Consider the following 67374-nt stretch of genomic DNA (forward strand, 5'->3'; position numbering starts at 1 on the left):
GTTTCCGAGTTTCGGAATTTTGGAGTTTTGGATTTTTGGAGTTTTGGAGTTTTGGAGTTTTAGAGCTTTGGAGATTTTGGAGGTTCGGAGTTTTGGAGTTTCCGAGTTTCGGAATTTTGGAGTTTTGGATTTTTCCAGTTTTGGATTTTTCGAGTTTTCGATTTTTGGAGTTTTGGATTTTTGGAGTTTTGGATTTTTGGAGTTTTGGACTTTCGGAGTTTCGGATTATTGGACTTTTGGAGTTTTAGAGCTTTGGAGTTTTGGAGTTCTTGATTTTTGAGTTTCGGAGTTCTGGAGTTTCAGTTTTGGAGATTCAGGGTTGCGGAGTTTCGGAATTTGTGAGTTTCGGAGTTTCGGAGTTTCAGAGTATTGGAGTTTCGGAGTTTTGGAGTTTTGGAGTTTTGGAGTTTTGGAGTTTCGGATTTGTGGAGTTTCAGATTTGTGGAGTTTTGGAGTTTTTAAGTTTTCGATTTTTGGAGTTTTGGATTTTTAAAGCATTGGAGTTTTGGTGTTTTGGATTTTTGGAGGTTTTGAGTTTGGAGGGGTTGTGGAGTTTTGGAGGTTCGGAGTTCTGGAGTTTCCGAGTTTTGGAGTTTCCGAGTTTCGGAATTTTGGAGTTTTGAATTTTTGGAGTTCTGGATTTTTGGAGTTTTGGATTGTTTGAGTTTTGGACTTTTGGAGTTTCGTATTATTGGACTTTTGGAGTTTTAGACCTTTGGAGTTTTGGAGTTCCAGATTTTCGGAGTTTCGGAGTTTTGCAGTTTCGGAATTTTGGAGTTTTGGAGTTTCGAATTTTAAGTTTTAGAGCTTTGGAGTTTCGGAGTTTTGGAGATTTAGTGTTGTGAGTTTAAGTATTTTGGAGTTTCATAATTTTGGAGTTTCGGAATTTTGTAGTTTTGGAGATTCGGAGTTTTGGAGTTTTGGAGTTTCGGATTTCTGTAGTTTCGGTGTTTCAGAGTTTTAGAGTTTTGGAGATTCGGGGTTGTGGAGTTTTGGAGATTTTGGAGGTTCGGAGTTTTGGAGTTTCCGAGTTTTGGAGTTTCCGAGTTTTGGATGTTTGGAGTTTTGGATTTTTGGAGTCTTGGATTTTTAGAGTTTTGGACTTTCGGAGTTTCGGATTATTGGACTTTTGGAGTTTTAAAGCTTTGGAGTATTGGAGTTTTCGAGTTTAGGATTTTTGGAGTTTTGGATTTTTGGAGTCTTGGATTTTTGGAGTTTTGGACTTTCGGAGTTTTGGATTTTTGGAGTTTTGGAGGTATGGATTTTTGGAGATTTGGGGTTTTGTTGTTCGAAAATTTTGTAGTTTTGGAGTTTTGGATTTTTAGAATTTTGGATTTTGGAGGTATGGATTTTTGGAGTTTCGGAGTTTTGGAGATTCGGGGTTGTGGAGCTTTGGAGATTTTGGAGGTTCGGAGTTTTGGAGTTTCCGAGTTTCGGAATTTTGGAGTTTTGGATTTTTGCAGTTTTGGAGTTTTGGAGTTTTGGATTTTTGGAGTTTTGGATTTTTGGAGTTTTGGACTTTCGGAGTTTCGGATTATTGGACTTTTGGTGTTTTGGAGTTCCAGATTTTCGGAGTTCCAGATTTTCGGAGTTTCGGAGTTTTGGAGTTTCGGAATTTTGGAGTTTTGGAGTTTCGAATTTTAAGTTTTGGATTTTTGGAGTTTTGGATTGTTTGAGTTTTGGACTTTCGGAGTTTCGGATTATTGGACTTTTGGAGTTTTAGAGCTTTGGAGTTTTGGAGTTCAGGATTTTTGGAGTTTCAGAGTTTTGGAGTTTCAGAGGTTTGGAGATTCGGGGTTGCGGAGTTTCGGAGTTTGTGAGTTTCAGAGTTTTGGAGTTTCAGAGTTTTGGAGTTTCGGAGTTTCGGAGTTTCGGATTTGTGGAGTTTTGGAGTTTTTAAGTTTTCGATTTTTGGAGTTTTTAAGTTTTCGATTTTTGGAGTTTTGGATTTTTGGAGTTTTGGATTTTTAAAGCATTGGAGTTTGGTGTTTTGGATTTTTGGAGGTTTTGAGTTTTGAGGGGTTGTGGAGTTTTGGAGTTTTGGAGGTTCGGAGTTTTGGAATTTCCGAGTTTTGGACTTTCCGAGTTTCGGAATTTTGGAGTTTTGGATTTTTGGAGTTTTGGAGTTTTGGAGTTTTGGATTTTTGGAGTTTTGGATTTTTGGAGTTTTGGATTTTTGGAGTTTTGGACCTTCGCAGTTTCGGATTATTGGACTTTTGGTGTTTTGGAGTTCCAGATTTTCGGAGTTCCAGATTTTCGGAGTTTCGGAGTTTTGGAGTTTCGGAATTTTGGAGTTTCGGAGTTTCGAATTTTAAGTTTTGGATTTTTGGAGTTTTGGATTGTTTGAGTTGTGGACTTTCGGAGTTTCGGATTTTTGTAGTTTTGGTGTTTCAGAGTTTTGGAGTTTTGGATTTTTGGAGTTTTGGAGGTATGGATTTTTGGAGATTTGGGGTTTTGTTCCAGAATTTTGTAGTTTTGTAGTTTTGGAGTTTTAGAATTTTGGATTTTGGAGGTATGGATTTTTGGAGTTTTGGAGTTTTGGAGATTCGGGGTTTCGGAGTTTTCATGTTTTGGAGCTTCGGATTTTTCGATTTTAGGAGTTTTTAAGTTTTCGATTATTGGAGTTTTGGATATTTGGGGTTTTGGATTTTTGGATCATTGGAGTTTTTGTGTTTTGGATTTTTGGAGCTTTGGATTTTCAGAGTTGCAGATTATTGGAGTTTTGGAGTTTCGGAGTTTTGGAGTTTTTGAGTTTTGGACTTTCGGAGTTTCGGAGTTTTGGAGTTTTCCAGTTTCGCAGTTTTGGAGTTTCGGAGTTTTGGAGTTTTGGAGTTTTGGAGTTTTGGAGTTTCGGAGTTTTGGAGGTTCAGGGTTGTGGAGTTTCGGAATTTTGAGTTTTGGAGTTCCGGAGTTTTGGAGTTTTGGAGGTATGGATTTTTGGAGATTCAGAATTTTGGAGTTCCAGAATTTTGTAGTTTTGGAGTTTTGGAGTTTCCGAGTTTCGGAGTTTTGGAGTTTCGGAGTTTTTTAGTTTGGGAGTTGCGCCGTATGGAGAATCGGGGTTGTGGAGTTCCGGATTTTTGGAGTTTCGGATTTTTGAATTTTCAGAGTTTCGGATTTTTGGAGTTTTAGAGTTTCGGACTATTGCAGTTTCGGAGTTTTGGAAATTCGGGGTTTTGGAGTTTCCGAATTCTGTAGTTTTGGAGGTATTGATTGTTGGAGTTTCGGAGTTTTGGAGTTTCGGATTTTTGGAGTTTTGGAGTTTTAGAGCTTTGGAGTTTTGGATTTTTCAACTTTAGGAGTTTTGGAGTTTTGGATTTTTGGAGTTTCGGAGTTTTGGAGATTCGGGGTTGTGGAGCTTTGGAGATTTTGGAGGTTCGGAGTTTTGGAGTTTCCGAGTTTCGGAATTTTGGAGTTTTGGATTTTTGCAGTTTTGGAGTTTTGGAGTTTTGGATTTTTGGAGTTTTGGATTTTTGGAGTTTTGGATTTTTGGAGTTTTGGACTTTCGGAGTTTCGGATTATTGGACTTTTGGTGTTTTGGAGTTCCAGATTTTCGGAGTTCCAGATTTTCGGAGTTTCGGAGTTTTGGAGTTTCGGAATTTTGGAGTTTCGGAGTTTCGAATTTTAAGTTTTGGATTTTTGGAGTTTTGGATTGTTTGAGTTGTGAACTTTCGGAGTTTCGGATTATTGGACTTTTGGAGTTTTAGAGCTTTGGAGTTTTGGAGTTCTGGATTTTTGGAGTTTCGGAGTTTTGGAGTTTCAGAGTTTTGGACATTCGGGGTTGCGGAGTTTCGGAATTTGTCAGTTTCGGAGTTTTGGAGTTTCAGAGTTTTGGAGTTTCGGAGTTTTGGAGTTTTGCAGTTTCAGATTTGTGGAGTTTTGGAGTTTTTAAGTTTTTAGATTTTTGGAGTTTTGGATTTTTAAAGCATTGGAGTTTCGGAGTTTTGGATTTTTGGAGTTTTGGAGGTATGGATTTTTGGAGATTTGGGGTTTTGTTCGAAAATTTTGTAGTTTTGGAGTTTTGGAGTTTTAGAATTTTGGATTTTGGAGGTATGGATTTTTGGAGTTTCGGAGTTTTGGAGATTCAGGGTTGTGGAGCTTTGGAGATTTTGGAGGTTTGGAGTTTTGGAGTTTCCGAGTTTCGGAATTTTGGAGTTTTGAATTTTTGCAGTTTTGGAGTTTTCGAGTTTTGGTTTTTTGGAGTTTTGGATTTTAGGAGTTTTGGATTTTTGGAGTTTTGGACTTTCGGAGTTTCGGATTATTGGACTTTTGGAGTTTGAGAGCTTTGGAGTTTTGGAGTTCCAGATTTTCGGAGTTTCGGAGTTTTGGAGTTTCGGAATTTTGGAGTTTTGGAGTTTCGAATTTTTAGTTTTGGATTTTTGGAGTTTTGGATTGTTTGAGTTTTGGACTTTCGGAGTTTCGGATTATTGGACTTTTGGAGTTTTAGAGCTTTGGAGTTTTGGAGTTTTGGAGTTTAGGATTTGTGGAGTTTTGGAGTTTTGGAGTTTTTAAGTTTTATATTTTTGGAGTTTTGGATTTTTAAATCATTGGAGTTTTGGTGTTTTGGATTTTTGGAGTTCTGCAGTTTCGGAGTTCTGGAGTTTCGAATTTTAAGTTGGATTTTTGGAGTTTTGTATGTTTGGAGTTTTGGACTTTCGGAGTTTCGAATTATTGGACGTCTGGAGTTTTAGAGCTTTGGAGTTTTGGAGTTTTGGAGTTCTGGATTTTCGGAGTTTCGGAGTTTTGGAGTTTCCGAGTTTCGGAATTTTGGAGTTTTGGATTTTTGCAGTTTTGGAGTTTCGTAATTTTGTAGTTTTGGAGTTTTGGAGTTTCAGAGTATTGGAGTTTTGGTGTTTTGGATTTTCGGAGTTTCGGAGTTTTGGAGTTTTGGATTTTTGGAGTTTTGGAGTTTTTGAGTTTTTAAGTTTTGGAGTTTTGGATTTTTGCACTTTTGGAGCTTTGGAGTTTCGGAGTTTTGGATTTTTGGAGTTTTGGAGGTATGGATTTTTGGAGATTCGGGGTTTTGTTGTTCCAGACTTTCGGAGTTTCGGAGTTTTGGAGTTTCGGAATTTTGGAGTTTTGGAGTTTCGAATTTTAAGTTTTGGATTTTTGGAGTTTTGGATTGTTTGAGTTTTGGACTTTCGGAGTTTCGGATTATTGGACATTTGGAGTTTTAGAGCTTTGGAGTTTTGGCGTTCTGGATTTTTGGAGTTTCGGAGTTTTGGAGTTTCAGAGGTTTGGAGATTCGGGGTTGCGGAGTTTCGGAGTTTGTGAGTTTCAGAGTTTTGGAGTTTCAGAGTTTTGGAGTTTCGGAGTTTCGGAGTTTCGGATTTGTGGAGTTTTGGAGTTTTTAAGTTTTCGATTTTTGGAGTTTTTAAGTTTTCGATTTTTGGAGTTTTGGATTTTTGGAGTTTTGGATTTTTAAAGCATTGGAGTTTGGTGTTTTGGATTTTTGGAGGTTTTGAGTTTTGAGGGGTTGTGGAGTTTTGGAGTTTTGGAGGTTCGGAGTTTTGGAATTTCCGAGTTTTGGACTTTCCGAGTTTCGGAATTTTGGAGTTTTGGATTTTTGGAGTTTTGGAGTTTTGGAGTTTTGGATTTTTGGAGTTTTGGATTTTTGGAGTTTTGGATTTTTGGAGTTTTGGACCTTCGCAGTTTCGGATTATTGGACTTTTGGTGTTTTGGAGTTCCAGATTTTCGGAGTTCCAGATTTTCGGAGTTTCGGAGTTTTGGAGTTTCGGAATTTTGGAGTTTCGGAGTTTCGAATTTTAAGTTTTGGATTTTTGGAGTTTTGGATTGTTTGAGTTGTGGACTTTCGGAGTTTCGGATTATTGGACTTTTGGAGTTTTAGAGCTTTGGAGTTTTGGAGTTCTGGATTTTTGGAGTTTCGGAGTTTTGGAGTTTCAGAGTTTTGGACATTCGGGGTTGCGGAGTTTCGGAATTTGTCAGTTTCGGAGTTTTGGAGTTTCAGTTTTGGAGTTTCGGAGTTTTGGACTTTTGCAGTTTCAGATTTGTGGAGTTTTGGAGTTTTTAAGTTTTTAGATTTTTGGAGTTTTGGATTTTTAAAGCATTGGAGTTTCGGAGTTTTGGATTTTTGGAGTTTTGGAGGTATGGATTTTTGGAGATTTGGGGTTTTGTTCGAAAATTTTGTAGTTTTGGAGTTTTGGAGTTTTAGAATTTTGGATTTTGGAGGTATGGATTTTTGGAGTTTCGGAGTTTTGGAGATTCGGGGTTGTGGAGCTTTGGAGATTTTGGAGGTTTGGAGTTTTGGAGTTTCCGAGTTTCGGAATTTTGGAGTTTTGAATTTTTGCAGTTTTGGAGTTTTCGAGTTTTGGTTTTTTGGAGTTTTGGATTTTAGGAGTTTTGGATTTTTGGAGTTTTGGACTTTCGGAGTTTCGGATTATTGGACTTTTGGAGTTTTAGAGCTTTGGAGTTTTGGAGTTCCAGACTTTCGGAGTTTCGGAGTTTTGGAGTTTCGGAATTTTGGAGTTTTGGAGTTTCGAATTTTTAGTTTTGGATTTTTGGAGTTTTGGATTGTTTGAGTTTTGGACTTTCGGAGTTTCAGATTATTGGACTTTTGGAGTTTTAGAGCTTTGGAGTTTTGGAGTTCTGGATTTTTGGAGTTTCGGAGTTTTGGAGTTTCTGAGTTTTGGAGATTCGGGGTTGCGGAGTTTCGGAATTTGTGAGTTTCGGAGTTTCGGAGTTTCAGTTTTGGAGTTTTGGAGTTTAGGATTTTTGGAGTTTTGGATTTTTGGAGTCTTGGATTTTTGGAGTTTTGGACTTTCTGAGTTTCGGATTATTGGACTTTTGGAGTTTTAGAGCTTTGGAGTTTTGGATTTTTGCACTTTTGGAGTTTTGGAGTTTCGGAGTTTTGGATTTTTGGAGTTTTGGAGGTATGGATTTTCGGAGATTTGGGGTTTTGTTGTTCCAATATTTTGTAGTTTTGGAGTTTTGGAGTTTTAGAATTTTGGATTTTGGAGGTATGGATTTTTTGAGTTTCAGAGTTTTGGAGATTCGGGGTTGTGGAGCTTTGGAGATTTTGGAGGTTCAGAGTTTTGGAGTTTCCGAGTTTCGGAATTTTGGAGTTTTGGATTTTTGCAGTTTTGGAGTTTTCGAGTTTTGGATTTTTGGAGTTTTGGATTTTTGGAGTTTTGGATTTTTGGAGTTTTGGACTTTCGGAGTTTCGGATTATTGGACTTTTGGAGTTTTAGAGCTTTGGAGTTTTGGAGTTCCAGATTTTCGGAGTTTCGGAGTTTTGGAGTTTCGGAATTTTGGAGTTTTGGAGTTTCGAATTTTAAGTTTTAGAGCTTTGGAGTTTCGGAGTTTTGGAGATTCAGTGTTGTGAGTTTAAGTATTTTGGAGTTTCATAGTTTTGGAGTTTCGGAATTTTGTAGTTTTGGAGTTTCGGAGTTTTGGAGTTTCGGAATTTCGTAATTTCGGTGTTGCAGAGTTTTGGAGTTTTGGAGTTTTTGAGTTTTGGATTTTGCACACTTGGAGTTTTGGATTTTTGGAGTTTTGGAGATTTGGGGTTTTATTCCAGAATTTTGTAGTTTTTGCAGTTTTGGAGTTTTAGAATTTTGGATTTTGGAGGTATGGATTTTTGGAGTTTTGGAGATTCGGGGTTTCGGAGTTTTCATGTTTTGGAGCTTCGGATTTTTCGAGTTTTGGAGTTTTTAAGTTTTCGATTTTTGGAGTTTTGGATATTTGGAGCATTGGAGTTTTTGTGTTTTGGATTTTTTGAGTTTTGGACTTTCGGAGTTTCGGAGTTTTGGAGTTTTCGAGTTTCGGAGTTTTGGAGTTTTGGAGTTTCGGATTTCCGGAGTTTCGGAGTTTTGGAGTTTCGGAGTTTCGGAGTTTTGGAGTTTTGGAGTTTCGGAGTTTTAGAGGTTCAGGGTTGTGGAGTTTCGGAATTTTTGTGTTTTGGAGTTTCGGAATTTGTGAGTTTTGGAGTTTTGGAGTTTCGGATTTTTGGATTTTTGGAGATTCGGGGTTTTGTTGTTCCAGAATTTTGTAGTTTTGTAGTTTTGGAGTTTTAGAATTTTGGATTTTGGAGGTATGAATTTTTGGAGTTTCGGAGTTTTGGAGATTCGGGGTTGTGGAGTTTCGGAGATTTTGGAGGTTCGGAGTTTTGGAGTTTCCGAGTTTCGGAGTTTCCGAGTTTCGGAATTTTTGAGTTTTGGATTTTTGCAGTTTTGGATTTTTCGAGTTTTGGATTTTTGGAGTTTTGGATTTTTGGAGTTTTGGACTTTCGGAGTTTCGGATTATTGGACTTTTGGTGTTTTGGAGTTCCAGATTTTCGGAGTTCTAGATTTTCGGAGTTTCGGAGTTTTGGAGTTTCGGAATTTTGGAGTTTTGGAGTTTCGAATTTTAAGTTTTGGATTTTTGGAGTTTTGGATTGTTTGAGTTTTGGACTTTCGGAGTTTCGGATTATTGGACTTTTGGAGTTTTAGAGCTTTGGAGTTTTGGAGTTCTGGATTTTTGGAGTTTCGGAGTTTTGGAGTTTCAGAGTTTTGGAGTTTCGGAGTTTTAGTTTTGGAGTTTCAGATTTGTGGAGTTTTGGAGTTTTTAAGTTTTTAGATTTTTGGAGTTTTGGATTTTTAAAGCATTGGAGTTTTGGTGTTTTGGATTTTTGGAGGTTTTCAGTTTTGAGGGGTTGTGGAGTTTTGGAGTTTTGGAGGTTCGGAGTTTTGGAGTTTCCAAGTTTTGGAGTTTCCGAGTTTCGGAATTTTGGAGTTTTGGATTTTTGGAGTTTTGGACTTTTGGAGTTTTAGAGCTGTGGAGTTTTGGAGTTTTGGAGTTCTGGATTTTCGGAGTTTCGGAGTTTTGGAGTTTCGGAATTTAGGAGTTTTGCAGTTTCGGAGTTTTGGAGTTTCGAATTTTAAGTTGGATTTTTGGAGTTTTGTATGTTTGGAGTTTTGGACATCCGGAGTTTCGGATTATTGGACGTCTGGAGTTTTAGAGCTTTGGAGTTTTGGAGTTTTGGAGTTCTGGATTTTCGGAGTTTCGGAGTTTTGGAGTTTCCGAGTTTCAGAATTTTGGAGTTTTGGATTTTTGCAGTTTTGGAGTTTCGTAATTTTGTAGTTTTGGAGTTTCAGAGTTTTGGAGTTTTGGTGTTTTGGATTTTCGGAGTTTCGGAGTTTTGGAGTTTTGGATTTTTGGAGTTTTGGAGTTTTTGAGTTTTTAAGTTTTGGAGTTTTGGATTTTTGCACTTTTGGAGCTTTGGAGTTTCGGAGTTTTGGATTTTTGGAGTTTTGGAGGTATGGATTTTTGGAGATTCGGGGTTTTGTTGTTCCAGACTTTCGGAGTTTCGGAGTTTTGGAGTTTCGGAATTTTGGAGTTTTGGAGTTTCGAATTTTAAGTTTTGGATTTTTGGAGTTTTGGATTGTTTGAGTTTTGGACTTTCGGAGTTTCGGATTATTGGACATTTGGAGTTTTAGAGCTTTGGAGTTTTGGCGTTCTGGATTTTTGGAGTTTCGGAGTTTTGGAGTTTCAGAGTTTTGGAGATTCGGGGTTGCGGAGTTTCGGAGTTTGTGAGTTTCGGAGTTTTGGAGTTTCAGAGTTTTGGAGTTTCGGAGTTTTGGAGTTTCGGATTTGTGGAGTTTTGGAGTTTTTAAGTATTCGATTTTTGGAGTTTTGGATTTTTGGAGTTTTTGATTTTTAAAGCATTGGAGTTTGGTGTTTTGCATTTTTGGAGGTTTTGAGTTTTGAGGGGTTGTGGAGTTTTGGAGTTTTGGAGGTTCGGAGTTTTGGAGTTTCCGAGTTTTGGAGTTTCCGAGTTTTGGAGTTTCCGAGTTTCGGAATTTTGGAGTTTTGGATTTTTGGAGTTTTGGAGTTTTGGAGTTATAGAGCTTTGGAGTTTTGGAGTTTTGGAGTTCCGGACTTTCGGAGTTTCGGAGTTTTGGAGTTTCGGAATTTTGGAGTTTCGGAGTTTTGGAGTTTTGCAGTTTCGGAGTTTTGGAGTTTCGGAGTTTCAAATTTTAAGTTTTGGATTTTTGGAGTTTTGGATGTTTGGAGTTTTGGACTTTCGGAGTTTCGGATTATTGGACGTCTGGAGTTTTAGAGCTTTGGAGTTTTGGAGTTCTGGAGTTCTGGATTTTCAGAGTTTCGGAGTTTTGGAGTTTCCGAGTTTCGGAATTTTGGAGTTTTGGATTTTTGCAGTTTTGGAGTTTTAGAGTTTCAGAGTTTTGGAGTTTTGGTGTTTTGGATTTTTGGAGTTTCGGAGTTTCGGAGTTTTGGTAGTTTTGGAGTTTTGGATTTTTGGAGTTTTGGAGTTTTGGTGTTTTGGATTTTCGGAGTTTCGGAGTTTCGGATTTTTGGTAGTTTTTAAGTTTTTAAATTTTTGGAGTTTTGGATTTTTGGAGTTTTGGAGCTTTAGAGCTTTGGAGATTTTGGAGGTTCGGAGTTTTGGAGTTTCCGAGTTTCGGAATTTTGGAGTTTTGGATTTTTCCAGTTTTGGAGTTTTCGAGTTTTCGATTTTTGGAGTTTTGGATTTTTGGAGTTTTGGATTTTTGGAGTTTTGGACTTTCGGAGTTTCGGATTATTGGACTTTTGGAGTTTTATAGCTTTGGAGTTTTGCAGTTCCAGATTTTCGGAGTTTCGGAGTTTTGGAGTTTCGGAATTTTGGAGTTTTCGAGTTTCGAATTTTAAGTTTTGGATTTTTGGAGTTCTGGATTGTTTGAGTTTTGGACTTTCGGAGTTTCGGATTATTGGACTTTTGGAGTTTTAGAGCTTTGGAGTTTCGGAGTTCTGGATTTTTGAGTTTCGGAGTTTTGGAGTTTCAGTTTTGGAGATTCGGGGTTGCGGAGTTTCGGAATTTGTCAGTTTCGGAGTTTTGGAGTTTCAGAGTTTTGGAGTTTCGGAGTTTTGGAGTTTTGGAGTTTCAGATTTGTGGAGTTTTGGAGTTTTGAAGTTTTTAGATTTTTGGAGTTTTGGATTTTTAAAGCATTGGAGTTTTGGTGTTTTGGATTTTTGGAGGTTTTCAGTTTTGAGGGGTTGTGGAGTTTTGGAGTTTTGGAGTTTCGGATTTGTGGAGTTTTGAAGTTTTTAAGTTTTCGATTTTTGGAGTTTTGGATTTTTAAAGCATTGGAGTTTTGGTGTTTTGGATTTTTGGAGGTTTTCAGTTTGGAGGGGTTGTGGAATTTTGGAGTTTTGGAGGTTCGGAGTTTTGGAGTTTCCGAGTTTTGGAGTTTCCGAGTTTCGGAATTTTGGAGTTTTGGAGTTTTGGATTTTTGGAGTTTTGGATTTTTGGAGTTTTGGATTGTTTGAGTTTTGGACTTTCGGAGTTTCGGATTATTGGACTTTTGGAGTTTTAGAGCTTTGGAGTTTTGGAGTTCCAGATTTTCGGAGTTTCCGAGTTTTGCAGTTTCGGAATTTTGGAGTTTTGGAGTTTCGAATTTTAAGTTTTAGAGCTTTGGAGTTTCGGAGTTTTGGAGATTTAGTGTTGTGAGTTTAAGTATTTTGGAGTTTCATAGTTTTGGAGTTTCGGAATTTTGTAGTTTTGGAGATTCGGAGTTTTGGAGTTTTGGAGTTTCGGATTTTTGTAGTTTTGGTGTTTCAGAGTTTTGGAGTTTTGGATTTTTGGAGTTTTGGAGGTATGGATTTTTGGAGATTTGGGGTTTTGTTCCAGAATTTTGTAGTTTTGTAGTTTTGGAGTTTTAGAATTTTGGATTTTGGAGGTATGGATTTTTGGAGTTTTGGAGTTTTGGAGATTCGGGGTTTCGGAGTTTTCATGTTTTGGAGCTTCGGATTTTTCGATTTTAGGAGTTTTTAAGTTTTCGATTATTGGAGTTTTGGATATTTGGGGTTTTGGATTTTTGGATCATTGGAGTTTTTGTGTTTTGGATTTTTGGAGCTTTGGATTTTCAGAGTTGCAGATTATTGGAGTTTTGGAGTTTCGGAGTTTTGGAGTTTTTGAGTTTTGGACTTTCGGAGTTTCGGAGTTTTGGAGTTTTCCAGTTTCGCAGTTTTGGAGTTTCGGAGTTTTGGAGTTTTGGAGTTTTGGAGTTTTGGAGTTTTGGAGTTTCGGAGTTTTGGAGGTTCAGGGTTGTGGAGTTTCGGAATTTTGAGTTTTGGAGTTCCGGAGTTTTGGAGTTTTGGAGGTATGGATTTTTGGAGATTCAGAATTTTGGAGTTCCAGAATTTTGTAGTTTTGGAGTTTTGGAATTTCCGAGTTTCGGAGTTTTGGAGTTTCGGAGTTTTTTAGTTTGGGAGTTGCGCCGTATGGAGAATCGGGGTTGTGGAGTTCCGGATTTTTGGAGTTTCGGATTTTTGAATTTTCAGAGTTTCGGATTTTTGGAGTTTTAGAGTTTCGGACTATTGCAGTTTCGGAGTTTTGGAAATTCGGGGTTTTGGAGTTTCCGAATTCTGTAGTTTTGGAGGTATTGATTGTTGGAGTTTCGGAGTTTTGGAGTTTCGGATTTTTGGAGTTTTGGAGTTTTAGAGCTTTGGAGTTTTGGATTTTTCAACTTTAGGAGTTTTGGAGTTTTGGAGTTTTAGAATTTTGGATTTTGGAGGTATGGATTTTTAGAGTTTCGGAGTTTTGGAGATTCGGGGTTGTGGAGCTTTGGAGATTTTGGAGGTTCGGAGTTTTGGAGTTTCCGAGTTTTGGAATTTTGGAGTTTTGGATTTTTGCAGTTTTGGAATTTTGGAGTTTTGGATTTTTGGAGTTTTGGATTTTTGGAGTTTTGGATTTTTGGAGTTTTGGACTTTCGGAGTTTCGGATTATTGGACTTTTGGTGTTTTGGAGTTCCAGATTTTCGGAGTTCCAGATTTTCGGAGTTTCGGAGTTTTGGAGTTTAGGAATTTTGGAGTTTCGGAGTTTCGAATTTTAAGTTTTGGATTTTTGGAGTTTTGGATTGTTTGAGTTGTGAACTTTCGGAGTTTCGGATTATTGGACTTTTGGAGTTTTAGAGCTTTGGAGTTTTGGAGTTCTGGATTTTTGGAGTTTCGGAGTTTTGGAGTTTCTGAGTTTTGGACATTCGGGGTTGCGGAGTTTCGGAATTTGTCAGTTTCGGAGTTTTGGAGTTTCAGAGTTTTGGAGTTTCGGAGTTTTGGAGTTTTGCAGTTTCAGATTTGTGGAGTTTTGGAGTTTTGAAGTTTTTAGATTTTTGGAGTTTTGGATTTTTAAAGCATTGGAGTTTCGGAGTTTTGGATTTTTGGAGTTTTGGAGGTATGGATTTTTGGAGATTTGGGGTTTTGTTCGAAAATTTTGTAGTTTTGGAGTTTTGGAGTTTTAGAATTTTGGATTTTGGAGGTATGGATTTTTGGAGTTTCGGAGTTTTGGAGATTCAGGGTTGTGGAGCTTTGGAGATTTTGGAGGTTTGGAGTTTTGGAGTTTCCGAGTATCGGAATTTTGGAGTTTTGAATTTTTGCAGTTTTGGAGTTTTCGAGTTTTGGTTTTTTGGAGTTTTGGATTTTAGGAGTTTTGGATTTTTGGAGTTTTGGACTTTCGGAGTTTCGGATTATTGGACTTTTGGAGTTTTAGAGCTTTGGAGTTTTGGAGTTCCAGATTTTCGGAGTTTCGGAGTTTTGGAGTTTCGGAATTTTGGAGTTTTGGAGTTTCGAATTTTTAGTTTTGGATTTTTGGAGTTTTGGATTGTTTGAGTTTTGGACTTTCGGAGTTTCGGATTATTGGACTTTTGGAGTTTTAGAGCTTTGGAGTTTTGGAGTTTTGGAGTTTAGGATTTGTGGAGTTTTGGAGTTTTGGAGTTTTTAAGTTTTATATTTTTGGAGTTTTGGATTTTTAAATCATTGGAGTTTTGGTGTTTTGGATTTTTGGAGTTCTGCAGTTTCGGAGTTCTGGAGTTTCGAATTTTAAGTTGGATTTTTGGAGTTTTGTATGTTTGGAGTTTTGGACTTTCGGAGTTTCGGATTATTGGACGTCTGGAGTTTTAGAGCTTTGGAGTTTTGGAGTTTTGGAGTTCTGGATTTTCGGAGTTTCGGAGTTTTGGAGTTTCCGAGTTTCGGAATTTTGGAGTTTTGGATTTTTGCAGTTTTGGAGTTTCGTAATTTTGTAGTTTTGGAGTTTTGGAGTTTCAGAGTATTGGAGTTTTGGTGTTTTGGATTTTCGGAGTTTCGGAGTTTTGGAGTTTTGGATTTTTGGAGTTTTGGAGTTTTTGAGTTTTTAAGTTTTGGAGTTTTGGATTTTTGTACTTTTGGAGCTTTGGAGTTTCGGAGTTTTGGATTTTTGGAGTTTTGGAGGTATGGATTTTTGGAGATTCGGGGTTTTGTTGTTCCAGACTTTCGGAGTTTCGGAGTTTTGGAGTTTCGGAATTTTGGAGTTTTGGAGTTTCGAATTTTAAGTTTTGGATTTTTGGAGTTTTGGATTGTTTGAGTTTTGGACTTTCGGAGTTTCGGCTTATTGGACATTTGGAGTTTTAGAGCTTTGGAGTTTTGGCGTTCTGGATTTTTGGAGTTTCGGAGTTTTGGAGTTTCAGAGTTTTGGAGATTCGGGGTTGCGGAGTTTCGGAGTTTGTGAGTTTCAGAGTTTTGGAGTTTCAGAGTTTTGGAGTTTCGGAGTTTCGGAGTTTCGGATTTGTGGAGTTTTAGAGTTTTTAAGTTTTCGATTTTTGGAGTTTTTAAGTTTTCGATTTTTGGAGTTTTGGATTTTTGGAGTTTTGGATTTTTAAAGCATTGGAGTTTGGTGTTTTGGATTTTTGGAGGTTTTGAGTTTTGAGGGGTTGTGGAGTTTTGGAGTTTTGGAGGTTCGGAGTTTTGGAATTTCCGAGTTTTGGAGTTTCCGAGTTTCGGAATTTTGGAGTTTTGGATTTTTGGAGTTTTGGAGTTTTGGAGTTTTGGATTTTTGGAGTTTTGGATTTTTGGAGTTTTGGATTTTTGGAGTTTTGGACCTTCGCAGTTTCGGATTATTGGACTTTTGGTGTTTTGGAGTTCCAGATTTTCGGAGTTCCAGATTTTCGGAGTTTCGGAGTTTTGGAGTTTCGGAATTTTGGAGTTTCGGAGTTTCGAATTTTAAGTTTTGGATTTTTGGAGTTTTGGATTGTTTGAGTTGTGGACTTTCGGAGTTTCGGATTATTGGACTTTTGGAGTTTTAGAGCTTTGGAGTTTTGGAGTTCTGGATTTTTGGAGTTTCGGAGTTTTGGAGTTTCAGAGTTTTGGACATTCGGGGTTGCGGAGTTTCGGAATTTGTCAGTTTCGGAGTTTTGGAGTTTCAGTTTTGGAGTTTCGGAGTTTTGGATTTTTAAAGCATTGGAGTTTCGGAGTTTTGGATTTTTGGAGTTTTGGAGGTATGGATTTTTGGAGATTTGGGGTTTTGTTCGAAAATTTTGTAGTTTTGGAGTTTTGGAGTTTTAGAATTTTGGATTTTGGAGGTATGGATTTTTGGAGTTTCGGAGTTTTGGAGATTCGGGGTTGTGGAGCTTTGGAGATTTTGGAGGTTTGGAGTTTTGGAGTTTCCGAGTTTCGGAATTTTGGAGTTTTGAATTTTTGCAGTTTTGGAGTTTTCGAGTTTTGGTTTTTTGGAGTTTTGGATTTTAGGAGTTTTGGATTTTTGGAGTTTTGGACTTTCGGAGTTTCGGATTATTGGACTTTTGGAGTTTTAGAGCTTTGGAGTTTTGGAGTTCCAGATTTTCGGAGTTTCGGAGTTTTGGAGTTTCGGAATTTTGGAGTTTTGGAGTTTCGAATTTTTAGTTTTGGATTTTTGGAGTTTTGGATTGTTTGAGTTTTGGACTTTCGGAGTTTCAGATTATTGGACTTTTGGAGTTTTAGAGCTTTGGAGTTTTGGAGTTCTGGATTTTTGGAGTTTCGGAGTTTTGGAGTTTCTGAGTTTTGGAGATTCGGGGTTGCGGAGTTTCGGAATTTGTGAGTTTCGGAGTTTCGGAGTTTCAGTTTTGGAGTTTTGGATTTTTGGAGTCTTGGATTTTTGGAGTTTTGGACTTTCTGAGTTTCGGATTATTGGACTTTTGGAGTTTTAGAGCTTTGGAGTTTTGGATTTTTGCACTTTTGGAGTTTTGGAGTTTCGGAGTTTTGGATTTTTGGAGTTTTGGAGGTATGGATTTTCGGAGATTTGGGGTTTTGTTGTTCCAATATTTTGTAGTTTTGGAGTTTTGGAGTTTTAGAATTTTGGATTTTGGAGGTATGGATTTTTTGAGTTTCAGAGTTTTGGAGATTCGGGGTTGTGGAGCTTTGGAGATTTTGGAGGTTCAGAGTTTTGGAGTTTCCGAGTTTCGGAATTTTGGAGTTTTGGATTTTTGCAGTTTTGGAGTTTTCGAGTTTTGGATTTTTGGAGTTTTGGATTTTTGGAGTTTTGGATTTTTGGAGTTTTGGACTTTCGGAGTTTCGGATTATTGGACTTTTGGAGTTTTAGAGCTTTGGAGTTTTGGAGTTCCAGATTTTCGGAGTTTCGGAGTTTTGGAGTTTCGGAATTTTGGAGTTTTGGAGTTTCGAATTTTAAGTTTTAGAGCTTTGGAGTTTCGGAGTTTTGGAGATTCAGTGTTGTGAGTTTAAGTATTTTGGAGTTTCATAGTTTTGGAGTTTCGGAATTTTGTAGTTTTGGAGTTTCGGAGTTTTGGAGTTTCGGAATTTCGTAATTTCGGTGTTGCAGAGTTTTGGAGTTTTGGAGTTTTTGAGTTTTGGATTTTGCACACTTGGAGTTTTGGATTTTTGGAGTTTTGGAGATTTGGGGTTTTATTCCAGAATTTTGTAGTTTTTGCAGTTTTGGAGTTTTAGAATTTTGGATTTTGGAGGTATGGATTTTTGGAGTTTTGGAGATTCGGGGTTTCGGAGTTTTCATGTTTTGGAGCTTCGGATTTTTCGAGTTTTCGAGTTTTTAAGTTTTCGATTTTTGGAGTTTTGGATATTTGGAGCATTGGAGTTTTTGTGTTTTGGATTTTTTGAGTTTTGGACTTTCGGAGTTTCGGAGTTTTGGAGTTTTCGAGTTTCGGAGTTTTGGAGTTTTGGAGTTTCGGATTTCCGGAGTTTCGGAGTTTTGGAGTTTCGGAGTTTCGGAGTTTTGGAGTTTTGGAGTTTCGGAGTTTTAGAGGTTCAGGGTTGTGGAGTTTCGGAATTTTTGTGTTTTGGAGTTTCGGAATTTGTGAGTTTTGGAGTTTTGGAGTTTCGGATTTTTGGATTTTTGGAGATTCGGGGTTTTGTTGTTCCAGAATTTTGTAGTTTTGTAGTTTTGGAGTTTTAGAATTTTGGATTTTGGAGGTATGAATTTTTGGAGTTTCGGAGTTTTGGAGATTCGGGGTTGTGGAGTTTCGGAGATTTTGGAGGTTCGGAGTTTTGGAGTTTCCGAGTTTCGGAGTTTCCGAGTTTCGGAATTTTTGAGTTTTGGATTTTTGCAGTTTTGTATTTTTCGAGTTTTGGATTTTTGGAGTTTTGGATTTTGGGAGTTTTGGACTTTCGGAGTTTCGGATTATTGGACTTTTGGTGTTTTGGAGTTCCAGATTTTCGGAGTTCTAGATTTTCGGAGTTTCGGAGTTTTGGAGTTTCGGAATTTTGGAGTTTTGGAGTTTCGAATTTTAAGTTTTGGATTTTTGGAGTTTTGGATTGTTTGAGTTTTGGACTTTCGGAGTTTCGGATTATTGGACTTTTGGAGTTTTAGAGCTTTGGAGTTTTGGAGTTCTGGATTTTTGGAGTTTCGGAGTTTTAGTTTTGGAGTTTCAGATTTGTGGAGTTTTGGAGTTTTTAAGTTTTTAGATTTTTGGAGTTTTGGATTTTTAAAGCATTGTAGTTTTGGTGTTTTGGATTTTTGGAGGTTTTCAGTTTTGAGGGGTTGTGGAGTTTTGGAGTTTTGGAGGTTCGGAGTTTTTGAGTTTCCAAGTTTTGGAGTTTCCGAGTTTCGGAATTTTGGAGTTTTGGATTTTTGGAGTTTTGGACTTTTGGAGTTTTAGAGCTGTGGAGTTTTGGAGTTTTGGAGTTCTGGATTTTCGGAGTTTCGGAGTTTTGGAGTTTCGGAATTTAGGAGTTTTGCAGTTTCAGAGTTTTGGAGTTTCGAATTTTAAGTTTTGGATTTTTGGAGTTTTGGATGTTTGGAGTTTTGGACTTTCGGAGTTTCGGATTATTGGACTTTTGGAGTTTTAGAGCTTTGGAGTTTTGGATTTTTGCACTTTTGGAGTTTTGGAGTTTCGGAGTTTTGGATTTTTGGAGTTTTGGAGGTATGGATTTTTGGAGATTTGGGGTTTTGTTCGAAAATTTTGTAGTTTTGGAGTTTTGGAGTTTTAGAATTTTGGATTTTGGAGGTATGGATTTTTGGAGTTTCGGAGTTTTGGAGATTCGGGGTTGTGGAGCTTTGGAGATTTTGGAGGTTCGGAGTTTTGGAGTTTCCGAGTTTCGGAATTTTGGAGTTTTGGATTTTTGCAGTTTTGGAGTTTTCGAGTTTTGGATTTTTGGAGTTTTGGATTTTTGGAGTTTTGGATTTTTGGAGTTTTGGACTTTCGGAGTTTCGGATTATTGGACTTTTGGAGTTTTAGAGCTTTGGAGTTTTGGAGTTCCAGATTTTCGGAGTTTCGGAGTTTTGGAGTTTCGGAATTTTGGAGTTTTGGAGTTTCGAATTTTAAGTTTTGGATTTTTGGAGTTTTGGATTGTTTGAGTTTTGGACTTTCGGAGTTTCGGATTATTGGACTTTTGGAGTTTTAGAGCTTTGGAGTTTTGGAGTTCTGGATTTTTGGAGTTTCGGAGTTTTGGAGTTTCTGAGTTTTGGAGATTCGGGGTTGCGGAGTTTCGGAATTTGTGAGTTTCGGAGTTTTGGAGTTTCAGTTTTGGAGTTTTGGAGTTTATGATTTGTGGAGTTTTGGAGTTTTGGAGTTTTTAAGTTTTCGATTTTTGGAGTTTTGGATTTTTAAAGCATTGGAGTTTTGGTGTTTTGGATTTTTGGAGGTTTTGAGTTTTGAGGGGTTGTGGAGTTTTGGAGTTTTGGAGGTTCGGAGTATTGGAGTTTCCAAGTTTTGGAGTTTCCGAGTTTCGGAATTTTGGAGTTTTGGATTTTTGGAGTTTTGGACTTTTGGAGTTTTAGAGCTTTGGAGTTGCGGAGTTTTGGAGTTTCGGAGTTTTGGAGTTTTGCAGTTTCGGAGTTTTGGAGTTTCGAATTTTAAGTTGGATTTTTGGAGTTTTGTATGTTTGGAGTTTTGGACTTTCGGAGTTTCGGATTATTGGACGTCTGGAGTTCTAGAGCTTTGGAGTTTTGGAGTTTTGGAGTTCTGGATTTTCGGAGTTTCGGAGTTTTGGAGTTTCCGAGTTTCGGAATTTTGGAGTTTTGGATTTTTGCAGTTTTGGAGTTTCGTAATGTTGTAGTTTTGGAGTTTTGGAGTTTCAGAGTTTTGGAGTTTTGGTGTTTTGGATTTTTGGAGTTTCGAAGTTTTGGAGTTTTGGATTTTTGGAGTTTTGGAGTTTTAGAGCTTTGGAGTTTTGGATTTTTCAACTTTAGGAGTTTTGGAGTTTCGGAGTTTTGGATTTTTGGAGTTTTGGAGGTATGTGTTTTTGGAGATTTGTGGTTTTGTTGTTCGAAAATTTTGTAGTTTTGGAGTTTTGGAGTTTTAGAATTTTGGATTTTGGAGGTATGGATTTTTGGAGTTTCGGAGTTTTGGAGATTCGGGGTTGTGGAGCTTTGGAGATTTTGGAGGTTCGGAGTTTTGGAGTTTCCGAGTTTCGGAATTTTGGAGTTTTGGATTTTTGGAGCTTTGGATTTTTGGAGTTTTGGATTTTTGGAGTTTTGGACTTTCGGAGTTTCGGATTATTGGACTTTTGGAGTTTTAGAGCTTTGGAGTTTTGGATTTTTGCACTTTTGGAGTTTTGGAGTTTCGGAGTTTTGGATTTTTGGAGTTTTGGAGGTATGGATTTTTGGAGATTTGGGGTTTTGTTCGAAAATTTTGTAGTTTTGGAGTTTTGGAGTTTTAGAATTTTGGATTTTGGAGGTATGGATTTTTGGAGTTTCGGAGTTTTGGAGATTCGGGGTTGTGGAGCTTTGGAGATTTTGGAGGTTCGGAGTTTTGGAGTTTCCGAGTTTCGGAATTTTGGAGTTTTGGATTTTTGCAGTTTTGGAGTCTTCGAGTTTTGGATTTTTGGAGTTTTGGATTTTTGGAGTTTTGGATTTTTGGAGTTTTGGACTTTCGGAGTTTCGGATTATTGGACTTTTCGAGTTTTAGAACTTTGGAGTTTTGGAATTCCAGATTGTCGGAGTTTCGGAGTTTTGGAGTTTCGGAATTTTGGAGTTTTGGAGTTTCGAATTCTAAGTTTTGGATTTTTGGAGTTTTGGATTGTTTGAGTTTTGGACTTTCGGAGTTTCGGATTATTGGACTTTTGGAGTTTTAGAGCTTTGGAGTTTTGGAGTTCTGGATTTTTGGAGTTTCGGAGTTTTGGAGTTTCAGAGTTTTGGAGATTCGGGGTTGCGGAGTTTCGGAATTTATCAGTTTCGGAGTTTTGGAGTTTCAGAGTTTTGGAGTTTCGGAGTTTTGGAGTTTTGGAGTTTCAGATTTGTGGAGTTTTGGAGTTTTTAAGTTTTTAGATTTTTGGAGTTTTGGATTTTTAAAGCATTGGAGTTTTGGTGTTTTGGATTTTTGGAGGTTTTCAGTTTTGAGGGGTTGTGGAGTTTTGGAGTTTTGGAGGTTCGGAGTTTTGGAGTTTCCAAGTTTTGGAGTTTCCGAGTTTCGGAATTTTGGAGTTTTGGATTTTTGGAGTTTTGGACTTTTGGAGTTTTAGAGCTTTGGAGTTTTGGAGTTTTGGAGTTCTGGATTTTCGGAGTTTCGGAGTTTTGGAGTTTCGGAATTTTGGAGTTTTGCAGTTTCGGAGTTTTGTAGTTTCGAATTTTAAGTTTTGGATTTTTGGAGTTTTGGATGTTTGGAGTTTTGGACTTTCGGAGTTTCGGATTATTGGACTTTTGGAGTTTTAGAGCTTTGGAGTTTTGGATTTTTGCACTTTTGGAGTTTTGGAGTTTCGGAGTTTTGGATTTTTGGAGTTTTGGAGGTATGGATTTTTGGAGATTTGGGGTTTTGTTAGAAAATTTTGTAGTTTTGGAGTTTTGGAGTTTTAGAATTTTGGATTTTGGAGGTATGGATTTTTGGAGTTTCGGAGTTTTGGAGATTCGGGGTTGTGGAGCTTTGGAGATTTTGGAGGTTCGGAGTTTTGGAGTTTCCGAGTTTCGGAATTTTGGAGTTTTGGATTTTTGCAGTTTTGGAGTTTTGGAGTTTTGGATTTTTGGAGTTTTCGATTTTAGGAGTTTTGGATTTTTGGAGTTTTGGACTTTCGGAGTTTCGGATTATTGGAGCTTTAGAGCTGTGGAGTTTTGGAGTTCTGGATTTTTGGAGTTTCGGAGTTTTGGAGTTTCTGAGTTTTGGAGATTCGGGGTTGCGGAGTTTCGGAATTTGTGAGTTTCGGAGTTTCGGAGTTTTTAAGTTTTAGATTTTTGGAGTTTTGGATTTTTAAAGCATTGGAGTTTTGGTGTTTTGGATTTTTGGAGTTTTGCAGTTTCGGAGTTTTGGAGTTTCGAATTTTAAGTTGGATTTTTGGAGTTTTGTATGTTTGGAGTTTTGGACTTTCGGAGTTTCGGATTATTGGACGTCTGGAGTTTTAGAGCTTTGGAGTTTTGGAGTTTTGGAGTTCTGGATTTTCGGAGTTTCGGAGTTTTGGAGTTTCCGAGTTTCGGAATTTTGGAGTTTTGGATTTTTGCAGTTTTGGAGTTTCGTAATTTTGTAGTTTTGGAGTTTTGGAGTTTCAGAGTTTTGGAGTTTTGGTGTTTTGGATTTTCGGAGTTTCGGAGTTTTGGAGTTTTGGATTTTTGGAGTTTTGGAGTTCTTGAGTTTTTAAGTTTTGGAGTTTTGGATTTTTGCACTTTTGGAGCTTTGGAGTTTCGGAGTTTTGGATTTTTGGAGTTTTGGAGGTATGGATTTTTGGAGATTCGGGGTTTTGTTGTTCCAGACTTTCGGAGTTTCGGAGTTTTGGAGTTTCGGAATTTTGGAGTTTTGGAGTTTCGAATTTTAAGTTTTGGATTTTTGGAGTTTTGGATTGTTTGAGTTTTGGACTTTCGGAGTTTCGGATTATTGGACATTTGGAGTTTTAGAGCTTTGGAGTTTTGGCGTTCTGGATTTTTGGAGTTTCGGAGTTTTGGAGTTTCAGAGTTTTGGAGATTCGGGGTTGCGGAGTTTCGGAGTTTGTGAGTTTCGGAGTTTTGGAGTTTCAGAGTTTTGGAGTTTCGGAGTTTTGGAGTTTCGGATTTGTGGAGTTTTGGAGTTTTTAAGTATTCGATTTTTGGAGTGTTGGATTTTTGGAGTTTTGGATTTTTAAAGCATTGGAGTTTGGTGTTTTGCATTTTTGGAGGTTTTGAGTTTTGAGGGGTTGTGGAGTTTTGGAGTTTTGGAGGTTCGGAGTTTTGGAGTTTCCGAGTTTTGGAGTTTCCGAGTTTTGGAGTTTCCGAGTTTCGGAATTTTGGAGTTTTGGATTTTTGGAGTTTTGGAGTTTTGGAGTTATAGAGCTTTGGAGTTTTGGAGTTTTGGAGTTCCGGACTTTCGGAGTTTCGGAGTTTTGGAGTTTCGGAATTTTGGAGTTTCGGAGTTTTGGAGTTTTGCAGTTTCGGAGTTTTGGAGTTTCGGAGTTTCAAATTTTAAGTTTTGGATTTTTGGAGTTTTGGATGTTTGGAGTTTTGGACTTTCGGAGTTTCGGATTATTGGACGTCTGGAGTTTTAGATCTTTGGAGTTTTGGAGTTCTGGAGTTCTGGATTTTCAGAGTTTCGGAGTTTTGGAGTTTCCGAGTTTCGGAATTTTGGAGTTTTGGATTTTTGCAGTTTTGGAGTTTCGTAATTTTGTAGTTTTGGAGTTTTGGAGTTTTAGAGTTTCAGAGTTTTGGAGTTTTGGTGTTTTGGATTTTTGGAGTTTCGGAGTTTCGGAGTTTTGGTAGTTTTGGAGTTTTGGATTTTTGGAGTTTTGGAGTTTTGGTGTTTTGGATTTTCGGAGTTTCGGAGTTTTGGAGTTTTGGTAGTTTTTAAGTTTTTAAATTTTTGGAGTTTTGGATTTTTGGAGTTTTGGAGCTTTAGAGCTTTGGAGATTTTGGAGGTTCGGAGTTTTGGAGTTTCCGAGTTTCGGAATTTTGGAGTTTTGGATTTTTCCAGTTTTGGAGTTTTCGAGTTTTCGATTTTTGGAGTTTTGGATTTTTGGAGTTTTGGATTTTTGGAGTTTTGGACTTTCGGAGTTTCGGATTATTGGACTTTTAGAGTTTTATAGCTTTGGAGTTTTGCAGTTCCAGATTTTCGGAGTTTCGGAGTTTTGGAGTTTCGGAATTTTGGAGTTTTCGAGTTTCGAATTTTAAGTTTTGGATTTTTGGAGTTCTGGATTGTTTGAGTTTTGGACTTTCGGAGTTTCGGATTATTGGACTTTTGGAGTTTTAGAGCTTTGGAGTTTCGGAGTTCTGGATTTTTGAGTTTCGGAGTTTTGGAGTTTCGGATTTGTGGAGTTTTGGAGTTTTTAAGTATTCGATTTTTGGAGTGTTGGATTTTTGGAGTTTTGGATTTTTAAAGCATTGGAGTTTGGTGTTTTGCATTTTTGGAGGTTTTGAGTTTTGAGGGGTTGTGGAGTTTTGGAGTTTTGGAGGTTCGGAGTTTTGGAGTTTCCGAGTTTTGGAGTTTCCGAGTTTTGGAGTTTCCGAGTTTCGGAATTTTGGAGTTTTGGATTTTTGGAGTTTTGGAGTTTTGGAGTTATAGAGCTTTGGAGTTTTGGAGTTTTGGAGTTCCGGACTTTCGGAGTTTCGGAGTTTTGGAGTTTCGGAATTTTGGAGTTTCGGAGTTTTGGAGTTTTGCAGTTTCGGAGTTTTGGAGTTTCGGAGTTTCAAATTTTAAGTTTTGGATTTTTGGAGTTTTGGATGTTTGGAGTTTTGGACTTTCGGAGTTTCGGATTATTGAACGTCTGGAGTTTTAGAGCTTTGGAGTTTTGGAGTTCTGGAGTTCTGGATTTTCAGAGTTTCGGAGTTTTGGAGTTTCCGAGTTTCGGAATTTTGGAGTTTTGGATTTTTGCAGTTTTGGAGTTTCGTAATTTTGTAGTTTTGGAGTTTTGGAGTTTTAGAGTTTCAGAGTTTTGGAGTTTTGGTGTTTTGGATTTTTGGAGTTTCGGAGTTTTGGTAGTTTTGGAGTTTTGGATTTTTGGAGTTTTGGAGTTTTGGTGTTTTGGATTTTCGGAGTTTCGGAGTTTCGGAGTTTTGGTAGTTTTTAAGTTTTTAAATTTTTGGAGTTTTGGATTTTTGGAGTTTTGGAGCTTTAGAGCTTTGGAGATTTTGGAGGTTCGGAGTTTTGGAGTTTCCGAGTTTCGGAATTTTGGAGTTTTGGATTTTTCCAGTTTTGGAGTTTTCGAGTTTTCGATTTTTGGAGTTTTGGATTTTTGGAGTTTTGGATTTTTGGAGTTTTGGACTTTCGGAGTTTCGGATTATTGGACTTTTGGAGTTTTATAGCTTTGGAGTTTTGCAGTTCCAGATTTTCGGAGTTTCGGAGTTTTGGAGTTTCGGAATTTTGGAGTTTTCGAGTTTCGAATTTTAAGTTTTGGATTTTTGGAGTTCTGGATTGTTTGAGTTTTGGACTTTCGGAGTTTCGGATTATTGGACTTTTGGAGTTTTAGAGCTTTGGAGTTTTGGATTTTTCAACTTTAGGAGTTTTGGAGTTTCGGAGTTTTGGATTTTTGGAGTTTTGGAGGTATGTGTTTTTGGAGATTTGTGGTTTTGTTGTTCGAAAATTTTGTAGTTTTGGAGTTTTGGAGTTTTAGAATTTTGGATTTTGGAGGTATGGATTTTTGGAGTTTCGGAGTTTTGGAGATTCGGGGTTGTGGAGCTTTGGAGATTTTGGAGGTTCGGAGTTTTGGAGTTTCCGAGTTTCGGAATTTTGGAGTTTTGGATTTTTGGAGCTTTGGATTTTTGGAGTTTTGGATTTTTGGAGTTTTGGACTTTCGGAGTTTCGGATTATTGGACTTTTGGAGTTTTAGAGCTTTGGAGTTTTGGATTTTTGCACTTTTGGAGTTTTGGAGTTTCGGAGTTTTGGATTTTTGGAGTTTTGGAGGTATGGATTTTTGGAGATTTGGGGTTTTGTTCGAAAATTTTGTAGTTTTGGAGTTTTGGAGTTTTAGAATTTTGGATTTTGGAGGTATGGATTTTTGGAGTTTCGGAGTTTTGGAGATTCGGGGTTGTGGAGCTTTGGAGATTTTGGAGGTTCGGAGTTTTGGAGTTTCCGAGTTTCGGAATTTTGGAGTTTTGGATTTTTGCAGTTTTGGAGTCTTCGAGTTTTGGATTTTTGGAGTTTTGGATTTTTGGAGTTTTGGATTTTTGGAGTTTTGGACTTTCGGAGTTTCGGATTATTGGACTTTTCGAGTTTTAGAACTTTGGAGTTTTGGAATTCCAGATTTTCGGAGTTTCGGAGTTTTGGAGTTTCGGAATTTTGGAGTTTTGGAGTTTCGAATTCTAAGTTTTGGATTTTTGGAGTTTTGGATTGTTTGAGTTTTGGACTTTCGGAGTTTCGGATTATTGGACTTTTGGAGTTTTAGAGCTTTGGAGTTTTGGAGTTCTGGATTTTTGGAGTTTCGGAGTTTTGGAGTTTCAGAGTTTTGGAGATTCGGGGTTGCGGAGTTTCGGAATTTATCAGTTTCGGAGTTTTGGAGTTTCAGAGTTTTGGAGTTTCGGAGTTTTGGAGTTTTGGAGTTTCAGATTTGTGGAGTTTTGGAGTTTTTAAGTTTTTAGATTTTTGGAGTTTTGGATTTTTAAAGCATTGGAGTTTTGGTGTTTTGGATTTTTGGAGGTTTTCAGTTTTGAGGGGTTGTGGAGTTTTGGAGTTTTGGAGGTTCGGAGTTTTGGAGTTTCCAAGTTTTGGAGTTTCCGAGTTTCGGAATTTTGGAGTTTTGGATTTTTGGAGTTTTGGACTTTTGGAGTTTTAGAGCTTTGGAGTTTTGGAGTTTTGGAGTTCTGGATTTTCGGAGTTTCGGAGTTTTGGAGTTTCGGAATTTTGGAGTTTTGCAGTTTCGGAGTTTTGTAGTTTCGAATTTTAAGTTTTGGATTTTTGGAGTTTTGGATGTTTGGAGTTTTGGACTTTCGGAGTTTCGGATTATTGGACTTTTGGAGTTTTAGAGCTTTGGAGTTTTGGATTTTTGCACTTTTGGAGTTTTGGAGTTTCGGAGTTTTGGATTTTTGGAGTTTTGGAGGTATGGATTTTTGGAGATTTGGGGTTTTGTTAGAAAATTTTGTAGTTTTGGAGTTTTGGAGTTTTAGAATTTTGGATTTTGGAGGTATGGATTTTTGGAGTTTCGGAGTTTTGGAGATTCGGGGTTGTGGAGCTTTGGAGATTTTGGAGGTTCGGAGTTTTGGAGTTTCCGAGTTTCGGAATTTTGGAGTTTTGGATTTTTGCAGTTTTGGAGTTTTGGAGTTTTGGATTTTTGGAGTTTTCGATTTTAGGAGTTTTGGATTTTTGGAGTTTTGGACTTTCGGAGTTTCGGATTATTGGAGCTTTAGAGCTGTGGAGTTTTGGAGTTCTGGATTTTTGGAGTTTCGGAGTTTTGGAGTTTCTGAGTTTTGGAGATTCGGGGTTGCGGAGTTTCGGAATTTGTGAGTTTCGGAGTTTCGGAGTTTTTAAGTTTTAGATTTTTGGAGTTTTGGATTTTTAAAGCATTGGAGTTTTGGTGTTTTGGATTTTTGGAGTTTTGCAGTTTCGGAGTTTTGGAGTTTCGAATTTTAAGTTGGATTTTTGGAGTTTTGTATGTTTGGAGTTTTGGACTTTCGGAGTTTCGGATTATTGGACGTCTGGAGTTTTAGAGCTTTGGAGTTTTGGAGTTTTGGAGTTCTGGATTTTCGGAGTTTCGGAGTTTTGGAGTTTCCGAGTTTCGGAATTTTGGAGTTTTGGATTTTTGCAGTTTTGGAGTTTCGTAATTTTGTAGTTTTGGAGTTTTGGAGTTTCAGAGTTTTGGAGTTTTGGTGTTTTGGATTTTCGGAGTTTCGGAGTTTTGGAGTTTTGGATTTTTGGAGTTTTGGAGTTCTTGAGTTTTTAAGTTTTGGAGTTTTGGATTTTTGCACTTTTGGAGCTTTGGAGTTTCGGAGTTTTGGATTTTTGGAGTTTTGGAGGTATGGATTTTTGGAGATTCGGGGTTTTGTTGTTCCAGACTTTCGGAGTTTCGGAGTTTTGGAGTTTCGGAATTTTGGAGTTTTGGAGTTTCGAATTTTAAGTTTTGGATTTTTGGAGTTTTGGATTGTTTGAGTTTTGGACTTTCGGAGTTTCGGATTATTGGACATTTGGAGTTTTAGAGCTTTGGAGTTTTGGCGTTCTGGATTTTTGGAGTTTCGGAGTTTTGGAGTTTCAGAGTTTTGGAGATTCGGGGTTGCGGAGTTTCGGAGTTTGTGAGTTTCGGAGTTTTGGAGTTTCAGAGTTTTGGAGTTTCGGAGTTTTGGAGTTTCGGATTTGTGGAGTTTTGGAGTTTTTAAGTATTCGATTTTTGGAGTGTTGGATTTTTGGAGTTTTGGATTTTTAAAGCATTGGAGTTTGGTGTTTTGCATTTTTGGAGGTTTTGAGTTTTGAGGGGTTGTGGAGTTTTGGAGTTTTGGAGGTTCGGAGTTTTGGAGTTTCCGAGTTTTGGAGTTTCCGAGTTTTGGAGTTTCCGAGTTTCGGAATTTTGGAGTTTTGGATTTTTGGAGTTTTGGAGTTTTGGAGTTATAGAGCTTTGGAGTTTTGGAGTTTTGGAGTTCCGGACTTTCGGAGTTTCGGAGTTTTGGAGTTTCGGAATTTTGGAGTTTCGGAGTTTTGGAGTTTTGCAGTTTCGGAGTTTTGGAGTTTCGGAGTTTCAAATTTTAAGTTTTGGATTTTTGGAGTTTTGGATGTTTGGAGTTTTGGACTTTCGGAGTTTCGGATTATTGGACGTCTGGAGTTTTAGATCTTTGGAGTTTTGGAGTTCTGGAGTTCTGGATTTTCAGAGTTTCGGAGTTTTGGAGTTTCCGAGTTTCGGAATTTTGGAGTTTTGGATTTTTGCAGTTTTGGAGTTTCGTAATTTTGTAGTTTTGGAGTTTTGGAGTTTTAGAGTTTCAGAGTTTTGGAGTTTTGGTGTTTTGGATTTTTGGAGTTTCGGAGTTTCGGAGTTTTGGTAGTTTTGGAGTTTTGGATTTTTGGAGTTTTGGAGTTTTGGTGTTTTGGATTTTCGGAGTTTCGGAGTTTTGGAGTTTTGGTAGTTTTTAAGTTTTTAAATTTTTGGAGTTTTGGATTTTTGGAGTTTTGGAGCTTTAGAGCTTTGGAGATTTTGGAGGTTCGGAGTTTTGGAGTTTCCGAGTTTCGGAATTTTGGAGTTTTGGATTTTTCCAGTTTTGGAGTTTTCGAGTTTTCGATTTTTGGAGTTTTGGATTTTTGGAGTTTTGGATTTTTGGAGTTTTGGACTTTCGGAGTTTCGGATTATTGGACTTTTAGAGTTTTATAGCTTTGGAGTTTTGCAGTTCCAGATTTTCGGAGTTTCGGAGTTTTGGAGTTTCGGAATTTTGGAGTTTTCGAGTTTCGAATTTTAAGTTTTGGATTTTTGGAGTTCTGGATTGTTTGAGTTTTGGACTTTCGGAGTTTCGGATTATTGGACTTTTGGAGTTTTAGAGCTTTGGAGTTTCGGAGTTCTGGATTTTTGAGTTTCGGAGTTTTGGAGTTTCGGATTTGTGGAGTTTTGGAGTTTTTAAGTATTCGATTTTTGGAGTGTTGGATTTTTGGAGTTTTGGATTTTTAAAGCATTGGAGTTTGGTGTTTTGCATTTTTGGAGGTTTTGAGTTTTGAGGGGTTGTGGAGTTTTGGAGTTTTGGAGGTTCGGAGTTTTGGAGTTTCCGAGTTTTGGAGTTTCCGAGTTTTGGAGTTTCCGAGTTTCGGAATTTTGGAGTTTTGGATTTTTGGAGTTTTGGAGTTTTGGAGTTATAGAGCTTTGGAGTTTTGGAGTTTTGGAGTTCCGGACTTTCGGAGTTTCGGAGTTTTGGAGTTTCGGAATTTTGGAGTTTCGGAGTTTTGGAGTTTTGCAGTTTCGGAGTTTTGGAGTTTCGGAGTTTCAAATTTTAAGTTTTGGATTTTTGGAGTTTTGGATGTTTGGAGTTTTGGACTTTCGGAGTTTCGGATTATTGAACGTCTGGAGTTTTAGAGCTTTGGAGTTTTGGAGTTCTGGAGTTCTGGATTTTCAGAGTTTCGGAGTTTTGGAGTTTCCGAGTTTCGGAATTTTGGAGTTTTGGATTTTTGCAGTTTTGGAGTTTCGTAATTTTGTAGTTTTGGAGTTTTGGAGTTTTAGAGTTTCAGAGTTTTGGAGTTTTGGTGTTTTGGATTTTTGGAGTTTCGGAGTTTTGGTAGTTTTGGAGTTTTGGATTTTTGGAGTTTTGGAGTTTTGGTGTTTTGGATTTTCGGAGTTTCGGAGTTTCGGAGTTTTGGTAGTTTTTAAGTTTTTAAATTTTTGGAGTTTTGGATTTTTGGAGTTTTGGAGCTTTAGAGCTTTGGAGATTTTGGAGGTTCGGAGTTTTGGAGTTTCCGAGTTTCGGAATTTTGGAGTTTTGGATTTTTCCAGTTTTGGAGTTTTCGAGTTTTCGATTTTTGGAGTTTTGGATTTTTGGAGTTTTGGATTTTTGGAGTTTTGGACTTTCGGAGTTTCGGATTATTGGACTTTTGGAGTTTTATAGCTTTGGAGTTTTGCAGTTCCAGATTTTCGGAGTTTCGGAGTTTTGGAGTTTCGGAATTTTGGAGTTTTCGAGTTTCGAATTTTAAGTTTTGGATTTTTGGAGTTCTGGATTGTTTGAGTTTTGGACTTTCGGAGTTTCGGATTATTGGACTTTTGGAGTTTTAGAGCTTTGGAGTTTCGGAGTTCTGGATTTTTGAGTTTCGGAGTTTTGGAGTTTCGGATTTGTGGAGTTTTGGAGTTTTTAAGTATTCGATTTTTGGAGTGTTGGATTTTTGGAGTTTTGGATTTTTAAAGCATTGGAGTTTGGTGTTTTGCATTTTTGGATGTTTTGAGTTTTGAGGGGTTGTGGAGTTTTGGAGTTTTGGAGGTTCGGAGTTTTGGAGTTTCCGAGTTTTGGAGTTTCCGAGTTTTGGAGTTTCCGAGTTTCGGAATTTTGGAGTTTTGGATTTTTGGAGTTTTGGAGTTTTGGAGTTATAGAGCTTTGGAGTTTTGGAGTTTTGGAGTTCCGGACTTTCGGAGTTTCGGAGTTTTGGAGTTTCGGAATTTTGGAGTTTCGGAGTTTTGGAGTTTTGCAGTTTCGGAGTTTTGGAGTTTCGGAGTTTCAAATTTTAAGTTTTGGATTTTTGGAGTTTTGGATGTTTGGAGTTTTGGACTTTCGGAGTTTCGGATTATTGGACGTCTGGAGTTTTAGAGCTTTGGAGTTTTGGAGTTCTGGAGTTCTGGATTTTCAGAGTTTCGGAGTTTTGGAGTTTCCGAGTTTCGGAATTTTGGAGTTTTGGATTTTTGCAGTTTTGGAGTTTCGTAATTTTGTAGTTTTGGAGTTTTGGAGTTTTAGAGTTTCAGAGTTTTGGAGTTTTGGTGTTTTGGATTTTTGGAGTTTCGGAGTTTCGGAGTTTTGGTAGTTTTGGAGTTTTGGATTTTTGGAGTTTTGGAGTTTTGGTGTTTTGGATTTTCGGAGTTTCGGAGTTTCGGAGTTTTGGTAGTTTTTAAGTTTTTAAATTTTTGGAGTTTTGGATTTTTGGAGTTTTGGAGCTTTAGAGCTTTGGAGATTTTGGAGGTTCGGAGTTTTGGAGTTTCCGAGTTTCGGAATTTTGGAGTTTTGGATTTTTCCAGTTTTGGAGTTTTCGAGTTTTCGATTTTTGGAGTTTTGGATTTTTGGAGTTTTGGATTTTTGGAATTTTGGACTTTCGGAGTTTCGGATTATTGGACTTTTGGAGTTTTATAGCTTTGGAGTTTTGCAGTTCCAGATTTTCGGAGTTTCGGAGTTTTGGAGTTTCGGAATTTTGGAGTTTTCGAGTTTCGAATTTTAAGTTTTGGATTTTTGGAGTTCTGGATTGTTTGAGTTTTGGACTTTCGGAGTTTCGGATTATTGGACTTTTGGAGTTTTAGAGCTTTGGAGTTTCGGAGTTCTGGATTTTTGAGTTTCGGAGTTTTGGAGTTTCGGATTTGTGGAGTTTTGGAGTTTTTAAGTATTCGATTTTTGGAGTGTTGGATTTTTGGAGTTTGGATTTTTAAAGCATTGGAGTTTGGTGTTTTGCATTTTTGGAGGTTTTGAGTTTTGAGGGGTTGTGGAGTTTTGGAGTTTTGGAGGTTCGGAGTTTTGGAGTTTCCGAGTTTTGGAGTTTCCGAGTTTTGGAGTTTCCGAGTTTCGGAATTTTGGAGTTTTGGATTTTTGGAGTTTTGGAGTTTTGGAGTTCCGGACTTTCGGAGTTTCGGAGTTTTGGAGTTTCGGAATTTTGGAGTTTCGGAGTTTTGGAGTTTTGCAGTTTCGGAGTTTTGGAGTTTCGGAGTTTCAAATTTTAAGTTTTGGATTTTTGGAGTTTTGGATGTTTGGAGTTTTGGACTTTCGGAGTTTCGGATTATTGGACGTCTGGAGTTTTAGATCTTTGGAGTTTTGGAGTTCTGGAGTTCTGGATTTTCAGAGTTTCGGAGTTTTGGAGTTTCCGAGTTTCGGAATTTTGGAGTTTTGGATTTTTGCAGTTTTGGAGTTTCGTAATTTTGTAGTTTTGGAGTTTTGGAGTTTTAGAGTTTCAGAGTTTTGGAGTTTTGGTGTTTTGGATTTTTGGAGTTTCGGAGTTTCGGAGTTTTGGTAGTTTGGGAGTTTTGGATTTTTGGAGTTTTGGAGTTTTGGTGTTTTGGATTTTCGGAGTTTCGGAGTTTCGGAGTTTTGGTAGTTTTTAAGTTTTTAAATTTTTGGAGTTTTGGATTTTTGGAGTTTTGGAGCTTTAGAGCTTTGGAGATTTTGGAGGTTCGGAGTTTTGGAGTTTCCGAGTTTCGGAATTTTGGAGTTTTGGATTTTTCCAGTTTTGGAGTTTTCGAGTTTTCGATTTTTGGAGTTTTGGATTTTTGGAGTTTTGGATTTTTGGAGTTTTGGACTTTCGGAGTTTCGGATTATTGGACTTTTGGAGTTTTATAGCTTTGGAGTTTTGCAGTTCCAGATTTTCGGAGTTTCGGAGTTTTGGAGTTTCGGAATTTTGGAGTTTTCGAGTTTCGAATTTTAAGTTTTGGATTTTTGGAGTTCTGGATTGTTTGAGTTTTGGACTTTCGGAGTTTCGGATTATTGGACTTTTGGAGTTTTAGAGCTTTGGAGTTTCGGAGTTCTGGATTTTTGAGTTTCGGAGTTTTGGAGTTTCGGATTTGTGGAGTTTTGGAGTTTTTAAGTATTCGATTTTTGGAGTGTTGGATTTTTGGAGTTTTGGATTTTTAAAGCATTGGAGTTTGGTGTTTTGCATTTTTGGAGGTTTTGAGTTTTGAGGGGTTGTGGAGTTTTGGAGTTTTGGAGGTTCGGAGTTTTGGAGTTTCCGAGTTTTGGAGTTTCCGAGTTTTGGAGTTTCCGAGTTTCGGAATTTTGGAGTTTTGGATTTTTGGAGTTTTGGAGTTTTGGAGTTATAGAGCTTTGGAGTTTTGGAGTTTTGGAGTTCCGGACTTTCGGAGTTTCGGAGTTTTGGAGTTTCGGAATTTTGGAGTTTCGGAGTTTTGGAGTTTTGCAGTTTCGGAGTTTTGGAGTTTCGGAGTTTCAAATTTTAAGTTTTGGATTTTTGGAGTTTTGGATGTTTGGAGTTTTGGACTTTCGGAGTTTCGGATTATTGAACGTCTGGAGTTTTAGAGCTTTGGAGTTTTGGAGTTCTGGAGTTCTGGATTTTCAGAGTTTCGGAGTTTTGGAGTTTCCGAGTTTCGGAATTTTGGAGTTTTGGATTTTTGCAGTTTTGGAGTTTCGTAATTTTGTAGTTTTGGAGTTTTGGAGTTTTAGAGTTTCAGAGTTTTGGAGTTTTGGTGTTTTGGATTTTTCGAGTTTCGGAGTTTCGGAGTTTTGGTAGTTTTGGAGTTTTGGATTTTTGGAGTTTTGGAGTTTTGGTGTTTTGGATTTTCGGAGTTTCGGAGTTTCGGAGTTTTGGTAGTTTTTAAGTTTTTAAATTTTTGGAGTTTTGGATTTTTGGAGTTTTGGAGCTTTAGAGCTTTGGAGATTTTGGAGGTTCGGAGTTTTGGAGTTTCCGAGTTTCGGAATTTTGGAGTTTTGGATTTTTGCAGTTTTGGAGTTTCGTAATTTTGTAGTTTTGGAGTTTTGGAGTTTTAGAGTTTCAGAGTTTTGGAGTTTTGGTGTTTTGGATTTTTGGAGTTTCGGAGTTTCGGAGTTTTGGTAGTTTTGGAGTTTTGGATTTTTGGAGTTTTGGAGTTTTGGTGTTTTGGATTTTCGGAGTTTCGGAGTTTCGGAGTTTTGGTAGTTTTTAAGTTTTTAAATTTTTGGAGTTTTGGATTTTTGGAGTTTTGGAGCTTTAGAGCTTTGGAGATTTTGGAGGTTCGGAGTTTTGGAGTTTCCGAGTTTCGGAATTTTGGAGTTTTGGATTTTTCCAGTTTTGGAGTTTTCGAGTTTTCGATTTTTGGAGTTTTGGATTTTTGGAGTTTTGGATTTTTGGAGTTTTGGACTTTCGGAGTTTCGGATTATTGGACTTTTGGAGTTTTATAGCTTTGGAGTTTTGCAGTTCCAGATTTTCGGAGTTTCGGAGTTTTGGAGTTTCGGAATTTTGGAGTTTTCGAGTTTCGAATTTTAAGTTTTGGATTTTTGGAGTTCTGGATTGTTTGAGTTTTGGACTTTCGGAGTTTCGGATTATTGGACTTTTGGAGTTTTAGAGCTTTGGAGTTTCGGAGTTCTGGATTTTTGAGTTTCGGAGTTTTGGAGTTTCGGATTTGTGGAGTTTTGGAGTTTTTAAGTATTCGATTTTTGGAGTGTTGGATTTTTGGAGTTTTGGATTTTTAAAGCATTGGAGTTTGGTGTTTTGCATTTTTGGAGGTTTTGAGTTTTGAGGGGTTGTGGAGTTTTGGAGTTTTGGAGGTTCGGAGTTTTGGAGTTTCCGAGTTTTGGAGTTTCCGAGTTTTGGAGTTTCCGAGTTTCGGAATTTTGGAGTTTTGGATTTTTGGAGTTTTGGAGTTTTGGAGTTATAGAGCTTTGGAGTTTTGGAGTTTTGGAGTTCCGGACTTTCGGAGTTTCGGAGTTTTGGAGTTTCGGAATTTTGGAGTTTCGGAGTTTTGGAGTTTTGCAGTTTCGGAGTTTTGGAGTTTCGGAGTTTCAAATTTTAAGTTTTGGATTTTTGGAGTTTTGGATGTTTGGAGTTTTGGACTTTCGGAGTTTCGGATTATTGGACGTCTGGAGTTTTAGATCTTTGGAGTTTTGGAGTTCTGGAGTTCTGGATTTTCAGAGTTTCGGAGTTTTGGAGTTTCCGAGTTTCGGAATTTTGGAGTTTTGGATTTTTGCAGTTTTGGAGTTTCGTAATTTTGTAGTTTTGTAGTTTTGGAGTTTTAGAGTTTCAGAGTTTTGGAGTTTTGGTGTTTTGGATTTTTCGAGTTTCGGAGTTTCGGAGTTTTGGTAGTTTTGGAGTTTTGGCTTTTTGGAGTTTTGGAGTTTTGGTGTTTTGGATTTTCGGAGTTTCGGAGTTTCGGAGTTTTGGTAGTTTTTAAGTTTTTAAATTTTTGGAGTTTTGGATTTTTGGAGTTTTGGAGCTTTAGAGCTTTGGAGATTTTGGAGGTTCGGAGTTTTGGAGTTTCCGAGTTTCGGAATTTTGGAGTTTTGGATTTTTCCAGTTTTGGAGTTTTCGAGTTTTCGATTTTTGGAGTTTTGGATTTTTGGAGTTTTGGATTTTTGGAGTTTTGGACTTTCGGAGTTTCGGATTATTGGACTTTTGGAGTTTTATAGCTTTGGAGTTTTGCAGTTCCAGATTTTCGGAGTTTCGGAGTTTTGGAGTTTCGGAATTTTGGAGTTTTCGAGTTTCGAATTTTAAGTTTTGGATTTTTGGAGTTCTGGATTGTTTGAGTTTTGGAATTTCGGAGTTTCGGATTATTGGACTTTTGGAGTTTTAGAGCTTTGGAGTTTCGGAGTTCTGGATTTTTGAGTTTCGGAGTTTTGGAGTTTCGGATTTGTGGAGTTTTGGAGTTTTTAAGTATTCGATTTTTGGAGTGTTGGATTTTTGGAGTTTTGGATTTTTAAAGCATTGGAGTTTGGTGTTTTGCATTTTTGGAGGTTTTGAGTTTTGAGGGGTTGTGGAGTTTTGGAGTTTTGGAGGTTCGGAGTTTTGGAGTTTCCGAGTTTTGGAGTTTCCGAGTTTTGGAGTTTCCGAGTTTCGGAATTTTGGAGTTTTGGATTTTTGGAGTTTTGGAGTTTTGGAGTTATAGAGCTTTGGAGTTTTGGAGTTTTGGATTTCCGGACTTTCGGAGTTTCGGAGTTTTGGAGTTTCGGAATTTTGGAGTTTCGGAGTTTTGGAGTTTTGCAGTTTCGGAGTTTTGGAGTTTCGGAGTTTCAAATTTTAAGTTTTGGATTTTTGGAGTTTTAGATGTTTGGAGTTTTGGACTTTCGGAGTTTCGGATTATTGGACGTCTGGAGTTTTAGATCTTTGGAGTTTTGGAGTTCTGGAGTTCTGGATTTTCAGAGTTTCGGAGTTTTGGAGTTTCCGAGTTTCGGAATTTTGGAGTTTTGGATTTTTGCAGTTTTGGAGTTTCGTAATTTTGTAGTTTTGGAGTTTTGGAGTTTTAGAGTTTCAGAGTTTTGGAGTTTTGGTGTTTTGGATTTTTGGAGTTTCGGAGTTTCGGAGTTTTGGTAGTTTTGGAGTTTTGGATTTTTGGAGTTTTGGAGTTTTGGTGTTTTGGATTTTCGGAGTTTCGGAGTTTCGGAGTTTTGGTAGTTTTTAAGTTTTTAAATTTTTGGAGTTTTGGATTTTTGGAGTTTTGGAGCTTTAGAGCTTTGGAGATTTTGGAGGTTCGGAGTTTTGGAGTTTCCGAGTTTCGGAATTTTGGAGTTTTGGATTTTTCCAGTTTTGGAGTTTTCGAGTTTTCGATTTTTGGAGTTTTGGATTTTTGGAGTTTTGGATTTTTGGAGTTTTGGACTTTCGGAGTTTCGGATTATTGGACTTTTGGAGTTTTATAGCTTTGGAGTTTTGCAGTTCCAGATTTTCGGAGTTTCGGAGTTTTGGAGTTTCGGAATTTTGGAGTTTTCGAGTTTCGAATTTTAAGTTTTGGATTTTTGGAGTTCTGGATTGTTTGAGTTTTGGACTTTCGGAGTTTCGGATTATTGGACTTTTGGAGTTTTAGAGCTTTGGAGTTTCGGAGTTCTGGATTTTTGAGTTTCGGAGTTTTGGAGTTTCGGATTTGTGGAGTTTTGGAGTTTTTAAGTATTCGATTTTTGGAGTGTTGGATTTTTGGAGTTTTGGATTTTTAAAGCATTGGAGTTTGGTGTTTTGCATTTTTGGAGGTTTTGAGTTTTGAGGGGTTGTGGAGTTTTGGAGTTTTGGAGGTTCGGAGTTTTGGAGTTTCCGAGTTTTGGAGTTTCCGAGTTTTGGAGTTTCCGAGTTTCGGAATTTTGGAGTTTTGGATTTTTGGAGTTTTGGAGTTTTGGAGTTATAGAGCTTTGGAGTTTTGGAGTTTTGGAGTTCCGGACTTTCGGAGTTTCGGAGTTTTGGAGTTTCGGAATTTTGGAGTTTCGGAGTTTTGGAGTTTTGCAGTTTCGGAGTTTTGGAGTTTCGGAGTTTCAAATTTTAAGTTTTGGATTTTTGGAGTTTTGGATGTTTGGAGTTTTGGACTTTCGGAGTTTCGGATTATTGGACGTCTGGAGTTTTAGAGCTTTGGAGTTTTGGAGTTCTGGAGTTCTGGATTTTCAGAGTTTCGGAGTTTTGGAGTTTCCGAGTTTCGGAATTTTGGAGTTTTGGATTTTTGCAGTTTTGGAGTTTCGTAATTTTGTAGTTTTGGAGTTTTGGAGTTTTAGAGTTTCAGAGTTTTGGAGTTTTGGTGTTTTGGATTTTTCGAGTTTCGGAGTTTCGGAGTTTTGGTAGTTTTGGAGTTTTGGATTTTTGGAGTTTGGAGTTTTGGTGTTTTGGATTTTCGGAGTTTCGGAGTTTCGGAGTTTTGGTAGTTTTTAAGTTTTTAAATTTTTGGAGTTTTGGATTTTTGGAGTTTTGGAGCTTTAGAGCTTTGGAGATTTTGGAGGTTCGGAGTTTTGGAGTTTCCGAGTTTCGGAATTTTGGAGTTTTGGATTTTTCCAGTTTTGGAGTTTTCGAGTTTTCGATTTTTGGAGTTTTGGATTTTTGGAGTTTTGGATTTTTGGAGTTTTGGACTTTCGGAGTTTCGGATTATTGGACTTTTGGAGTTTTATAGCTTTGGAGTTTTGCAGTTCCAGATTTTCGGAGTTTCGGAGTTTTGGAGTTTCGGAATTTTGGAGTTTTCGAGTTTCGAATTTTAAGTTTTGGATTTTTGGAGTTCTGGATTGTTTGAGTTTTGGACTTTCGGAGTTTCGGATTATTGGACTTTTGGAGTTTTAGAGCTTTGGAGTTTCGGAGTTCTGGATTTTTGAGTTTCGGAGTTTTGGAGTTTCGGATTTGTGGAGTTTTGGAGTTTTTAAGTATTCGATTTTTGGAGTGTTGGATTTTTGGAGTTTTGGATTTTTAAAGCATTGGAGTTAGGTGTTTTGCATTTTTGGAGGTTTTGAGTTTTGAGGGGTTGTGGAGTTTTGGAGTTTTGGAGGTTCGGAGTTTTGGAGTTTCCGAGTTTTGGAGTTTCCGAGTTTTGGAGTTTCCGAGTTTCGGAATTTTGGAGTTTTGGATTTTTGGAGTTTTGGAGTTTTGGAGTTATAGAGCTTTGGAGTTTTGGAGTTTTGGAGTTCCGGACTTTCGGAGTTTCGGAGTTTTGGAGTTTCGGAATTTTGGAGTTTCGGAGTTTTGGAGTTTTGCAGTTTCGGAGTTTTGGAGTTTCGGTGTTTCAAATTTTAAGTTTTGGATTTTTGGAGTTTTGGATGTTTGGAGTTTTGGACTTTCGGAGTTTCGGATTATTGGACGTCTGGAGTTTTAGAGCTTTGGAGTTTTGGAGTTCTGGAGTTCTGGATTTTCAGAGTTTCGGAGTTTTGGAGTTTCCGAGTTTCGGAATTTTGGAGTTTTGGATTTTTGCAGTTTTGGAGTTTCGTAATTTTGTAGTTTTGGAGTTTTGGAGTTTTAGAGTTTCAGAGTTTTGGAGTTTTGGTGTTTTGGATTTTTGGAGTTTCGGAGTTTCGGAGTTTTGGTAGTTTTGGAGTTTTGGATTTTTGGAGTTTTGGAGTTTTGGTGTTTTGGATTTTCGGAGTTTCGGAGTTTCGGAGTTTTGGTAGTTTTTAAGTTTTTAAATTTTTGGAGTTTTGGATTTTTGGAGTTTTGGAGCTTTAGAGCTTTGGAGATTTTGGAGGTTCGGAGTTTTGGAGTTTCCGAGTTTCGGAATTTTGGAGTTTTGGATTTTTCCAGTTTTGGAGTTTTCGAGTTTTCGATTTTTGGAGTTTTGGATTTTTGGAGTTTTGGATTTTTGGAGTTTTGGACTTTCGGAGTTTCGGATTATTGGACTTTTGGAGTTTTATAGCTTTGGAGTTTTGCAGTTCCAGATTTTCGGAGTTTCGGAGTTTTGGAGTTTCGGAATTTTGGAGTTTTCGAGTTTCGAATTTTAAGTTTTGGATTTTTGGAGTTCTGGATTGTTTGAGTTTTGGACTTTCGGAGTTTCGGATTATTGGACTTTTGGAGTTTTAGAGCTTTGGAGTTTCGGAGTTCTGGATTTTTGAGTTTCGTAGTTTTGGAGTTTCGGATTTGTGGAGTTTTGGAGTTTTTAAGTATTCGATTTTTGGAGTGTTGGATTTTTGGAGTTTTGGATTTTTAAAGCATTGGAGTTTGGTGTTTTGCATTTTTGGAGGTTTTGAGTTTTGAGGGGTTGTGGAGTTTTGGAGTTTTGGAGGTTCGGAGTTTTGGAGTTTCCGAGTTTTGGAGTTTCCGAGTTTTGGAGTTTCCGAGTTTCGGAATTTTGGAGTTTTGGATTTTTGGAGTTTTGGAGTTTTGGAGTTATAGAGCTTTGGAGTTTTGGAGTTTTGGAGTTCCGGACTTTCGGAGTTTCGGAGTTTTGGAGTTTCGGAATTTTGGAGTTTCGGAGTTTTGGAGTTTTGCAGTTTCGGAGTTTTGGAGTTTCGGAGTTTCAAATTTTAAGTTTTGGATTTTTGGAGTTTTGGATGTTTGGAGTTTTGGACTTTCGGAGTTTCGGATTATTGGACGTCTGGAGTTTTAGAGCTTTGGAGTTTTGAAGTTCTGGAGTTCTGGATTTTCAGAGTTTCGGAGTTTTGGAGTTTCCGAGTTTCGGAATTTTGGAGTTTTGGATTTTTGCAGTTTTGGAGTTTCGTAATTTTGTAGTTTTGGAGTTTTGGAGTTTTAGAGTTTCAGAGTTTTGGAGTTTTGGTGTTTTGGATTTTTGGAGTTTCGGAGTTTCGGAGTTTTGGTAGTTTTGGAGTTTTGGATTTTTGGAGTTTTGGAGTTTTGGTGTTTTGGATTTTCGGAGTTTCGGAGTTTCGGAGTTTTGGTAGTTTTTAAGTTTTTAAATTTTTGGAGTTTTGGATTTTTGGAGTTTTGGAGCTTTAGAGCTTTGGAGATTTTGGAGGTTCGGAGTTTTGGAGTTTCCGAGTTTCGGAATTTTGGAGTTTTGGATTTTTCCAGTTTTGGAGTTTTCGAGTTTTTGATTTTTGGAGTTTTGGATTTTTGGAGTTTTGGATTTTTGGAGTTTTGGACTTTCGGAGTTTCGGATTATTGGACTTTTGGAGTTTTATAGCTTTGGAGTTTTGCAGTTCCAGATTTTCGGAGTTTCGGAGTTTTGGAGTTTCGGAATTTTGGAGTTTTCGAGTTTCGAATTTTAAGTTTTGGATTTTTGGAGTTCTGGATTGTTTGAGTTTTGGACTTTCGGAGTTTCGGATTATTGGACTTTTGGAGTTTTAGAGCTTTGGAGTTTCGGAGTTCTGGATTTTTGAGTTTCGGAGTTTTGGAGTTTCGGATTTGTGGAGTTTTGGAGTTTTTAAGTATTCGATTTTTGGAGTGTTGGATTTTTGGAGTTTTGGATTTTTAAAGCATTGGAGTTTGGTGTTTTGCATTTTTGGAGGTTTTGAGTTTTGAGGGGTTGTGGAGTTTTGGAGTTTTGGAGGTTCGGAGTTTTGGAGTTTCCGAGTTTTGGAGTTTCCGAGTTTTGGAGTTTCCGAGTTTCGGAATTTTGGAGTTTTGGATTTTTGGAGTTTTGGAGTTTTGGAGTTATAGAGCTTTGGAGTTTTGGAGTTTTGGAGTTCCGGACTTTCGGAGTTTCGGAGTTTTGGAGTTTCGGAATTTTGGAGTTTCGGAGTTTTGGAGTTTTGCAGTTTCGGAGTTTTGGAGTTTCGGAGTTTCAAATTTTAAGTTTTGGATTTTTGGAGTTTTGGATGTTTGGAGTTTTGGACTTTCGGAGTTTCGGATTATTGGACGTCTGGAGTTTTAGAGCTTTGGAGTTTTGGAGTTCTGGAGTTCTGGATTTTCAGAGTTTTGGAGTTTTGGAGTTTCCGAGTTTCGGAATTTTGGAGTTTTGGATTTTTGCAGTTTTGGAGTTTCGTAATTTTGTAGTTTTGGAGTTTTGGAGTTTTAGAGTTTCAGAGTTTTGGAGTTTTGGTGTTTTGGATTTTTGGAGTTTCGGAGTTTCGGAGTTTTGGTAGTTTTGGAGTTTTGGATTTTTGGAGTTTTGGAGTTTTGGTGTTTTGGATTTTCGGAGTTTCGGAGTTTCGGAGTTTTGGTAGTTTTTAAGTTTTTAAATTTTTGGAGTTTTGGATTTTTGGAGTTTTGGAGCTTTAGAGCTTTGGAGATTTTGGAGGTTCGGAGTTTTGGAGTTTCCGAGTTTCGGAATTTTGGAGTTTTGGATTTTTCCAGTTTTGGAGTTTTCGAGTTTTCGATTTTTGGAGTTTTGGATTTTTGGAGTTTTGGATTTTTGGAGTTTTGGACTTTCGGAGTTTCGGATTATTGGACTTTTGGAGTTTTATAGCTTTGGAGTTTTGCAGTTCCAGATTTTCGGAGTTTCGGAGTTTTGGAGTTTCGGAATTTTGGAGTTTTCGAGTTTCGAATTTTAAGTTTTGGATTTTTGGAGTTCTGGATTGTTTGAGTTTTGGACTTTCGGAGTTTCGGATTATTGGACTTTTGGAGTTTTAGAGCTTTGGAGTTTCGGAGTTCTGGATTTTTGAGTTTCGGAGTTTTGGAGTTTCGGATTTGTGGAGTTTTGGAGTTTTTAAGTATTCGATTTTTGGAGTGTTGGATTTTTGGAGTTTTGGATTTTTAAAGCATTGGAGTTTGGTGTTTTTCATTTTTGGAGGTTTTGAGTTTTGAGGGGTTGTGGAGTTTTGGAGTTTTGGAGGTTCGGAGTTTTGGAGTTTCCGAGTTTTGGAGTTTCCGAGTTTTGGAGTTTCCGAGTTTCGGAATTTTGGAGTTTCGAATTTTAAGTTTTAGAGCTTTGGAGTTTCGGAGTTTTGGAGATTTAGTGTTGTGAGTTTAAGTATTTTGAAGTTTCATAGTTTTGGAGTTTCGGAATTTTGTAGTTTTGGAGATTCGGAGTTTTGGAGTTTTGGAGTTTCGGATTTTTGTAGTTTTGGTGTTTCAGAGTTTTGGAGTTTTGGATTTTTGGAGTTTTGGAGGTATGGATTTTTGGAGATTTGGGGTTTTGTTCCAGAATTTTGTAGTTTTGGAGTTTTGGAGTTTTAGAATTTTGGATTTTGGAGGTATGGATTTTTGGAGTTTTGGAGTTTTGGAGATTCGGGGTTTCGGAGTTTTCATGTTTTGGAGCTTCGGATTTTTCAATTTTAGGAGTTTTTAAGTTTTCGATTATTGGAGTTTTGGATATTTGGGGTTTTGGATTTTTGGATCATTGGAGTTTTTGTGTTTTGGATTTTTGGAGCTTTGGATTTTCAGAGTTGCAGATTATTGGAGTTTTGGAGTTTCGGAGTTTTGGAGTTTTTGAGTTTTGGACTTTCGGAGTTTCGGAGTTTTGGAGTTTTCCAGTTTCGCAGTTTGGGAGTTTCGGAGTTTTGGAGTTTTGGAGTTTTGGAGTTTTGGAGTTTTGGAGTTTCGGAGTTTTGGAGGTTTAGGGTTGTGGAGTTTCGGAATTTTGAGTTTTGGAGTTCCGGAGTTTTGGAGTTTTGGAGGTATGGATTTTTGGAGATTCAGAATTTTGGAGTTCCAGAATTTTGTAGTTTTGGAGTTTTGGAGTTTCCGAGTTTCGGAGTTTTGGAGTTTCGGAGTTTTTTAGTTTGGGAGTTGCGCCGTATGGAGAATCGGGGTTGTGGAGTTCCGGATTTTTGGAGTTTCGGATTTTTGAATTTTCAGAGTTTCGGATTTTTGGAGTTTTAGAGTTTCGGACTATTGCAGTTTCGGAGTTTTGGAAATTCGGGGTTTTGCAGTTTCCGAATTCTGTAGTTTTGGAGGTATTTATTGTTGGAGTTTCGGAGTTTTGGAGTTTCGGATTTTTGGAGTTTTGGAGTTTTAGAGCTTTGGAGTTTTGGATTTTTCAACTTTAGGAGTTTTGGAGTTTTGGAGTTTTAGAATTTTGGATTTTGGAGGTATGGATTTTTGGAGTTTCGGAGTTTTGGAGATTCGGGGTTGTGGAGCTTTGGAGATTTTGGAGGTTCGGAGTTATGGAGTTTCCGAGTTTCGGAATTTTGGAGTTTTGGATTTTTGGAGTTTTGGAGTTTTGGAGTTTTGGATTTTTGGAGTTTTGGATTTTTGGAGTTTTGGATTTTTGGAGTTTTGGACCTTCGCAGTTTCGGATTATTGGACTTTTGGTGTTTTGGAGTTCCAGATTTTCGGAGTTCCAGATTTTAGGAGTTTCGGAGTTTTGGAGTTTCGGAATTTTGGAGTTTCGGAGTTTCGAATTTTAAGTTTTGGATTTTTGGAGTTTTGGATTGTTTGAGTTGTGGACTTTCGGAGTTTAGGATTATTGGACTTTTGGAGTTTTAGAGCTTTGGAGTTTTGGAGTTCTGGATTTTTGGAGTTTCGGAGTTTTGGAGTTTCAGAGTTTTGGACATTCGGGGTTGCGGAGTTTCGGAATTTGTCAGTTTCGGAGTTTTGGAGTTTCAGAGTTTTGGAGTTTCGGAGTTTTGGACTTTTGCAGTTTCAGATTTGTGGAGTTTTGGAGTTTTAAAGTTTTAAGATTTTTTGAGTTTTGGATTTTTAAAGCATTGGAGTTTCGGAGTTTTGGATTTTTGGAGTTTTGGAGGTATGGATTTTTGGAGATTTGGGGTTTTGTTCGAAAATTTTGTAGTTTTGGAGTTTTGGAGTTTTAGAATTTTGGATTTTGGAGGTATGGATTTTTGGAGTTTCGGAGTTTTGGAGATTCGGGGTTGTGGAGCTTTGGAGATTTTGGAGGTTTGGAGTTTTGGAGTTTCCGAGTTTCGGAATTTTGGAGTTTTGAATTTTTGCAGTTTTGGAGTTTTCGAGTTTTGGTTTTTTGGAGTTTTGGATTTTAGGAGTTTTGGATTTTTGGAGTTTTGGACTTTCGGAGTTTCGGATTATTGGACTTTTGGAGTTTTAGAGCTTTGGAGTTTTGGAGTTCCAGATTTTCGGAGTTTCGGAGTTTTGGAGTTTCGGAATTTTGGAGTTTTGGAGTTTCGAATTTTTAGTTTTGGATTTTTGGAGTTTTGGATTGTTTGAGTTTTGGACTTTCGGAGTTTCAGATTATTGGACTTTTGGAGTTTTAGAGCTTTGGAGTTTTGGAGTTCTGGATTTTTGGAGTTTCGGAGTTTTGGAGTTTCTGAGTTTTGGAGATTCGGGGTTGCGGAGTTTCGGAATTTGTGAGTTTCGGAGTTTCGGAGTTTCAGTTTTGGAGTTTTGGAGTTTAGGATTTGTGGAGTTTTGGAGTTTTGGAGTTTTTAAGTTTTAGATTTTTGGAGTTTTGGATTTTTAAATCATTGGAGTTTTGGTGTTTTGGATTTTTGGAGTTCTGCAGTTTCGGAGTTTTGGAGTTTCGAATTTTAAGTTGGATTTTTGGAGTTTTGTATGTTTGGAGTTTTGGACTTTCGGAGTTTCGGATTATTGGACGTCTGGAGTTTTAGAGCTTTGGAGTTTTGGAGTTTTGGAGTTCTGGATTTTCGGAGTTTCGGAGTTTTGGAGTTTCCGAGTTTCGGAATTTTGGAGTTTTGGATTTTTGCAGTTTTGGAGTTTCGTAATTTTGTAGTTTTGGAGTTTTGGAGTTTTGGAGTTTCAGAGTATTGGAGTTTTGGTGTTTTGGATTTTCGGAGTTTCGGAGTTTTGGAGTTTTGGAGTTTTTGAGTTTTTGAGTTTTTAAGTTTTGGAGTTTTGGATTTTTGCACTTTTGGAGCTTTGGAGTTTCGGAGTTTTGGATTTTTGGAGTTTTGGAGGTATGGATTTTTGGAGATTCGGGGTTTTGTTGTTCCAGACTTTCGGAGTTTCGGAGTTTTGGAGTTTCGGAATTTTGGAGTTTTGGAGTTTCGAATTTTAAGTTTTGGATTTTTGGAGTTTTGGATTGTTTGAGTTTTGGACTTTCGGAGTTTCGGATTATTGGACATTTGGAGTTTTAGAGCTTTGGAGTTTTGGCGTTCTGGATTTTTGGAGTTTCGGAGTTTTGGAGTTTCAGAGTTTTGGAGATTCGGGGTTGCGGAGTTTCGGAGTTTGTGAGTTTCAGAGTTTTGGAGTTTCAGAGTTTTGGAGTTTCGGAGTTTCGGAGTTTCGGATTTGTGGAGTTTTGGAGTTTTTAAGTTTTCGATTTTTGGAGTTTTGGATTTTTGGAGTTTTGGATTTTTAAAGCATTGGAGTTTGGTGTTTTGGATTTTTGGAGGTTTTGAGTTTTGAGGGGTTGTGGAGTTTTGGAGTTTTGGAGGTTCGGAGTTTTGGAGTTTCCGAGTTTTGGAGTTTCCGAGTTTCGGAATTTTGGAGTTTTGGATTTTTGGAGTTTTGGAGTTTTGGAGTTTTAGAGCTTTGGAGTTTTGGAGTTGTGGAGTTCCGGATTTTCGGAGTTTCGGAGTTTTGGAGTTTCGGAATTTTGGAGTTTCGGAGTTTTTGAGTTTTGCAGTTTCGGAGTTTTGGAGTTTTGGAGTTTCAAATTTTAAGTTTTGGATTTTTGGAGTTTTTAATGTTTGGAGTTTTGGACTTTCGGAGTTTCGGATTATTGGACGTCTGGAGTTTTAGAGCTTTGGAGTTTTGGAGTTTTGGTGTTCTGGATTTTCAGAGTTTCGGAGTTTTGGAGTTTCCGAGTTTCGGAATTTTGGAGTTTTGGATTTTTGCAGTTTTGGAGTTTCGTAATTTTGTAGTTTTGGAGTTTTGGAGTTTTAGAGTTTCAGAGTTTTGGAGTTTTGGTGTTTTGGATTTTCGGAGTTTCGGAGTTTCGGAGTTTTGGTAGTTTTGGAGTTTTGGATTTTTGGAGTTTTGGAGTTTTGGTGTTTTGGATTTTCGGAGTTTCGGAGTTTCGGAGTTTTGGTAGTTTTTAAGTTTTTAGATTTTTGGAGTTTTGGATTTTTGGAGTTTTGGAGTTTTGGAGTTTTAGAGCTTTGGAGATTTTGGAGGTTCGGAGTTTTGGAGTTTCCGAGTTTCGGAATTTTGGAGCTTTGGATTTTTCCAGTTTTGGAGTTTTCAAATTTTCGATTTTTGGAGTTTTGGATTTTTGGAGTTTTGGATTTTTGGAGTTTTGGACTTTCGGAGTTTCGGATTATTGGACTTTCGGAGTTTTATAGCTTTGGAGTTTTGCAGTTCCAGATTTTCGGAGTTTCGGAGTTTTGGAGTTTCGGAATTTTGGAGTTTTGGAGTTTCGAATTTTAAGTTTTGGATTTTTGGAGTTCTGGATTGTTTGAGTTTTGGACTTTCGGAGCTTCGGATTATTGGACTTTTGGAGTTTTAGAGCTTTGGAGTTTCGGAGTTCTGGATTTTTGAGTTTCGGAGTTTTGGAGTTTCAGTTTTGGAGATTCGGGGTTGCGGAGTTTCGGAATTTGTCAGTTTCGGAGTTTTGGAGTTTCAGAGTTTTGGAGTTTCGGAGTTTTGGAGTTTTGGAGTTTCAGATTTGTGGAGTTTTGGAGTTTTTAAGTTTTTAGATTTTTGGAGTTTTGGATTTTTAAAGCATTGGAGTTTTGGTGTTTTGGATTTTTGGAGGTTTTCAGTTTTGAGGGGTTGTGGAGTTTTGGAGTTTTGGAGTTTCGGATTTGTGGAGTTTCGGATTTGTGGAGTTTTGGAGTTTTTAAGTTTTCGATTTTTCGAGTTTTGGATTTTTAAAGCATTGGAGTTTTGGTGTTTTGGATTTTTGGAGGTTTTGAGTTTGGAGGGGTTGTGGAGTTTTGGAGTTTTGGAGGTTCGGAATTTTGGAGTTTCCGAGTTTTGGAGTTTCCGAGTTTCGGAATTTTGGAGTTTTGGAGTTTTGGATATTTGGGGTTTTGGATTTTTGGATCATTGGAGTTTTTGTGTTTTGGATTTTTGGAGCTTTGGATTTTCAGTGTTGCAGATTATTGGAGTTTTGGAGTTTTTGAGTTTTGGACTTTCGGAGTTTCGGAGTTTTGGAGTTTTCCAGTTTCGCAGTTTTGGAGTTTCGGAGTTTTGGAGTTTTGGAGTTTTGGAGTGTTGGAGTTTCGGAGTTTTGGAGGTTCAGGGTTGTGGAGTTTCGGAATTTTTGAGTTTTGGAGTTCCAGAGTTTTGGAGTTTTGGAGTTTTGGAGGTATGGATTTTTGGAGATTCAGAATTTTGGAGTTCCAGAATTTTGTAGTTTTGGAGTTTTGGAGTTTCCGAGTTTCGGAGTTTTGGAGTTTCGGAGTTTTTTAGTTTGGGAGTTGCGCCGTATGGAGAATCGGGGTTGTGGAGTTCCGGATTTTTGGAGTTTCGGATTTTTTAATTTTCAGAGTTTCGGATTTTTGGAGTTTTAGAGTTTCGGACTATTGCAGTTTCGGAGTTTTGGAAATTCGGCGTTTTGGAGTTTCCGAATTCTGTAGTTTTGGAGGTATTGATTGTTGGAGTTTCGGAGTTTTGGAGTTTCGAAGTTTTGGAGTTTCGGAGTTTCGGAGTTTCGGAGTTCCGGAGTTTCGGAGTTTCGGAGTTTTGGAGTTTTGCAGTTCGGAGTTTTGGAGTTTTGGAGTTTCGGAATTTCGAAGTTTTGCAGTTTCGGAGTTTTGGAGGTTCAGGGTTGTGGAGTTTCGGAATTTGAGTTTTGGGGTTTCGGATTTTTGGATTTTTGGAGATTCAGGGTTTTGTTGTTCCAGAATTTTGCAGTTTTGGAGTTTTGGAGTTTCGGAGTTTTGGAGTTTCGGAGTTTCAAGTTTTGTAGTTTTGGGGGTTCAGAGTTTTGGAGTTTCTGAGTTTTGGAGTTTCGCAGTTTTGCAGATTCGTGGTTGTGGAGTTTCGGAATTTTGGAGTTTCAGTTTTTTGCAGTTGTGGAGTTTTCTAGTTTTGGATTTAAGGAGTTTCGGATTTTTGGAGTTTTGGAGTTTTAGAGCTCTGGAGTTTTGGAGTTCCAGAAATTCGGAGTTTCGGAGTGTTGGAGTTTTGGAGTTTCGGAGTTTTGGATTTTTGGAGTTTAGGATTTTCGGAGTTTCGGATTATTGGAGTTTTGGAGTTTTCGAGTTTCCGAGTTTCAGAGTTTCAGAGTTTCGGAATTTTGGAGTTTCGGATTTTTGCAGTTTTGGAGTTCTAGAGCTTTGGAGTTTTGGAGTCCCAGATTTTTGTGGTTTCGGAGTTTCTGACTTTTGGAGTTTTTGAGTTTCGGAGTTTTGGAGTTTTGCAGTTTTGCAGTTTTGGAGTTTTCTAGTTTTGGATTTGTGGAGTTTTGGAGATTTGGGGTTGTGGAGTTTCAGAATTTCGGATTTTCGGAGTCTTGACTTTTTGGAGTTTTGAATTTTCAGAGTTTCGGAGTTTAGGAGTTTTCGAGTTTCGGAGTTTTGGAGTTTCGGAGTTTTGGAGTTTTGGAGTTTCGGATTCTCGGAGTTTCGGAGTTTTGGAGTTTTGGATTTTTGCAGTTCTGGAGTTTTGGAGTTTTGGAGTTTTGGATTTTTGCACTTTTGGAGTTTTGGAGTTTCCGAGTTTTGGAGATTCGGGGTTTGGGAGTTTTCGAAGTTTGGAGGTTTGGAGTTTTGGAGTTTTGGTTTTTTGGAGTTTTTGAGTTTCGGAGTTCTGGATTTTTGCACTTTTGGAGTTTTGGAGTTTTGGATTTTTGGAGTTTTGGAGTTTTCGAGTTTTGGATTTTTGGAGTTTTGGATTTTTGGAGTCTTGGATTTTTGGAGTTTTGGACTTTCTGAGTTTCGGATTATTGAACTTTTGGAGTTTTAGAGCTTTGGAGTTTTGGAGTTTCGGAGTTTTGGATTTTTGGAGTTTTGGAGGTATGGATTTTCGGAGATTTGGGGTTTTGTTGTTCCAATATTTTGTAGTTTTGGAGTTTTGGAGTTTTAGAATTTTGGATTTTGGAGGTATGGATTTTTTGAGTTTCAGAGTTTTGGAGATTCGGGGTTGTGGAGCTTTGGAGATTTTGGAGGTTCAGAGTTTTGGAGTTTCCGAGTTTCGGAATTTTGGAGTTTTGGATTTTTGCAGTTTTGGAGTTTTCGAGTTTTGGATTTTTGGAGTTTTGGATTTTTGGAGTTTTGGATTTTTGGAGTTTTGGACTTTCGGAGTTTCGGATTATTGGACTTTTGGAGTTTTAGAGCTTTGGAGTTTTGGAGTTCCAGATTTTCGGAGTTTCGGAGTTTTGGAGTTTCGGAATTTTGGAGTTTTGGAGTTTCGAATTTTAAGTTTTAGAGCTTTGGAGTTTCGGAGGTTTGGAGATTCAGTGTTGTGAGTTTAAGTATTTTGGAGTTTCATAGTTTTGGAGTTTCGGAATTTTGTAGTTTTGGAGTTTCGGAGTTTTGGAGTTTCGGAATTTCGTAATTTCGGTGTTTCAGAGTTTTGGAGTTTTGGAGTTTTTGAGTTTTGGATTTTGCACATTTGGAGTTTTGGATTTTTGGAGTTTTGGAGATTTGGGGTTTTATTCCAGAATTTTGTAGTTTTTGCAGTTTTGGAGTTTTAGAATTTTGGATTTTGGAGGTATGGATTTTTGGAGTTTTGGAGATTCGGGGTTTCGGAGTTTTCATGTTTTGGAGCTTCGGATTTTTCGAGTTTTGGAGTTTCCGAGTTTTGGAGTTTCCGAGTTTCGGAATTTTGGAGTTTTGGAGTTTTGGATTTTTGGAGTTTTGGATTTTTGGAGTTTTGGATTGTTTGAGTTTTGGACTTTCGGAGTTTCGGATTATTGGACTTTTGGAGTTTTAGAGCTTTGGAGTTTTGGAGTTCCAGATTTTCGGAGTTTCCGAGTTTTGCAGTTTCGGAATTTTGGAGTTTTGGAGTTTCGAATTTTAAGTTTTAGAGCTTTGGAGTTTCGGAGTTTTGGAGATTTAGTGTTGTGAGTTTAAGTATTTTGAAGTTTCATAGTTTTGGAGTTTCGGAATTTTGTAGTTTTGGAGATTCGGAGTTTTGGAGTTTTGGAGTTTCGGATTTTTGTAGTTTTGGTGTTTCAGAGTTTTGGAGTTTTGGATTTTTGGAGTTTTGGAGGTATGGATTTTTGGAGATTTGGGGTTTTGTTCCAGAATTTTGTAGTTTTGGAGTTTTGGAGTTTTAGAATTTTGGATTTTGGAGGTATGGATTTTTGGAGTTTTGGAGTTTTGGAGATTCGGGGTTTCGGAGTTTTCATGTTTTGGAGCTTCGGATTTTTCGATTTTAGGAGTTTTTAAGTTTTCGATTATTGGAGTTTTGGATATTTGGGGTTTTGGATTTTTGGATCATTGGAGTTTTTGTGTTTTGGATTTTTGGAGCTTTGGATTTTCAGAGTTGCAGATTATTGGAGATTTGGAGTTTCGGAGTTTTGGAGTTTTTGAGTTTTGGACTTTCGGAGTTTCGGAGTTTTGGAGTTTTCCAGTTTCGCAGTTTTGGAGTTTCGGAGTTTTGGAGTTTTGGAGTTTTGGAGTTTTGGAGTTTCGGAGTTTTGGAGGTTCAGGGTTGTGGAGTTTCGGAATTTTGAGTTTTGGAGTTCCGGAGTTTTGGAGTTTTGGAGGTATGGATTTTTGGAGATTCAGAATTTTGGAGTTCCAGAATTTTGTAGTTTTGGAGTTTTGGAGTTTCCGAGTTTCGGAGTTTTGGAGTTTCGGAGTTTTTTAGTTTGGGAGTTGCGCCGTATGGAGAATCGGGGTTGTGGAGTTCCGGATTTTTGGAGTTTCGGATTTTTGAATTTTCAGAGTTTCGGATTTTTGGAGTTTTAGAGTTTCGGACTATTGCAGTTTCGGAGTTTTGGAAATTCGGGGTTTTGGAGTTTCCGAATTCTGTAGTTTTGGAGGTATTGATTGTTGGAGTTTCGGAGTTTTGGAGTTTCGGGTTTTTGGAGTTTTGGAGTTTTAGAGCTTTGGAGTTTTGGATTTTTCAACTTTAGGAGTTTTGGAGTTTTGGAGTTTTAGAATTTTGGATTTTGGAGGTATGGATTTTTGGAGTTTCGGAGTTTTGGAGATTCGGGGTTGTGGAGCTTTGGAGATTTTGGAGGTTCGGAGTTATGGAGTTTCCGAGTTTCGGAGTTTTGGAGTTTCGAATTTTAAGTTTTAGAGCTTTGGAGTTTCGGAGTTTTGGAGATTTAGTGTTGTGAGTTTAAGTATTTTGAAGTTTCATAGTTTTGGAGTTTCGGAATTTTGTAGTTTTGGAGATTCGGAGTTTTGGAGTTTTGGAGTTTCGGATTTTTGTAGTTTTGGTGTTTCAGAGTTTTGGAGTTTTGGATTTTTGGAGTTTTGGAGGTATGGATTTTTGGAGATTTGGGGTTTTGTTCCAGAATTTTGTAGTTTTGGAGTTTTGGAGTTTTAGAATTTTGGATTTTGGAGGTATGGATTTTTGGAGTTTTGGAGTTTTGGAGATTCGGGGTTTCGGAGTTTTCATGTTTTGGAGCTTCGGATTTTTCGATTTTAGGAGTTTTTAAGTTTTCGATTATTGGAGTTTTGGATATTTGGGGTTTTGGATTTTTGGATCATTGGAGTTTTTGTGTTTTGGATTTTTGGAGCTTTGGATTTTCAGAGTTGCAGATTATTGGAGTTTTGGAGTTTCGGAGTTTTGGAGTTTTTGAGTTTTGGACTTTCGGAGTTTCGGAGTTTTGGAGTTTTCCAGTTTCGCAGTTTTGGAGTTTTGGAGTTTTTGAGTTTTTAAGTTTTGGAGTTTTGGATTTTTGCACTTTTGGAGCTTTGGAGTTTCGGAGTTTTGGATTTTTGGAGTTTTGGAGGTATGGATTTTTGGAGATTCGGGGTTTTGTTGTTCCAGACTTTCGGAGTTTCGGAGTTTTGGAGTTTCGGAATTTTGGAGTTTTGGAGTTTCGAATTTTAAGTTTTGGATTTTTGGAGTTTTGGATTGTTTGAGTTTTGGACTTTCGGAGTTTCGGATTATTGGACATTTGGAGTTTTAGAGCTTTGGAGTTTTGGCGTTCTGGATTTTTGGAGTTTCGGAGTTTTGGAGTTTCAGAGTTTTGGAGATTCGGGGTTGCGGAGTTTCGGAGTTTGTGAGTTTCAGAGTTTTGGAGTTTCAGAGTTTTGGAGTTTCGGAGTTTCGGAGTTTCGGATTTGTGGAGTTTTGGAGTTTTTAAGTTTTCGATTTTTGGAGTTTTTAAGTTTTCGATTTTTGGAGTTTTGGATTTTTGGAGTTTTGGATTTTTAAAGCATTGGAGTTTGGTGTTTTGGATTTTTGGAGGTTTTGAGTTTTGAGGGGTTGTGGAGTTTTGGAGTTTTGGAGGTTCGGAGTTTTGGAATTTCCGAGTTTTGGAGTTTCCGAGTTTCGGAATTTTGGAGTTTTGGATTTTTGGAGTTTTGGAGTTTTGGAGTTTTGGATTTTTGGAGTTTTGGATTTTTGGAGTTTTGGACCTTCGCAGTTTCGGATTATTGGACTTTTGGTGTTTTGGAGTTCCAGATTTTCGGAGTTCCAGATTTTCGGAGTTTCGGAGTTTTGGAGTTTCGGAATTTTGGAGTTTCGGAGTTTCGAATTTTAAGTTTTGGATTTTTGGAGTTTTGGATTGTTTGAGTTGTGGACTTTCGGAGTTTCGGATTATTGGACTTTTGGAGTTTTAGAGCTTTGGAGTTTTGGAGTTCTGGATTTTTGGAGTTTCGGAGTTTTGGAGTTTCAGAGTTTTGGACATTCGGGGTTGCGGAGTTTCGGAATTTGTCAGTTTCGGAGTTTTGGAGTTTCAGAGTTTTGGAGTTTCGGAGTTTTGGACTTTTGCAGTTTCAGATTTGTGGAGTTTTGGAGTTTTTAAGTTTTTAGATTTTTGGAGTTTTGGATTTTTAAAGCATTGGAGTTTCGGAGTTTTGGATTTTTGGAGTTTTGGAGGTATGGATTTTTGGAGATTTGGGGTTTTGTTCGAAAATTTTGTAGTTTTGGAGTTTTGGAGTTTTAGAATTTTGGATTTTGGAGGTATGGATTTTTGGAGTTTCGGAGTTTTGGAGATTCGGGGTTGTGGAGCTTTGGAGATTTTGGAGGTTTGGAGTTTTGGAGTTTCCGAGTTTCGGAATTTTGGAGTTTTGAATTTTTGCAGTTTTGGAGTTTTCGAGTTTTGGTTTTTTGGAGTTTTGGATTTTAGGAGTTTTGGATTTTTGGAGTTTTGGACTTTCGGAGTTTCGGATTATTGGACTTTTGGAGTTTTAGAGCTTTGGAGTTTTGGAGTTCCAGATTTTCGGAGTTTCGGAGTTTTGGAGTTTCGGAATTTTGGAGATTTGGAGTTTCGAATTTTTAGTTTTGGATTTTTGGAGTTTTGGATTGTTTGAGTTTTGGACTTTCGGAGTTTCAGATTATTGGACTTTTGGAGTTTTAGAGCTTTGGAGTTTTGGAGTTCTGGATTTTTGGAGTTTCGGAGTTTTGGAGTTTCTGAGTTTTGGAGATTCGGGGTTGCGAAGTTTCGGAATTTGTGAGTTTCGGAGTTTCGGAGTTTCAGTTTTGGACTTTTGGAGTTTAGGATTTGTGGAGTTTTGGAGTTTTGGAGTTTTTAAGTTTTAGATTTTTGGAGTTTTGGATTTTTAAATCATTGGAGTTTTGGTGTTTTGGATTTTTGGAGTTCTGCAGTTTCGGAGTTTTGGAGTTTCGAATTTTAAGTTGGATTTTTGGAGTTTTGTATGTTTGGAGTTTTGGACTTTCGGAGTTTCGGATTATTGGACGTCTGGAGTTTTAGAGCTTTGGAGTTTTGGAGTTTTGGAGTTCTGGATTTTCGGAGTTTCGGAGTTTTGGAGTTTCCGAGTTTCGGAATTTTGGAGTTTTGGATTTTTGCAGTTTTGGAGTTTCGTAATTTTGTAGTTTTGGAGTTTTGGAGTTTTGGAGTTTCAGAGTATTGGAGTTTTGGTGTTTTGGATTTTCGGAGTTTCGGAGTTTTGGAGTTTTGGATTTTTGGAGTTTTGGAGTTTTTGAGTTTTTAAGTTTTGGAGTTTTGGATTTTTGCACTTTTGGAGCTTTGGAGTTTCGGAGTTTTGGATTTTTGGAGTTTTGGAGGTATGGATTTTTGGAGATTCGGGGTTTTGTTGTTCCAGACTTTCGGAGTTTCGGAGTTTTGGAGTTTCGGAATTTTGGAGTTTTGGAGTTTCGAATTTTAAGTTTTGGATTTTTGGAGTTTTGGATTGTTTGAGTTTTGGACTTTCGGAGTTTCGGATTATTGGACATTTGGAGTTTTAGAGCTTTGGAGTTTTGGCGTTCTGGATTTTTGGAGTTTCGGAGTTTTGGAGTTTCAGAGTTTTGGAGATTCGGGGTTGCGGAGTTTCGGAGTTTGTGAGTTTCAGAGTTTTGGAGTTTCAGAGTTTTGGAGTTTCGGAGTTTCGGAGTTTCGGATTTGTGGAGTTTTGGAGTTTTTAAGTTTTCGATTTTTGGAGTTTTGGATTTTTGGAGTTTTGGATTTTTAAAGCATTGGAGTTTGGTGTTTTGGATTTTTGGAGGTTTTGAGTTTTGAGGGGTTGTGGAGTTTTGGAGTTTTGGAGGTTCGGAGTTTTGGAGTTTCCGAGTTTTGGAGTTTCCGAGTTTCGGAATTTTGGAGTTTTGGATTTTTGGAGTTTTGGAGTTTTGGAGTTTTAGAGCTTTGGAGTTTTGGAGTTGTGGAGTTCCGGATTTTCGGAGTTTCGGAGTTTTGGAGTTTCGGAATTTTGGAGTTTCGGAGTTTTTGAGTTTTGCAGTTTCGGAGTTTTGGAGTTTTGGAGTTTCAAATTTTAAGTTTTGGATTTTTGGAGTTTTTAATGTTTGGAGTTTTGGACATTCGGAGTTTCGGATTATTGGACGTCTGGAGTTTTAGAGCTTTGGAGTTTTGGAGTTTTGGTGTTCTGGATTTTCAGAGTTTCGGAGTTTTGGAGTTTCCGAGTTTCGGAATTTTGGAGTTTTGGATTTTTGCAGTTTTGGAGTTTCGTAATTTTGTAGTTTTGGAGTTTTGGAGTTTTAGAGTTTCAGAGTTTTGGAGTTTTGGTGTTTTGGATTTTCGGAGTTTCGGAGTTTCGGAGTTTTGGTAGTTTTGGAGTTTTGGATTTTTGGAGTTTTGGAGTTTTGGTGTTTTGGATTTTCGGAGTTTCGGAGTTTCGGAGTTTTGGTAGTTTTTAAGTTTTTAGATTTTTGGAGTTTTGGATTTTTGGAGTTTTGGAGTTTTGGAGTTTTAGAGCTTTGGAGATTTTGGAGGTTCGGAGTTTTGGAGTTTCCGAGTTTCGGAATTTTGGAGCTTTGGATTTTTCCAGTTTTGGAGTTTTCAAATTTTCGATTTTTGGAGTTTTGGATTTTTGGAGTTTTGGATTTTTGGAGTTTTGGACTTTCGGAGTTTCGGATTATTGGACTTTCGGAGTTTTATAGCTTTGGAGTTTTGCAGTTCCAGATTTTCGGAGTTTCGGAGTTTTGGAGTTTCGGAATTTTGGAGTTTTGGAGTTTCGAATTTTAAGTTTTGGATTTTTGGAGTTCTGGATTGTTTGAGTTTTGGACTTTCGGAGTTTCGGATTATTGGACTTTTGGAGTTTTAGAGCTTTGGAGTTTCGGAGTTCTGGATTTTTGAGTTTCGGAGTTTTGGAGTTTCAGTTTTGGAGATTCGGGGTTGCGGAGTTTCGGAATTTGTCAGTTTCGGAGTTTTGGAGTTTCAGAGTTTTGGAGTTTCGGAGTTTTGGAGTTTTGGAGTTTCAGATTTGTGGAGTTTTGGAGTTTTTAAGTTTTTAGATTTTTGGAGTTTTGGATTTTTAAAGCATTGGAGTTTTGGTGTTTTGGATTTTTGGAGGTTTTCAGTTTTGAGGGGTTGTGGAGTTTTGGAGTTTTGGAGTTTCGGATTTGTGGAGTTTCGGATTTGTGGAGTTTTGGAGTTTTTAAGTTTTCGATTTTTGGAGTTTTGGATTTTTAAAGCATTGGAGTTTTGGTGTTTTGGATTTTTGGAGGTTTTGAGTTTGGAGGGGTTGTGGAGTTTTGGAGTTTTGGAGGTTCGGAATTTTGGAGTTTCCGAGTTTTGGAGTTTCCGAGTTTCGGAATTTTGGAGTTTTGGAGTTTTGGATATTTGGGGTTTTGGATTTTTGGATCATTGGAGTTTTTGTGTTTTGGATTTTTGGAGCTTTGGATTTTCAGTGTTGCAGATTATTGGAGTTTTGGAGTTTTTGAGTTTTGGACTTTCGGAGTTTCGGAGTTTTGGAGTTTTCCAGTTTCGCAGTTTTGGAGTTTCGGAGTTTTGGAGTTTTGGAGTTTTGGAGTTTTGGAGTTTTGGAGTTTCGGAGTTTTGGAGGTTCAGGGTTGTGGAGTTTCGGAATTTTTGAGTTTTGGAGTTCCAGAGTTTTGGAGTTTTGGAGTTTTGGAGGTATGGATTTTTGGAGATTCAGAATTTTGGAGTTCCAGAATTTTGTAGTTTTGGAGTTTTGGAGTTTCCGAGTTTCGGAGTTTTGGAGTTTCGGAGTTTTTTAGTTTGGGAGTTGCGCCGTATGGAGAATCGGGGTTGTGGAGTTCCGGATTTTTGGAGTTTCGGATTTTTGAATTTTCAGAGTTTCGGATTTTTGGAGTTTTAGAGTTTCGGACTATTGCAGTTTCGGAGTTTTGGAAATTCGGCGTTTTGGAGTTTCCGAATTCTGTAGTTTTGGAGGTATTGATTGTTGGAGTTTCGGAGTTTTGGAGTTTCGGAGTTTTGGAGTTTCGGAGTTTCGGAGTTTCGGAGTTCCGGAGTTTCGGAGTTTCGGAGTTTTGGAGTTTTGCAGTTCGGAGTTTTGGAGTTTTGGAGTTTCGGAATTTCGAAGTTTTGCAGTTTCGGAGTTTTGGAGGTTCAGGGTTGTGGACTTTCGGAATTTGAGTTTTGGGGTTTCGGATTTTTGGATTTTTGGAGATTCAGGGTTTTGTTGTTCCAGAATTTTGCAGTTTTGGAGTTTTGGAGTTTCGGAGTTTTGGAGTTTCGGAGTTTCAAGTTTTGTAGTTTTGGGGGTTCAGAGTTTTGGAGTTTCTGAGTTTTGGAGTTTCGCAGTTTTGCAGATTCGTGGTTGTGGAGTTTCGGAATTTTGGAGTTTCAGTTTTTTGCAGTTGTGGAGTTTTCTAGTTTTGGATTTAAGGAGTTTCGGATTTTTGGAGTTTTGGAGTTTTAGAGCTCTGGAGTTTTGGAGTTCCAGAAATTCGGAGTTTCGGAGTGTTGGAGTTTTGGAGTTTCGGAGTTTTGGATTTTTGGAGTTTAGGATTTTCGGAGTTTCGGATTATTGGAGTTTTGGAGTTTTCGAGTTTCCGAGTTTCAGAGTTTTGGAGTTTTGGAGTTTCGGAGTTTTTGAGTTTGAGAGTTGCGCCGTTTTGGAGATTCGGAGTTGTGGAGTTTCGGAATTTTGGAGTTTCGGATTTTTGCAGTTTTGGAGTTCTAGAGCTTTGGAGTTTTGGAGTTCCAGATTTTTGTGGTTTCGGAGTTTCTGACTTTTGGAGTTTTTGAGTTTCGGAGTTTTGGAGTTTTGCAGTTTTGCAGTTTTGGAGTTTTCTAGTTTTGGATTTGTGGAGTTTTGGAGATTTGGGGTTGTGGAGTTTCGGAATTTCGGATTTTCGGAGTCTTGACTTTTTGGAGTTTTGAACTTTCAGAGTTTCGGAGTTTAGGAGTTTTCGAGTTTCGGAGTTTTGGAGTTTCGGAGTTTTGGAGTTTTGGAGTTTCGGATTCTCGGAGTTTCGGAGTTTTGGAGTTTTGGATTTTTGGAGTTCTGGAGTTTTGGAGTTTTGGAGTTTTGGATTTTTGCACTTTTGGAGTTTTGGAGTTTCCGAGTTTTGGAGATTCGGGGTTTGGGAGTTTTCGAAGTTTGGAGGTTTGGAGTTTTGGAGTTTTGGTTTTCTGGAGTTTTTGAGTTTCGGAGTTCTGGATTTTTGCACTTTTGGAGTTTTGGAGTTTTGGATTTTTGGAGTTTTGGAGTTTTCGAGTTTTGGATTTTTGGAGTTTTGGATTTTTGGAGTCTTGGATTTTTGGAGTTTTGGACTTTCTGAGTTTCGGATTATTGAACTTTTGGAGTTTTAGAGCTTTGGAGTTTTGGAGTTTCGGAGTTTTGGATTTTTGGAGTTTTGGAGGTATGGATTTTCGGAGATTTGGGGTTTTGTTGTTCCAATATTTTGTAGTTTTGGAGTTTTGGAGTTTTAGAATTTTGGATTTTGGAGGTATGGATTTTTTGAGTTTCAGAGTTTTGGAGATTCGGGGTTGTGGAGCTTTGGAGATTTTGGAGGTTCAGAGTTTTGGAGTTTCCGAGTTTCGGAATTTTGGAGTTTTGGATTTTTGCAGTTTTGGAGTTTTCGAGTTTTGGATTTTTGGAGTTTTGGATTTTTGGAGTTTTGGATTTTTGGAGTTTTGGACTTTCGGAGTTTCGGATTATTGGACTTTTGGAGTTTTAGAGCTTTGGAGTTTTGGAGTTCCAGATTTTCGGAGTTTCGGAGTTTTGGAGTTTCGGAATTTTGGAGTTTTGGAGTTTCGAATTTTAAGTTTTAGAGCTTTGGAGTTTCGGAGGTTTGGAGATTCAGTGTTGTGAGTTTAAGTATTTTGGAGTTTCATAGTTTTGGAGTTTCGGAATTTTGTAGTTTTGGAGTTTCGGAGTTTTGGAGTTTCGGAATTTCGTAATTTCGGTGTTTCAGAGTTTTGGAGTTTTGGAGTTTTTGAGTTTTGGATTTTGCACATTTGGAGTTTTGGATTTTTGGAGTTTTGGAGATTTGGGGTTTTATTCCAGAATTTTGTAGTTTTTGCAGTTTTGGAGTTTTAGAATTTTGGATTTTGGAGGTATGGATTTTTGGAGTTTTGGAGATTCGGGGTTTCGGAGTTTTCATGTTTTGGAGCTTCGGATTTTTCGAGTTTTGGAGTTTTTAAGTTTTCGATTTTTGGAGTTTTGGATATTTGGAGCATTGGAGTTTTTGTGTTTTGGATTTTTTGAGTTTTGGACTTTCGGAGTTTCCGAGTTTTGGAGTTTTGGAGTTTCGGATTTCCGGAGTTTCGGAGTTTTGGAGTTTCGGAGTTTCGGAGTTTTGGAGTTTTGGAGTTTCGGAGTTTTAGAGGTTCAGGGTTGTGGAGTTTCGGAATTTTTGTGTTTTGGAGTTCGGGAATTTATGAGTTTTGGAGTTTTGGAGTTTCGGATTTTTGGATTTTTGGAGATTCGGGGTTTTGTTGTTCCAGAATTTTGTAGTTTTGTAGTTTTGGAGTTTTAGAATTTTGGATTTTGGAGGTATGAATTTTTGGAGTTTCGGAGTTTTGGAGATTCGGGGTTGTGGAGTTTCGGAGATTTTGGAGGTTCGGAGTTTTGGAGTTTCCGAGTTTCGGAGTTTCCGAGTTGCGGAATTTTGGAGTTTTGGATTTTTGCAGTTTTGGATTTTTCGAGTTTTGGATTTTTGGAGTTTTGGATTTTTGGAGTTTTGGACTTTCGGTGTTTCGGATTATTGGACTTTTGGTGTTTTGGAGTTCCAGATTTTCGGAGTTCCAGATTTTCGGAGTTTCGGAGTTTTGGAGTTTCGGAATTTTGGAGTTTTGGAGTTTCGAATTTTAAGTTTTGGATTTTTGGAGTTTTGGATTGTTTGAGTTTTGGACTTTCGGAGTTTCGGATTATTGGACTTTTGGAGTTTTAGAGCTTTGGAGTTTTGGAGTTCTGGATTTTTGGAGTTTTGGAGTTTTGGAGTTTCAGAGTTTTGGAGATTTGGGGTTGCGGAGTTTCGGAATTTGTCAGTTTCGGAGTTTTGGAGTTTCAGAGTTTTGGAGTTTCGGAGTTTTAGTTTTGGAGTTTCAGATTTGTGGAGTTTTGGAGTTTTTAAGTTTATAGATTTTTGGAGTTTTGGATTTTTAAAGCATTGGAGTTTTGGTGTTTTGGATTTTTGGAGGTTTTCAGTTTTGAGGGGTTGTGGAGTTTTGGAGTTTCCAAGTTTTGGAGTTTCCGAGTTTCGGAATTTTGGAGTTTTGGATTTTTGGAGTTTTGGACTTTTGGAGTTTTAGAGCTTTGGAGTTTTGGAGTTTTGGAGTTGCGGATTTTCGGAGTTTCGGAGTTTTGGAGTTTCGGAATTTAGGAGTTTTGCGGTTTCGGAGTTTTGGAGTTTCGAATTTTAAGTTTTGGATTTTTGGAGTTTTGGATGTTTGGAGTTTTGGACTTTCGGAGTTTCGGATTATTGGACTTTTGGAGTTTAAGCGCTTTGGAGTTTTGGATTTTTGCACTTTTGGAGTTTTGGAGTTTCGGAGTTTTGGATTTTTGGAGTTTTGGAGGTATGGATTTTTGGAGATTTGGGGTTTTGTTCGAAAATTTTGTAGTTTTGTAGTTTTGGAGTTTTAGAATTTTGGATTTTGGAGGTATGGATTTTTGGAGTTTCGGAGTTTTAAGAATTCGGGGTTGTGGAGCTTTGGAGATTTTGGAGGTTCGGAGTTTTGGAGTTTCCGAGTTTCGGAATTTTGGAGTTTTGGATTTTTGCAGTTTTGGAGTTTTCGAGTTTTGGATTTTTGGAGTTTTGGATTTTTGGAGTTTTGGATTTTTGGAGTTTTGGACTTTCGGAGTTTCGGATTATTGGACTTTTGGAGTTTTAGAACTTTGGAGTTTTGGAGTTTCGGAATTTTGGAGTTTTGGAGTTTCGAATTTTAAGTTTTGGATTTTTGGAGTTTTGGATTGTTTGAGTTTTGGACTTTCGGAGTTTCGGATTATTGGACTTTTGGAGTTTTAGAGCTTTGGAGTTTTGGAGTTCTGGATTTTTGGAGTTTCGGAGTTTTGGCGTTTCTGAGTTTTGGAGATTCGGGGTTGCGGAGTTTCGGAATTTGTGAGTTTCGGAGTTTTGGAGTTTCTGTTTTGGAGTTTTGGAGTTTAGGATTTGTGGAGTTTTGGAGTTTTGGAGTTTTTAAGTTTTCGATTTTTGGAGTTTTGGATTTTTAAAGCATTGGAGTTTTGGTGTTTTGGATTTTTGGAGGTTTTGAGTTTTGAGGGGTTGTGGAGTTTTGGAGTTTTGGAGGTTCGGAGTATTGGAGTTTCCAAGTTTTGGAGTTTCCGAGTTTCGGAATTTTGGAGTTTTGGATTTTTGGAGTTTTGGACTTTTGGAGTTTTGGAGCTTTGGAGTTGCGGAGTTTTGGAGTTTCGGAGTTTTGGAGTTTTGCAGTTTCAGAGTTTTGGAGTTTCGAATTTTAAGTTGGATTTTTGGAGTTTTGTATGTTTGGAGTTTTGGACTTTCGGAGTTTCGGATTATTGGACGTCTGGAGTTTTAGAGCTTTGGAGTTTTGGAGTTTTGGAGTTTTGGAGTTTTCGAGTTTTGGATTTTTGGAGTTTTGGATTTTTGGAGTCTTGGATTTTTGGAGTTTTGGACTTTCTGAGTTTCGGATTATTGAACTTTTGGAGTTTTAGAGCTTTGGAGTTTTGGAGTTTCGGAGTTTTGGATTTTTGGAGTTTTGGAGGTATGGATTTTCGGAGATTTGGGGTTTTGTTGTTCCAATATTTTGTAGTTTTGGAGTTTTGGAGTTTTAGAATTTTGGATTTTGGAGGTATGGATTTTTTGAGTTTCAGAGTTTTGGAGATTCGGGGTTGTGGAGCTTTGGAGATTTTGGAGGTTCAGAGTTTTGGAGTTTCCGAGTTTCGGAATTTTGGAGTTTTGGATTTTTGCAGTTTTGGAGTTTTCGAGTTTTGGATTTTTGGAGTTTTGGATTTTTGGAGTTTTGGATTTTTGGAGTTTTGGACTTTCGGAGTTTCGGATTATTGGACTTTTGGAGTTTTAGAGCTTTGGAGTTTTGGAGTTCCAGATTTTCGGAGTTTCGGAGTTTTGGAGTTTCGGAATTTTGGAGTTTTGGAGTTTCGAATTTTAAGTTTTAGAGCTTTGGAGTTTCGGAGGTTTGGAGATTCAGTGTTGTGAGTTTAAGTATTTTGGAGTTTCATAGTTTTGGAGTTTCGGAATTTTGTAGTTTTGGAGTTTCGGAGTTTTGGAGTTTCGGAATTTCGTAATTTCGGTGTTTCAGAGTTTTGGAGTTTTGGAGTTTTTGAGTTTTGGATTTTGCACATTTGGAGTTTTGGATTTTTGGAGTTTTGGAGATTTGGGGTTTTATTCCAGAATTTTGTAGTTTTTGCAGTTTTGGAGTTTTAGAATTTTGGATTTTGGAGGTATGGATTTTTGGAGTTTTGGAGATTCGGGGTTTCGGAGTTTTCATGTTTTGGAGCTTCGGATTTTTCGAGTTTTGGAGTTTTTAAGTTTTCGATTTTTGGAGTTTTGGATATTTTTGGAGCATTGGAGTTTTTGTGTTTTGGATTTTTTGAGTTTTGGACTTTCGGAGTTTCGGAGTTTTGGAGTTTTGGAGTTTCGGATTTCCGGAGTTTCGGAGTTTTGGAGTTTCGGAGTTTCGGAGTTTTGGAGTTTTGGAGTTTCGGAGTTTTAGAGGTTCAGGGTTGTGGAGTTTCGGAATTTTTGTGTTTTGGAGTTCGGGAATTTATGAGTTTTGGAGTTTTGGAGTTTCGGATTTTTGGATTTTTGGAGATTCGGGGTTTTGTTGTTCCAGAATTTTGTAGTTTTGTAGTTTTGGAGTTTTAGAATTTTGGATTTTGGAGGTATGAATTTTTGGAGTTTCGGAGTTTTGGAGATTCGGGGTTGTGGAGTTTCGGAGATTTTGGAGGTTCGGAGTTTTGGAGTTTCCGAGTTTCGGAGTTTCCGAGTTGCGGAATTTTGGAGTTTTGGATTTTTGCAGTTTTGGATTTTTCGAGTTTTGGATTTTTGGAGTTTTGGATTTTTGGAGTTTTGGACTTTCGGTGTTTCGGATTATTGGACTTTTGGTGTTTTGGAGTTCCAGATTTTCGGAGTTCCAGATTTTCGGAGTTTCGGAGTTTTGGAGTTTCGGAATTTTGGAGTTTTGGAGTTTCGAATTTTAAGTTTTGGATTTTTGGAGTTTTGGATTGTTTGAGTTTTGGACTTTCGGAGTTTCGGATTATTGGACTTTTGGAGTTTTAGAGCTTTGGAGTTTTGGAGTTCTGGATTTTTGGAGTTTCGGAGTTTTGGAGTTTCAGAGTTTTGGAGATTTGGGGTTGCGGAGTTTCGGAATTTGTCAGTTTCGGAGTTTTGGAGTTTCAGAGTTTTGGAGTTTCGGAGTTTGTTTTGGAGTTTCAGATTTGTGGAGTTTTGGAGTTTTTAAGTTTATAGATTTTTGGAGTTTTGGATTTTTAAAGCATTGGAGTTTTGGTGTTTTGGATTTTTGGAGGTTTTCAGTTTTGAGGGGTTGTGGAGTTTTGGAGTTTCCAAGTTTTGGAGTTTCCGAGTTTCGGAATTTTGGAGTTTTGGATTTTTGGAGTTTTGGACTTTTGGAGTTTTAGAGCTTTGGAGTTTTGGAGTTTTGGAGTTGCGGATTTTCGGAGTTTCGGAGTTTTGGAGTTTCGGAATTTAGGAGTTTTGCGGTTTCGGAGTTTTGGAGTTTCGAATTTTAAGTTTTGGATTTTTGGAGTTTTGGATGTTTGGAGTTTTGGACTTTCGGAGTTTCGGATTATTGGACTTTTGGAGTTTAAGCGCTTTGGAGTTTTGGATTTTTGCACTTTTGGAGTTTTGGAGTTTCGGAGTTTTGGATTTTTGGAGTTTTGGAGGTATGGATTTTTGGAGATTTGGGGTTTTGTTCGAAAATTTTGTAGTTTTGGAGTTTTGGAGTTTTAGAATTTTGGATTTTGGAGGTATGGATTTTTGGAGTTTCGGAGTTTTAAGAATTCGGGGTTGTGGAGCTTTGGAGATTTTGGAGGTTCGGAGTTTTGGAGTTTCCGAGTTTCGGAATTTTGGAGTTTTGGATTTTTGCAGTTTTGGAGTTTTCGAGTTTTGGATTTTTGGAGTTTTGGATTTTTGGAGTTTTGGATTTTTGGAGTTTTGGACTTTCGGAGTTTCGGATTATTGGACTTTTGGAGTTTTAGAACTTTGGAGTTTTGGAGTTTCGGAATTTTGGAGTTTTGGAGTTTCGAATTTTAAGTTTTGGATTTTTGGAGTTTTGGATTGTTTGAGTTTTGGACTTTCGGAGTTTCGGATTATTGGACTTTTGGAGTTTTAGAGCTTTGGAGTTTTGGAGTTCTGGATTTTTGGAGTTTCGGAGTTTTGGCGTTTCTGAGTTTTGGAGATTCGGGGTTGCGGAGTTTCGGAATTTGTGAGTTTCGGAGTTTTGGAGTTTCTGTTTTGGAGTTTTGGAGTTTAGGATTTGTGGAGTTTTGGAGTTTTGGAGTTTTTAAGTTTTCGATTTTTGGAGTTTTGGATTTTTAAAGCATTGGAGTTTTGGTGTTTTGGATTTTTGGAGGTTTTGAGTTTTGAGGGGTTGTGGAGTTTTGGAGTTTTGGAGGTTCGGAGTATTGGAGTTTCCAAGTTTTGGAGTTTCCGAGTTTCGGAATTTTGGAGTTTTGGATTTTTGGAGTTTTGGACTTTTGGAGTTTTGGAGCTTTGGAGTTGCGGAGTTTTGGAGTTTCGGAGTTTTGGAGTTTTGCAGTTTCAGAGTTTTGGAGTTTCGAATTTTAAGTTGGATTTTTGGAGTTTTGTATGTTTGGAGTTTTGGACTTTCGGAGTTTCGGATTATTGGACGTCTGGAGTTTTAGAGCTTTGGAGTTTTGGAGTTTTGGAGGTATGGATTTTTGGAGATTTGGGGTTTTGTTCGAAAATTTTGTAGTTTTGGAGTTTTGGAGTTTTAGAATTTTGGATTTTGGAGGTATGGATTTTTGGAGTTTCGGAGTTTTGGAGATTCGGGGTTGTGGAGCTTTGGAGATTTTGGAGGTTCGGAGTTTTGGAGTTTCCGAGTTTCGGAATTTTGGAGTTTTGGATTTTTGCAGTTTTGGAGTTTTCGAGTTTTGGATTTTTGGAGTTTTGGATTTTTGGAGTTTTAATTTTTGGAGTTTTGGACTTTCGGAGTTTCGGATTATTGGACTTTTGGAGTTTTAGAACTTTGGAGTTTTGGAGTTCCAGATTTTCGGAGTTTCGGAGTTTTGGAGTTTCGGAATTTTGGAGTTTTGGAGTTTCGAATTTTAAGTTTTGGATTTTTGGAGTTTTGGATTGTTTGAGTTTTGGACTTTCGGAGTTTCGGATTATTGGACTTTTGGAGTTTTAGAGCTTTGGAGTTTTGGAGTTCTGGATTTTTGGAGTTTCGGAGTTTTGGAGTTTCTGAGTTTTGGATATTCGGGGTTGCGGAGTTTCGGAATTTGTGAGTTTCGGAGTTTTGGAGTTTCAGTTTTGGAGTTTTGGAGTTTAGGATTTGTGGAGTTTTGGAGTTTTGGAGTTTTTAAGTTTTCGATTTTTGGAGTTTTGGATTTTTAAAGCATTGGAGTTTTGGTGTTTTGGATTTTTGGAGGTTTTGAGTTTTGAGGGGTTGTGGAGTTTTGGAGTTTTGGAGGTTCGGAGTATTGGAGTTTCCAAGTTTTGGAGTTTCCGAGTTTCGGAATTTTGGAGTTTTGGATTTTTGGAGTTTTGGACTTTTGGAGTTTTAGAGCTTTGGAGTTTTGGATTTTTCAACTTTAGAAGTTTTGGAGTTTCGGAGTTTTGGATTTTTGGAGTTTTGGAGGTATGGATTTTTGGAGATTTGGGGTTTTGTTGTTCGAAAATTTTGTAGTTTTGGAGTTTTGGAGTTTTAGATTTTTGGATTTTGGAGGTATGGATTTTTGGAGTTTCGGAGTTTTGGAGATTCGGGGTTGTGGAGCTTTGGAGATTTTGGAGTTTCGGAATTTTGGAGTTTTGGAGTTTCGAATTTTAAGTTTTGGATTTTTGGAGTTTTGGATTGTTTGAGTTTTGGACTTTCGGAGTTTCGGATTATTGGACTTTTGGAGTTTTAGAGCTTTGGAGTTTTGGAGTTCTGGATTTTTGGAGTTTCGGAGTTTTGGAGTTTCAGAGTTTTGGAGATTTGGGGTTTCGGATTTTTGGATTTTTGGAGATTCGGGGTTTTGTTGTTCCAGAATTTTGTAGTTTTGTAGTTTTGGAGTTTTAGAATTTTGGATTTGGGAGGTATGAATTTTTGGAGTTTCGGAGTTTTGGAGATTCGGGGTTGTGGAGTTTCGGAGATTTTGGAGGTTCGGAGTTTTGGAGTTTCCGAGTTTCGGAGTTTCCGAGTTTCGGAATTTTGGAGTTTTGGATTTTTGCAGTTTTGGATTTTTCGAGTTTTGGATTTTTGGAGTTTTGGATTTTTGGAGTTTGGGACTTTCGGAGTTTCGGATTATTGGACTTTTGGTGTTTTGGAGTTCCAGATTTTCGGAGTTCCAGATTTTCGGAGTTTCGGAGTTTTGGAGTTTCGGAATTTTAGAGTTTTGGATTTTTCCAGTTTTGGAGTTTTCGAGTTTTCGATTTTTGGAGTTTTGGATTTTTGGAGTTTTGGATTTTTGGAGTTTTGGACTTTCGGAGTTTCGGATTATTGGACTTTTGGAGTTTTATAGCTTTGGAGTTTTGCAGTTCCAGATTTACGGAGTTTCGGAGTTTTGCAGTTTCGGAATTTTGGAGTTTTGGAGTTTCGAATTTTAAGTTTTGGATTTTTGGAGTTCTGGATTGTTTGAGTTTTGGACTTTCGGAGTTTCGGATTATTGGACTTTTGGAGTTTTAGAGCTTTGGAGTTTCGGAGTTCTGGATTTTTGAGTTTCGGAGTTTTGGAGTTTCAGTTTTGGAGATTCGGGGTTGCGGAGTTTCGGAATTTGTCAGTTTCGGAGTTTTGGAGTTTCAGAGTTTTGGAGTTTCGGAGTTTTGGAGTTTCAGATTTGTGGAGTTTCGGAGTTTTGAAGTTTTTAGATTTTTGGAGTTTTGGATTTTTAAAGCATTGGAGTTTTGGTGTTTTGGATTTTTGGAGGTTTTCAGTTTTGAGGGGTTGTGGAGTTTTGGAGTTTTGGAGTTTCGGATTTGTGGAGTTTCGGATTTGTGGAGTTTTGAAGTTTTTAAGTTTTCGATTTTTGGAGTTTTGGATTTTTAAAGCATTGGAGTTTTGGTGTTTTGGATTTTTGGAGGTTTTCAGTTTGGAGGGGTTGTGGAATTTTGGAGTTTTGGAGGTTCGGAGTTTTGGAGTTTCCGAGTTTTGGAGTTTCCGAGTTTCGGAATTTTGGAGTTTTGGAGTTTTGGATTTTTGGAGTTTTGGATTTTTGGAGTTTTGGATTGTTTGAGTTTTGGACTTTCGGAGTTTCGGATTATTGGACTTTTGGAGTTTTAGAGCTTTGGAGTTTTGGAGTTCCAGATTTTCGGAGTTTCCGAGTTTTGCAGTTTCGGAATTTTGGAGTTTTGGAGTTTCGAATTTTAAGTTTTAGAGCTTTGCAGTTTCGGAGTTTTGGAGATTTAGTGTTGTGAGTTTAAGTATTTTGGAGTTTCATAGTTTTGGAGTTTCGGAATTTTGTAGTTTTGGAGATTCGGAGTTTTCGAGTTTTCGAGTTTTGGATTTTTGGAGTTTTGGATTTTTGGAGTCTTGGATTTTTGGAGTTTTGGACTTTCTGAGTTTCGGATTATTGGACTTTTGGAGTTTTAGAGCTTTGGAGTTTTGGATTTTTGCACTTTTGGAGTTTTGGAGTTTCGGAGTTTTGGATTTTTGGAGTTTTGGAGGTATGGATTTTCGGAGATTTGGGGTTTTGTTGTTCCAATATTTTGTAGTTTTGGAGTTTTGGAGTTTTAGAATTTTGGATTTTGGAGGTATGGATTTTTTGAGTTTCAGAGTTTTGGAGATTCGGGGTTGTGGAGCTTTGGAGATTTTGGAGGTTCAGAGTTTTGGAGTTTCCGAGTTTCGGAATTTTGGAGTTTTGGATTTTTGCAGTTTTGGAGTTTTCGAGTTTTGGATTTTTAAAGTTTTGGATTTTTGGAGTTTTGGATTTTTGGAGTTTTGGACTTTCGGAGTTTCGGATTATTGGACTTTTGGAGTTTTAGAGCTTTGGAGTTTTGGAGTTCCAGATTTTCGGAGTTTCGGAGTTTTGGAGTTTCGGAATTTTGGAGTTTTGGAGTTTCGAATTTTAAGTTTTGGATTTTTGGAGTTTTGGATTGTTTGAGTTTTGGACTTTCGGAGTTTCGGATTATTGGACTTTTGGAGTTTTAGAGCTTTGGAGTTTTGGAGTTCTGGATTTTTGGAGTTTCGGAGTTTTGGAGTTTCTGAGTTTTGGATATTCGGGGTTGCGGAGTTTCAGAATTTGTGAGTTTCGGAGTTTTGGAGTTT

The sequence above is a fragment of the Amblyomma mixtum genome, chromosome 10 (genome assembly GCF_055824585.1).
Source record: "Amblyomma mixtum isolate Tamu chromosome 10, ASM5582458v1, whole genome shotgun sequence".
In the NCBI taxonomy this organism is placed as follows: domain Eukaryota; kingdom Metazoa; phylum Arthropoda; class Arachnida; order Ixodida; family Ixodidae; genus Amblyomma; species Amblyomma mixtum.